Here is a 63,100-nt window from a genome sequence, read left to right on the forward strand (position 1 = left end):
GCATGCATGAAGATTGAAGAGTGCTTACGTGCGTGCACAGAAAGAGATAGAGTACATACATTGATTAGCTCATCTTCACAGTGACCACCAAACTCTTCTCTGCAGAATATAATAATTAAACCATTAAGAAAATGAGGACTTCGCAGACACACTGAGGGAGTAGAAATTCAGATGCCCTACGCAGCAAGTTCTTTTTGCACCCGTACTGCCTCAACTTGGACAACCATCTATGCCTTCTTCACCGTTTCATAAAGATTTCTGCATGTTTCCAAAAATTCCTGCCTGGAGAGAACACCCCTCACGACATCAACGGACTTTTCGAATATAAGGAAGGCCCCCTCTATCTAGCCTAATATTACCTCTAATGGAGGCGGGCAAGTCGGATAATGAACTCCAGGAACCAGATATACCTTTAGCACCCATTTTAGCAAAGCCATCAGCAACTGAATTACTTTCTCTATAGCAGTGAGCAAAAGAAATATTAAATGAAATGGTCAAAAATTAGATTAGGTATGGTAAATGAAAATTTTGAATTTTAAGATGAAATATTAAAGTATTATATTTTAATATTATTATTGTTTTGAGATTTGAAAAAATTAAGAAAAAATTAAATTATTTATTATATTTTATATAAAAATTTTAAAAAAATTATAATGATAAGATAAAAATTTTAAATGAGAATTTTTTTAGATCAAACCGTACCTAAGAACTCACATCAATACTAAACTTGTAAAATGTACGCCAGCTGGGAAGGAATATTATATATTGAGGTAGATTTTTACAATGCATATTTATATAATATTTTTATTAAATAATATCTTCATTTAACACATTATTATAACATATATTATAAAAAATATCGTATATAAATCATTTTCCTTATATATTATAAATGAGTCATCAGTGGTCCAGATCAAGCCTTGTAATATATATATATATATTATGAGGTTTACTATACATAAACCTACACACCACATACACTATATTTTTTTTTTAAACAAATTTTTTAAATCTTTTTTAGTTTATTCTTCTTAAATTTATTGAATTCTTATATTCATTATCTATATACCAAATATTTAGTAAAAGAAAAAAAATGTGATGTTTGGTATGTGAGCTTGTTTATAATTTTTCTATATATATAATAATGCTATACATCACTCTCATCCTATTTTCATCATATTCAGCAAGATGTAGTAAATTTATTACTATTAATGGATGATAAATAAGCATACAATAAATAATCATTCAATGATGTTAAATGTATTATATATTACTTAATAGGATGAAAGAAAAATAGTAGCCTAGTGTATAGCATTTTCTATATATATATATACATACACGATATAGTACTTGTTTAATTTGCTTGAAGTCATGCTAGAGAAATAAGATTGGCCAATGAATCAGGCTGCCTATATGTTTGTAAATAGATTTAAGAACATCTTTATTAGCTTGGCTAAAGTTTAAGAATAGTTAAAATTTAATTAATATGTGTTAAAAAAAAAAAAAAACCCTACATTGGATTGGGCACTACCCTAAAAAAATTTGGATGTTAACTACAGTCATTCACTAAATATGAAAGACAACACTTCAACAAACATTAAAATTTAAAATAATACTTTTCCACTCAAAAATGTGATAAAAATAAATTAAATAAAAAAATTATTAAATTAATAATATTTTATTATTATATAAAGAGTAAAATGATAATTCAATGTGAATATTAAATTTAAATAGAATAGACAAATATAAAATCATGTAATATTAATTAAAGTTTAAAGATGCATTTAGCCAATCCGAATGTTGTAAGCCAGTATTTGCACAAATAGAAGTGAGTATATGATCATTTGGAAAAATTGCAGATTCTATATTAAATGAAGGGTCAACAATTTATTTTTAGGAGCCAGCCTATCCCGAATATTAGATACTGAAAATGCATGCATGATGTAAATTATAAGGAGGCAGCTAGAAAAAGATGATCCAAAAAAAAAAAAAAAAAAAAGGAGGCAGAAAAAGTCTGCATAAAACATGAGCATAAAGGGAAGCCACTAATGCATGGCCGGCTTGTCATTATGACATCTGTTGCCCAGATGACTAATACAAGAGGAGAGTGAATTGAGTTATATTTAAAAAAATAACAATTATAAATCAAATATATAATATAAAATATAAACAAAATGCAAAACAGTAATAAATATAAAGAGTAAGGGTAAGAGAGAAGCAAACTCAGTATGTTAACGAGGTTCGGCCCCACTGCCTACGTCCTCGCTTCAAACTACCCTTTGAGGATCCCCAAATTCACTATTCAACCTCTTTCAGGTGGAGATAGAAACCTATTACACCTTTGAACAACACCGCTACAAAGGATCCGTGTAGAACACCCTCTACACTTGCAATCACCTTACAAGTGGTGATTCAACTATTCCTCGTATAGAATACTTTCTACACACACAAGGGTTATACACACCATTTTTCTGATACAAAAGCTGATAGTGGGTAGGTTATCAGAAAACACTCCTCAATGAGTAAAATAAGAACAATACAGCGCAAACTATATCTCTCAAAATAAACAATGATTAAGGCTCAATGCTTAGAGAAGAGAGAATGAAAGCTTTGAATGAATGTTGTATACTCTAGATGTTGTGAATGTGAATCTCTCAAATGATCTATTTATAGGCATATGAGACTTCATATTCAAATTTAAAAAGATTCACATGTCAAAGACAACATCATTCACTTTTTCAAAAAAATCAAACCTAATCTTTTACTTTTGGCATATGACAAAACGAGCACACTTTCCTTTTCAAAAAAATTCAAACCTAATCTTTTACTTTTTGCATATGACAAAAGGAGCACACTTTTCTTTTCAAAAAATTCAAACCTAATCTTTTACTTTTTGTATATGACAAAATGAGCACACTTTACTTTTCAAATTTTTCAAACAAAATCATCTACCTTTTGTATAAGTCTAAAAAAGCATCAATCACTTTTGAAAATATTCAAATAAAACATGCACATGTGAAAGATGACAATCAATCATCTTTAATATTTTCAAAGTTCAACCCTTTAATCAAGGCATGCATATGTAAAAGATGACAATCAATCATCTTTCAAAATTTTCAAATTTAATTTTCAAAAATATTCATGCACATGTAGAAAATGCATTTTAATACTTTATGATAAAATATTAATTTCGAGCATTAATCCTAATTTCGAATTTTAAGAGATTTACAACATTACTCTATGATTTTAATGTGAACTTGTTTCCTTCTTATTCATGTTTGGTTCTTTGATGTGCTTGATTCCATTGTGTGGACAACTTGAGTTTGAAACTCCTTTATTCTTTGAATTCATTTGTTATCATCAAAATTTATGTGTAGATTTATAATCACATAAAATTTGAAACCTTGGGTTCAATAATGACATTGATTGTATCGAAAAATTTGTGTGCTAATTAAGGATTTTCCAACTTATTAACTTAGAATTTAGTGCACGATTGAAGTACTTTATCCATTAATCTTAATTGGTCATATATGTGCAGTACTAAATGTAATTCCTTATTCATGTCACTCTCGAGTTGTAAAACACACTCACTAAAATATTTACATTATATAATTTGAGTGGAAAGATTATAAATTTTAAAATTTAAATATTATAAATTAAATCATATCGTATTGAAAATAGAATAACTCCGATATGTATTTTTATAATATATGAATGTCATGCAGTTATTTATAAAAAAAAGGTAAATTATTATTATTTTTTTTTTTTAAAGAAACTCGCTATTTTATAAATTAAGGGCATGTAAAGCTTGTACAACTTCATTACCATTGCAAAAAAGCAAAAAGAAGTGAATCGTGTCCTCATTTCATGCATATCGTTTTGATAATCCCCCTCGCCTTATTTCTCATAGCTTTTATGTAACAGCCCGCTGTGTGTTAATTTTAACGGTGAAATTTTTATTAATTTTTAGAATCTCGTGAAAATCTTATAAGTTTTCATAAATCTATTAATCGTATAGTTAATGTTATTACTCACTGTGGTATCAGGAGTGTGTTTTTTATTATTGGAGATAGTTAGAAAGTTTTATTTGGACACATGGAAAGATTTTAGCCACCTTACTCTTCCAAGTCTACTACACATTTGAAAAATATCTTAACCCGATTTTTGTAGATATTATTGGATAGAATATTATGAGATAATCTTTTATAGATATTTTGGGTAAGAGAAAACTACACTCAACTCTCAACTCTAGCCTTATCATCTTCCTTATCTCGTCCATAAGTATCTCCAGCCATCACCCACGAACTTATCTTCATTTACACGTTCCTTTAAAAGAATATCAAACACTTTCTCTCGGACAGCTTTTAGGAGTTCTTTTGCACGCCCATTTCGAAGCTTTTGTAAGTGTTTTATCATAAAATCTCCTTCATATAAGTTGTTCTTTTTTGAGTCTAATTTATATGGATATCTTATTTGTACCATTTAAAGATCATTTGATCAGTAAAATATTATGTAAACTATAGAAATGTCATTCTGGGAGATAAACTGGAGAATATATTATAGTTTTGAGTTTTTGACCAAGCTAATGGGTAGATATTGGTCCGAATTTTTTATGGAGTATTGTTAACATGTATATATGACTATTGGTTGAGGATTTTTGCATGATTAAAGGTTTTGATGAAAGATTTTCTTAGATTTATAAATTTAGAAACTGGAAGAAGAAAAACAGTTTCTGTTTTGAGACAGTTTAACTCTTTGGTGGTCTAAACCTATTCTAATGACTTTGATAATTTTATTGGAGGATCCTAAGCATCTTATGTACATGTTATATTATTATTTTGAAGATATTTGATATTAGTTTCAAATATATGAAATTTTATGCAAAGAGATATTCAGATAAGCCAAAGTGTGGATGTTCTTGGCTAAATTTATGTTTTGGTTAATTTCTAACCATGTGATCTTGAATTAGAAGCTTATATATGTTTTAAGACATCTTTTTAAACCATGTGATGGTTTGGTTTGAAGATCACATATTTATAAATCATAAATCAAAAGGTTGATCAAAACGAGTTAGAAAATAAAAATCAATGGAAATAACATATGAGAATTTCGGCCCTATGAAGTTTTAATAGTTGTGATTAATTTTAAATTTTTCTAAATTGATATTTGAATTGAGGATAAAATTTACATGAGGTATGTAAATTTTGGTGACATCTGGAGTTAGTATGCAAAATCCTTAAATTATGGGTAAAATGGTCATTTTCCTACATGCAGAGAGTAAAATGGAAATTTTACTCTTTAAATTAGTATTTTTCATATTTTAATTTATTAGTGATTTAATGCTAACTTTTAGAATCACTAATTACAGTTCATCGTGATCGCGCTTAAGGTTTTATAAGAAACACGGAGATCGAGGTAAGTTAGCTTTTAACTTACTAGCAGTCTACTGTGTATGTGTGCTAAGTAAAGGAACTACAGTGTATGTATGTATGTTATCATATATGTCATGACATGCCAAGTTATCACGTAATTGTCTATTATACAGAATTTATTCTGTCATCAATTTTTATCTGTTACATAATATATTCTGTCATGTATTATTGTATATTACAAGTATGTCATGTTAAATATGTTGTCTATTATATGTTATGCCATGTTACGAAATATTTCTATCTCAAGTTGGTCATGTATTTCAAGTTATGTTCAAATCACGTTATGTTACGTCAGGGCTTCAGTCATTTCGTATTCCAGTCACGTTTCATCTTGAGTACATTCAGTTTGTGTAGAATACATGGGGCCACAACAACTGTGGAGTATGTATTTAACTGCATTGTGATGTGTAGAATACATGGGGCCACAACAACTATGGAGTATGTATTTACACGTAGAATACATGGGGCCACAACAACTGTGGAGTATGTATTTTTCATGTTAATTCAAGTTTCAGAACAAGTTCATGCTAAGTCAAGTTTCAGATCAAGTTCATGTCAAGTGAAGTTCAGTTCATGTTTCAATTTAAGTTATGTCAATTATGTTATGTTATACGCTAAGTTATGCTTTAATTACTTATGAATTTGATTATACATTTATGCTTTTACTGTCATCCATGCATCATTAGCCTGTGTGGAAGTTTTTTGTTAACTTGCTGAGATTTGTAATCAAATCTCACTCTGGTAGTCTCAATTCCGATTCCCCCCGAATGATAGATCTTGTTACAGGACTTAAAGGAGGATCAGGAGCTGACCAACTAGACACAGTCGACTGAAAGATGGTGCGTCGTTAATGTTAATATAGTAGTTAAATTACTATTTGTACGATGGAGTTGTATCTCCAGTATTTTTGGATCATAACTATTTTGGACTAGTGCTGTGATCTTAGTTATTCAATGGATCTTTATATATGAAGTATGTTTTAAGTATTTTGGATATTTTTAGTTTGGTGCATAGTATTGCTAAAAAAAAATTATCCGCTGCGAATATTGCATAATGTTAGATGCATGTTAGGAATATTGCATCTTATATGTTATGAACGGGGGCAGGTAACTTTGTGTTGCATGTCTCGACGCTTCAAATGTATGTCCGATCGTAAATGAAATTTAGGGACGTCACATTTTAGATATCAACCTTATCCTCCGTGCATTTATCACCAGGAATTAACCCAACAATCGTCTGATTTATAGTTTAGTAAAGTTAAAAGCACATAATAAAGCCTATCGTTATAGAAAAATATAAAATAACGTAATTTAATATAGTATATTAGATTATAAAATTATTTTTATTATCAAATAAATTTAATGGATTACTTTTATATAATTTTTTATTAAAATAAAGATATTAAGATCATGATAACGTGCTTTTACATCTATTTTTTGGTGATTCTTATTATTATTATTATTATTATTATAAAAGATTTATCCGAAGTAGCCCTCGAAAAATGCCGGGGTTCAAACTTCAAACAAGATAAAGGATGGGAACAACGACCATACAACGGACACGTCACGAGTTGCAACCGGTCGTTTCGTGTCGCCACAGGTCTCACCAAGTTGCCACGTATGCGAAGAACTTCCACAACTGTCAGGTCTTGCAGAGAATCAGTTCCAGGGAACACTTGGCAGGGACGTGTCGAAATAAGAACCAAAAAATCCCGTGGAATGCCACGTGTATCCATGCCAGACCGCCTTTTACGCCTATATAAGTTGACTATAGTAACCGGCTTTTCCATTACTACATTGTGAAGCGCAAATCATTTCGAGTTTAAAAGGTAAAAGACAATCAAACGAGAGAATAGTAAGAGTGAAAAATGCAGACAGGGAAGAACGCAGCGGCTTCCGTGAAGGAAAGTGCGGCCAACGTTGCGGCCTCCGCCAAATCTGGCATGGAGAAGGCCAAGGCCGGCGGTCAGGAGAAGGTTACTTTGTCGTTTGCTTTGTTTTTCCCTTACCTTTATGGTTTCCATGCAAGCAAAATTCCACATACGTAAAGTTGGAGACAACATTGTCTACGAGGATATTGTGAAAGATTAATTAATTAGCGTTGTGTCCCTGTCATTTGCATCATGTACTTCTGAAGTAACTTGCATGCATTAATAGACCCATCAAATTGGTTGTGTATTAAGTGCTCTTGACGGTAGCGAGATGGTCCATTTGATCTAGCGATCTGTAGAGAGATGGGTGGCCAAAGTCACCAACCTTTTCGATCGTCAAGGGTGACGTAGCCATATGCATGCTGAACTAAAAGGTCGAAAAAGGTCCCTCGTAGCTTTCTACGCACCCAGTACTGAGAACCACTTTCTTGGCTGAATAGCATTGTCAATTTTATTGCTCCTTAAATGTACTTTGTAGAATAATATAGGATAATAATGCTTAAAAAAAGAGAAATTATTTGAAGAAAATTATTGCTTTTATGATCAGTTGCAAGCGAACTGTTGATCTGATTGGAGTTTACAAACTAATGTACTGGGTGTAACAGGTAGAAAGGATGACAGCTCATGATCCAGTGGAGAAAGAAATGGCCACCGAAAAGAAAGAGGCGAGAAAACAACAGGCTGAACTGGAGAAGCAGGAGGCACGTATGCACAACGCTGGAAGCAAACAGGCGGAGAGGGGTGGAGGGCTTGGCGGAGGATATGCTACGACAGGGACTGGGACCACTACAACGTATACGGCGACGGGGGCAACGGACTACCCCACTACAAGGACGGATGGTGTATTGGAGTCGCACCCAGTTGGGATAGACACTAGCACCAGGAGGGCCACAGCCCAAAAACCCCGGGTGGAAGGGGCCGGCCCTACCCATGGAACTGGTGGTACCTAACGCTGAAATGTGGGCATTTGTAAGTCTTTTTATAGGGGTCGTTTTGTGGTGGCGTGGGCATAGCGATAAAGTACTGTCGTATTACGTATAGATGTGATAGTTTAGTCTACTAGCTGGTCCATAGTTTGATGCTTGTGGTTTCTGTTTGTTCTCTCTCCTTTTGTTTGTTCCGCGGCGTGAAGGCCAGTTTGGTTTTTGGATTGATCTACGTACATGTCATCGATCCTTATGTGGTTAGCAGCTTGCCGCTTGCGTTTGAATAAAAACACCATGCCAGATTATCTTAAGTTGAGCTGAGTACCGGTTTATTTATTTATTTATGTTAATAATTTTACTCAAGATCACGAAGGAATTAATTTTTTTCCACAATTAGCCGGAAAAGTTTTTACGGGAATAGATATATAGCTTTTCTACGTGGGTTTTGGAATGGTTAAGAGCATCCTTGTCTAGTTTGCTATAAAATTTCTTATAATTTTTTATAGTTTAATTAAAAATTATATTTCTTTTAAATTTATTCATCTTTTAAAAATCTCGCACATCCTATTTTTCATCCCGTCTCTATTTCTATTAAATAATATTTTTTATTTTTTTATTATTTTTTTCTCACTTCTATTTACAATCTTAACTATTAATTCTTTTATCTTATTACCTTCTTTTCAAATATCACACGTTACTAAATACTTATACGATTTTGACTACAACATACAGTATTATTTTTTAAACCGAAATATGTATTATAAAAATAGTAATTTTTTTTTTAATATGTACATTTTCTAATGTGATGGTATTCTTTTAATATCTACTCTTTATCAATTTCTCTAATGATAATATCTAACCACGTATTGATGATAAAATATTTTATCATTTCTGTAACGATAATATTTTTTGTCTTTTCTCTAACGGTAAGATTTTGAAGATTTTCTCAAATGGTAACATTTTGAACTCCTACCTCAAACGGTAACATTCTATGTCTTTTCTCTAATGGTAACTTTTTTTGTTTTCTTTCAAACCGTAACATTTTTTGTCCTATATGTAACGATAATTTTTTTTTTCTATAAAAACGCATTTTGCTAGTATTCATATTCTCACAAACTCAAATCTCATTTGATCTAAAGAACCGAAATTAAAGTCTCCCCTGATCTCTCACTCCCTTCATCAAATGGCTCATATCTTATTTCGCAAATTGCTCACATACTTATCCTTTGAATATGAGTTGGATGTTGTTCTTAATGACGAGGCTGATGGACAATAATTGAGGTATCGTGACAATTTCTAACGCCGTAAATTTATTCGGCGTGATTATATTCAAGGGTACAAGCGCCTATTTCGAAATTATTTTGTAAAAATTTCAGTATATACCTCGAATCTATTTCAAATGAAATTTCAAATGAGTCGTCTCCTGTTTCTCCGTATTTTAAATGAAGTAGAGTCTTACGATTCATACTTCGTCCAGAGAAGAAATAATGCCGGAAGACTTGATTTATCTTCTATACAAAAGATAACAGCAGCACTTAGAATGCTAGCGTATGGAGTTATTGCAAATTTTATGAATGAATATATACGTATTGATGAAAGCACAGCAATGGAGAGCTTCAAAAAATTCTATGAGATAAGTGTTTTTTTAGATGAATATTTACGGTCTCCAAATGCCAATAATTGTGACGCCCCCAAATCCCCACGCCCGAACACGGGGAAATTGAGGCGTCCGGATGGTGACAACCCGGGTCACCATCCCATCGACGGGTGCCAAGTGTGTGCAAGGCAACAGATGTGTACAGAGAAACACGCAGCGGATAACGAAAGTCATAACTAAGTACCAGAATTTTTCTTAACGTAATACAAGCTGTTTAAAACATACATAAATAAAATATTACAAAAACTCAAATACAGTTTTAAACAAACATAAAAGATAGCATCAGCAACCCGGCGGAGCCGCATCCTCGGGCTCAGCCTCCTCCTCTTCGTCCTCTAACTCTGCACCAAAAGCTACGGAACCACGAATGGTACCGCAGGTAAGTAAAACCCAAACACTACCAGATAAAAACACATAAAACTCAAACAAGATGCATGAACCATGCCCAATGCACAAAGCCCATAAAACACAAGTTTTCCACACACGCCAAAAAACCCATTTGGCCCCAAAAACACATCCTTTCTGAAAAACACACCAAAAGTCACATTTGGCCGCCAAAAGTCCATTTGGCCCAATATCTCGCCAGAAGTCCATCTGGCCCACGCCAAAAGTCCCATTTGGCCTCATAAACCATTATCCAATTTTAACCGTATGCACCATGACCTCCCCTAGGGGTCATCCGCACACCCTGGCTCCAGTGTCACACCGTAGAGTACCACCACGCATGTGACACCTAACGAGCGATGCCCAGTTCCGCGCCTCCCGCGCGTGCGTAGCCAAGCATCCTCTAGCCCTCGCCAGCGAAGGGCCACGGAGTCGGTGAGTAGGGCGATGCCCGGTTCCACGCCCGGCGCGTTCGTAGCCAAGCATCCCCTAGCCCCGCTCCCGTCATCTCTCTCGACAACTCAGGGAACATCACTCAGTTTATTCCGCTCCCGAGTGACCAGAGGAGCTCCACCGAGATAATAACCCATCCCGGCTTGGGCTCGTGATACACACGCACCCGCAACACACTTACACCAAAACATCGGCTTTTCATATAAATCCACAACACCCGTGCATGCACCATGTAATGCCATAACAATGCATAATAAAATAATCAAACAACATAAAACAAATAAACAGGCAACTCCGTCCTCCATCCATCCGACCCCCGAAACTCCTCGGACTCAGTCCGGAATCAACAACTAACAACAGTAAATAATTGAATGAGCAATATATATTAAAATCTGAAAATAGGGTTTGGAAAATACTTACAGCGCTATACGGCAATTTTAGAAAACAAGCGGCGTTGCAAACGGCGGAGGAAAAGCAACGTAACAGTGTAATTTACACTGTTGCCGTGGGTAATAAATTACCCACTTTTGAACGGAGACAAACTAGGACACGAGATTGATAGGGTATGGTCTAGGGATGGTTGTGAAGCTATTGGAAGTGACGAACGGCCGTGGGTGGCGGCGGAATGGCCGGAAATGGCCGGATTACCCAAAACGGAAACTAAGCTCGTAGGAGCTGTTCCGGTGGTCGTTGGAGGCCGGAAATGGGTGGGTTAGGACGGCAAGGAGTCGGTGATGAAGTGGTGAAGAAGTGGTGGCCGGAGGTGGAGCGACGGCGGCGGATCGGAGCCAAAACCGTGCGGCTTTGTTGGGCTTTTTCCGGCCAAATGGTCGGTCGGTTGGGGGTGAGTTTGGGTGGGGTGGTGCACCGGAGGGAGAGGAAGAGAATGGGACCGGTGGGGGTCCGGTTGGTGGCCGGACGGCGATGGGCTGGAAGAGAGAGAGCCGGCGCGAGGGAGAGGGAGGAGAGAGAGAGAGAGAGAGCACGGGGGGGGGTTTCGGTCGAGCGGGAAGCAGAAAGAAAAAAAAGAAAAAAAGAAAAAGAAGAAAAAGAAAAAGAAAGGAAAAAAAGAAAAGAAGGGAAAAAAAGAGAAAAGGAAAGAGAGGAAAAAAGGAAAAAGATGTGAAAAGAAATGAGGTTCAATCTTCATTCCGGGAAACGAAACAAACCGCCGAAAAAGATTAAAACCACACAACAACTAAAAGAAATAAAACACAACCTCAAATAAATTAAAAACCAATTTAAAACACAATAATTTAAAATAAATAAACCAATATATTAATTAAATTAAAAACAACCCTTCAGTGAAAATACACGTAAAAGCGGGTCATCACAATAATATTGCTCGATTTCTTGTAGTTGGTGAACAACAAGGATTCCCATGAATGCTGGGAAGCATTGATTGCATGCATTGGAAGTGAAAAAATTGTCCCGTAGCCTGGAAAGGTACGTACTCTGGCCACATTTGTGAACCAATTATTATTTTAGAAGCAGTTGTTTCATATGATTTCTGGATATGATATGCATTTTTTGGTATGCCCAATTGACATAATGACATTAATGTGCTAGAGAGATTTTCTATTTTCATGAAACTTGCCCAAGGACATGCTCCTCCAGTCAATTATACAATCAATTGCAACGACTACACTATAAGGTATTACCTTGCAGATGGTATTTATCCAAAATGGAAAATTTTTGTGAAGAAGATTGTTGAACCCAAGGTTTCAAGTTTCATGTGATTATAAATCTACACATAGATTTTGATGATAACAAATGAATTCAAAGAATAAAGGAGTTTCAAGTTCAAGTTGTTCACACAATGGAATCAAGCACATCAAAGAACCAAGCATGGGCAAGAAGGAAACGAGTTCACATTAAAGTCATAGAGTAATGTTATAAATCTCTTAAAATTCGAAATTAGGATTAATGCTCAAAATTAATATTTTATCATAAATCATTAAAATACATTTTCCACATGTGCATGAATATTTTTGAAAATTAAATTTGAAAATTTTGAAAGATGATTGATTGTCATCTTTTGCATGTGCATGCCTTGATTAAAGGGTTGAATTTTGAAAATATTAAAAATGATTGATTATCATCTTTCACATGTGCATGTTTTATTTGAATATTTTCAAAAGTGATTGATGTTTTTTTTAGACTTATACAAAAGGTAGATGATTTTGTTTGAAAAATTTGAAAAGTAAAGTGTGCTCATTTTGTCATATACAAAAAGTAAAAGATTAGGTTTGAATTTTTTGAAAAGGAAAGTGTGCTCATTTTGTCATATGCCAAAAGTAAAAGATTTGATTTGATTTTTTTGAAAAAGTGAATGATGTTGTCTTTGACAATTGAAAAAAAAGAACCTTTTATTTGAATTTTTTGAAAAAGTGAATGATGTTGTCTTTGACATGTGAATCTTTTTAAATTTGAATATGAAGTCTCATATGCCTATAAATAGATCATTTGAGAGCTTCACATTTACAATACTAAGAGCATACAACATTCATTCAAAGCTTTCATTCTCTCTTCTCTAAGTATTAAGCCTTAATCTTTGTTCATTTTGAGAGATATAGTTTGCGTTGTATTGTTCTTATTTCACTCATTGAGGAGTGTTTTCTGATAACCTACCCACTATCAGCTCTTGTATCAGAAAAAGGGTGTGTATAACCCTTGTGTGTGTAGAAAGTATTCTACACGGGGAATAGTTGAATCACCACGTGTAAGGTGATTGCAAGTGTAGAGGGTGTTTTACACGGATCCTTTATAGCGGTGTTGTTCAAAGGTGTAATAGGTTTCTATCTCCACATGAAGGAGGTTGAATAGTGAATTTGAGAATCCTCAAGGGGTAGCTTGAGGCGAGGACATAGGCAGTGGGGCCGAACCTCGTTAACATACTGAGTTTGCTTCTCTCTTACCCTTACTCTTTATATTTAATATTATTTCATATTTTGTTTATATTTTATATTATATATTTGATTTATAATTGTTATTTTTTTTAATACAACTTAATTCACCCCCCTCTTGTGTTAGTCATCTGGGCAACAATTGGCTTCAGAACTAGTTGACCTGTACTGTTCATACAGGCAGATCACTCATGGGAACTCTTGCTTATGACTGTGTCATCGAAGCAAGACTCTTCGACCATGAGTGACGGTGCACTGGTAGAGACGGTGGCTGGCTAGTCTGGTAGGTACAATTGTTAGGTGACATAGGTGCTGCCTATGATCAGTAACAATTGGTATCAGAGCTAAGAGCTCTATTATAAGACTAACTATCTTTTGAGTTAAGATTTTATGGCTAACATTTCAGCTTCGTTTGGTGAAGGTCAATCTAGCAGTCGGCCTCCACTCTTTTGTGGAGATAATTACTCATTCTAGAAAGTTAGAATGAGAATATTCCTTCAAGTTCAAGGTCGAGAAATCTGGAAATGTATTGTAAATGGACCTTATATTCCAACAAAAGTAGTTGATGGAGTAAAGGTCAAAAAGGAAGAAGAAGAGTTTGATCGTGAAGACGATAGATTTTATACTTTGAATTTAACTGCTATGAATTTATTATTTAATGCTCTCAATGGAAATGAGTTTAATAGAATAATGACTTGTGCTACGGCAAAAGAAATTTGGGATAACTTGGAAGTTACTTATGAAGGAACTTCGCAAGTTAAGGAATCAAAAATTTATATTCTTACTCATGAATATGAAATGTTTAAGATGAATGATGATAAATCTATTTCTAGTATGCACACTCGTTTTACTAACATCATGAACAGATTGACAGCTCTTGGCAAAGTTTATTCTCAGGTAGAGATAGTAAGAAAAATTCTCAACTCTCTACCAAAACGCTGGGAATTAAAAGTGACAGCGATTTTTGAAGTTAGAGACCTCAAGAAGCTCGAAATCAATGAACTCATCGAGTCACTTATCACCCATGAGTACACATTGAAAAGAGGAGAAGAATAAGGAAAGCCAAAGAAGAGCTTAGCACTTAAAGCTGTTCCTCATGAAAGTGAAAGTGAAAGTGATAAAGATGAGAAAAATGAAGAGAAAGATGAAGAAGTTGCGATGATAACAAGAAGAATTCAGAGGTTCTTGAAGAAAAATAGAACTCCTCCAAGGAAATCTTTCAAAAAGTTTTCCAAGAAAGATTCAGGTAAAAATGACACTTTAATTTGTTATAAATGCAATAAATCTGGTCATATCAAACCAGATTGTCCTCTGTTAAAGAAAGATCGAAACAAGGGCAAGAAAGTAATGAAAGCTACATGGGATGATGATTCAAGTAGTTCAAATAGTGAAACAAGCAATGGAGAATCAACAAATCTTTGTCTTATGGCTAAAGATGACATTGAGGTAACAAATCTTGATAATATTGAAAATCCTTCATATGAAGAAGTGCAAAATATTTTAAAAGAGGTATATGAGGAATTTGAAAAATTGGGTATCAAATATACTGCTTTGAAAAAGAAAAATTCTTCTTTAACAAACGAAATTGAAATTTTAAGAAAAGAAAGTATCATTTTGAAAGATGAAAATCTTGAATTGAATAAAAAGAAAACCGATTTAGAAAATATTGTTGAAAACTTTACGAATGGAAAAAGAAATTTTGAAAAACTTCTTGGTAGTCAAAGATGTGTTTTTGACAAGACAGGTTTGGGATATATGCCAAAACAAAAATACAAACCTTATAAAAATTTCTTTGATAATCATTCTACATCAAAAACTAATATTCAAAATTCTTTTCATAAAAATAATTTTGTCAAAAAAGGATATTATTATAATCATTCAAGTTTTTCATATATGTCACATGCTATTTGTAATTTTTGTAATAGAAATGGTCATAATTATCATACTTGTCCTATTAGAAGAAATCATACAATGACTATTAGGGCCATATGGGTACCTAAAAATCTTGTTTTTTCTAATACTAATAAATAAAGAACCCAAAGAACTTGGGTACCAAGAAAAATTATTTTAATTGTTTTTATAAGTATGCATGAAGTCTTCCACAAGTAAAAACAAATAGTTTTTAAATAGTGAATGTTCAAGACACATGACGGGAGACAAGACTAAGTTCTTTGATCTTAGATCTAAAGAAGAAGGACACGTGATATTTGGAGACAACTCGAAAGGGAAGATCGTGAAAATAGGTAAAATTGGTAATGAATCTTCTCTCATAATTGAAGATGTTCTACTTGTTGAAGGTCTAAAATATAATCTTTTAAGCATAAGTCAATTATGTGATAAAGGATTTACAGTTACTTTCAAAATGGATAAGTGCATTATTTTGAATGATCATGATTGTAATATTTGTTTTATTGCTTTTAGAAACAATAATGTTTATACAATTGATTTTGAAGAAATTACCTCACAAGATGCTATTTGCTTTTCAGTTCAAAATGAAACTAGTTGGTTATGGCATAGAAGATTAGGTCATGCCAACATGAAACTTATTTCCAAACTTTCAAAAAATGATCTTGTGAGAGGTTTACCAAAAACATATTTTCTTAAAGACAAAATTTGTGATGCATGTCAATTTGGTAAAAAAACAAAAACTTCTTTTAAAACTAATAAACATATTTCTACTACTAGACCATTGCAACTGATACACATGGATCTTTTTGGACCAAATAGAGTTGCAAGTCTAGGAGGAAAATATTATGCATTTGTTATTGTTGATAATTTCTCTAGATATACTTGGGTCATCTTTCTTGCTCATAAAGATGAGGCACATAATGCATTTACCAAGTTATGCAAGAGAATTCAAAATGAAAAGGGTTATACTATTTCAAGTATCCGAAATGATAGGGGAAAAGAGTTTGTTAATAAAAATATTGAAACATTTTGTGATGAAAACGGTTTTGTGCATAATTTTTCTGCTCCTCGAACTCCTCAACAAAATGAGGTAGTAGAGAGGAAAAATAGATCTCTTTAAGAGATGGCAAGAACAATGCTCAATGAGAACAACTTGCCTAGTTATTTTTGGGCCGAAGCGGTAAGTACTGCATGTTATGTTATAAATAGAGTTATGCTAAAGTCTAAGTTAGATAAAACCTCCTATGAGCTTTGGAATGAGAAAAAGCCCAACATTGGTTACTTTCATGTATTTGGATGCAAATGTTTTATTTTGAATGACAGGGATAATTTAGGCAAATTTGATGCAAAATCTGATGAATGTATCTTTCTCGGGTATTCTATTAATAGTAAAGCTTATAGAGTATTCAATAAAAAGACTTTGACTGTACAAGAATCTATGCATGTATTATTTGATGAATCTAATTCTTCACTCTCCAAGAAATCTATTGATGAAGAAACAGGAGGTATAAATAATACGGAAAATCTCAATCTCAACAAAGAGAAAACAATAGAGGAAGTTCAACATGGAGCCATCAGGAAAGATCATCAAAATTTAATACAAGATGCAACCAAACAGTAGAAATTTGTGAAAGATCATCCAGTGGAGCAAATTTTGGGAGAACCTTCACAAGGTGTAAGTACTCGATCATTTCTTAGAAATATTTGCAATCATACTGCTTTTCTATCTCAAATTGAACCCAAAAATATTGATGATGCACTTCTTGATGAATCTTGGATTCTAGCTATGCAAGAAGAGTCGAATCAATTTGAAAGAAATGATGTTTGGACACTTGTTCCTGACCCAAAAATCATACTATTATTGGAATAAAATGGATTTTTAGAAACAATAAAGATGAGTCCGGAGTCATTACTAGAAATAAGGCTCGACTTGTAGCCCAAGGTTTTAATCAAGAAGAAGGAATTGATTATGATGAGACATATGCACCTGTCACAATATTAGAAACTATTCGAATGCTACTTGCATATGCTTGTTATAAAGATTTCAAACTTTTTTAAATGGATGTCAAAAGTGCTTTTTTAAATGGTTTTATAAATGAAGAGGTATATGTTGAGTAACCTCCAGGTTTTGAAAATCATATTTCCCCAAATCATGTTTTCAAACTCACAAAAGCACTATATGGACTTAAACAAGCTCCTAGAGCTTGGTACGAAAGATTTAGTGGTTTCTTGATTGAAAAAGGTTTTTCAAGAGGAAAAATCGACACAATTCTTTTCATTAAATATGAAAATGAGGATATTCTTTTGATTCAGATTTATGTTGATGATATAATATTCGGTGCTACTAATGAAAATATGTGTCAAGTTTTTGCTAAGACTATGCAGGAAGAATTTGAGATGAGCATGATGGGAGAACTTACATTCTTTCTCGGATTACAAATTAAGCAAGCAAAAATTAGGACATTCATCAATCAATCAAAATATATTAAGGAATTACTGAAGAAGTTTGGGATGGAAAATGCTAAGGAAATTGGAATACCAATGAGCCCATCAACTAAACTTGATAAAGATGAATCCGGTAAGCCAGTTGACTCGAAAATATATCGAGGTATGATTGGTAGCTTATTATATTTAACAGCCAGTAGACCAGATATTATGTTTAGTGTGTGCTTATGTGCACGCTTTCAATCATCTCCAAAAGAATCACATTTAATTGCAGTTAAACGCATTCTTAGATATCTTAGTGGTACAATTAACCTAGGGTTATGGTACCCTAAGCACACATCTTTCGATCTAATCAGCTACACAGATGCAGATTATGCTGGCTGTAAAATAGATCGAAAAAGCACTAGTGGAGTATGTCATTTGTTAGGTCATGCATTAGTTTCCTGGTTTAGTAAAAAACAAAATTCTGTTGCACTATCTACTGCTGAGGCAGAATATGTTGCTGCGGGTAGTTGTTGTGCTCAAGTTCTCTACATGAAGTAACAACTTGAAGATTTTAAACTCAAGTATAATCACATTCCAATCAAATGTGATAATACAAGTGCTATAAATTTTTCAAAGAACCCAATACAACATTCTAGAACTAAGCATATTGAAATAAGATATCATTTTCTTCGAGATCATGTGTAGAAATGCGATATAGTACTAGAATTCATAAACACACACGATTAGTTAGCAGATATTTTCACAAAGCCTTTATCAGAAGATAGATTATGTATGATCAGAAGAGAAATAGGTATGATGCATGCTATGAATATCTCTTAAAAGATAGACTAGAGTCAATAAAAATAGAGATAGATTTTTTAAATACTTTTACATAAACTTGAGATTCTTAGTCTCATGTTTGATACGCTCATTCTCTTCATACAATATCATGTCATTTTTATCCACGGGAACCGGCAAGTGGAATGAAGAATCTAATAAAGATTTCAACTATTTATTCTTCTGCCGAATGATTCCTTTCCTTATGTAAGACTCTTGAACAATTCGTTGAAATACAATAATTTGTTCTTTGAGCTTTTCAACTTTATGATTTTTGGCTTGTAGCCGCTGAGAAAAAGCAACAATAGAGGAAGAGTAGCGAGTTCCAAGACTTACCAAGTCATAGATAGCATTAGAATCTGACTTATTAGCCAAATTATTATTTTTTTTGCTGCAACATGGCACCAATGGCAGCTGCAGAAAGGACAGGAGGTTGAGATGCAGAATGCCTCATGGATGAATCTAGAGAAATGTTAGAAGAATGAGCTATTGAGAAAAGAATAGAAGGCTTAAAACGAGAATGCTGAAAGAATGCAGATGAGTTATAGAGATGAGATGAAAACTTGATGCGGATTGGATGAACTTCATGACTGTTTTTATAGAGATAGCATAAAGAATAAGACAAACTATTGTCTCTTCAAATCTTATTTAGTCAAAAGAAATACAAGATATGCTGGACACACATTGTCAAAAGTTTTCTTACTAAGCCAGCGAGATTAACAGTAGATTGTCCCTATTTTTCTAGTAAACGATGAACCTCTGCTGTTATCTGCCGATGTTGACCTTGTATCTGAACCCTTTCTCATTCCAGCTCCTCTATTCGTGGTTGCAGATCATGAGCATACCAATCTGCAAATTTTTTCAACTCTTGGTTTTCTTACTTTAACCTTTTATTCTCACTATCCTTATTAGCAAGCTTCTGTCGTAATTTAAATATTTGCATGTTAAGATGATCAATCTCACTCACCCTCACCATTAACTTTCAAGACATGATCGTAACAGAGGCAGCATATTGACTACTGAGCATTCTTGATTCTGCAATAATCTCAGAATCAGCCTTACTAGAAAAACGGTTTACTGTTCCTATCATGGTATTGACTGCCTCAGGAGAGAAGATTGATGATTGATGCGTCAAGGGTTCCTAATTCAAGTCTGAAACATTAGTGGAAGAGAATTGCTCAGCCATTCTATCGTTGTGGAAAAACAGAACTCAGGTCAAGAAGTGATTATTATTTTTTTGGCATCTGATAGATGAAAATGATCATTTTTTTATAGCAACTCAGAGCCTTCAATCACGTTTGTCAACAACATCAGACGATTGTTTAAATCTCCAGCCGCACTAAATTCATAGAGTTAGGCCTCGAGACTTTGCAGCATTTGTCGGGTCACGGATGGCTTCTTTTTTCAACTATCTACAGTAACTATTAAACGCATCGTTTTCTTCAGTCTATTTACTTGCTGTCGATCCTTTTTAATGATGCCAAAAGGGGGATAAGTTTTAAACTAGAATATTAACATTGTTTAAATTACTAAACTTGTTATATATGCTTGGAATTATATTTATACTTTTACTTAAAAAACTAATGCATATTTTCAGGGGGAGCTTAAGTATTAATACAGGTTTCAAGTTCTATCAAGTATTTGTCATCATAAAAAAGGGGGAGATTGTTGAACCCAAGATTTCAAGTTTCATGTGACTATAAATCTACACATAAATTTTGATGATAACAAATGAATTCAAATAATAAAGGAGTTTCAAGTTCAAGTTGTTCACACAATGGAATCAAACACATCAAAGAACCAAGTATGAGCAAGAAGGAAACGAGTTCACATTAAAGTCATAGAGTAATGTTGTAAATCTCTTAAAATTCGAAATTAGGATTAATGCTCAAAATTAATATTTTATCATAAATCATTAAAATACATTTTCCACATGTGCATGAATATTTTTGAAAATTAAATTTGAAAATTTTGAAAGATGATTGATTGTCATCTTTTGCATGTGCATGCTTTGATTAAAGGGTTGAACTTTGAAAATATTAAAGATGATTGATTGTCATCTTTCACATGTGCATGTTTTATTTGAATATTTTCAAAAGTGGTTGATTTTTTTTTAGACTTATACAAAAGGTAGATGATTTTGTTTGAAAAATTTGAAAAGTAAAGTGTGCTCATTTTGTCATATACAAAAAATAAAAGATTAGGTTTGAATTTTTTGAAAATGAAAAGTGTGCTCATTTTGTCATATGCCAAAAGTAAAAGATTAGGTTTGATTTTTTTGAAAAAGTGAATGATGTTGTCTTTGACAATTGAAAAAGAAGAACCTTTTATTTGAATTTTTTGAAAAAGTGAATGATGTTGTCTTTGACATGTGAATCTTTTTAAATTTGAATATGAAGTCTCATATGCCTATAAATAGATCATTTGAGAGCTTCACATTTACAATACCAAGAGCATACAACATTCATTCAAAACTTTCATTCTCTCTTCTCTAAGCATTGAGCCTTAATCCTTGTTCATTTTAAGAGATATAGTTTGCGCTGTATTGTTCTTATTTCACTCATTGAGGAGTGTTTTCTGATAACCTACCCATTATCAGCTCTTGTATCAGAAAAATGGTGTGTATAACCATTGTGTGTGTAGAAAGTATTCTACACGGGGAATAGTTGAATCACCACGTGTAAGGTGATTGCAAGTGTAGAGGGTGTTTTACACGGATCCTTTGTTGCGGTGTTGTTCAAAGGTGTAATAGGTTTCTATCTCCACCTGAATGAGGTTGAATAGTGAATTTGAAAATCCTCAAGGGGTAGCTTGAGGCGAGGACGTAAGCAGTGGGGCCGAACCTCGTTAACATACTGAGTTTGCTTCTCTCTTACCCTTACTCTTTATATTTATTGCTATTTCATATTTTGTTTATATTTTATATTATATATTTGATTTATAATTATTATTTTTTTAATACAACTCAATTCACCCCCTCTTGTGTTAGTCATCTGGGCAACAAAGATTCCATCACCACAAGAGAATAAGAAGAAAAATTTTGTGAAAATATAAGAATCCGCAAGAAAAGATATCGAGTGTGCATTCAGAATATTTTATAACAACGATTTGTAATCATTCGTGGACATTCTCGAATGCCTAAAGTAAATGAACTAACAAATATAATGAAAGTACGTGTTATTCTATATAAAATGATTATTAAAGACGAGCGTGATAATATTGATGGTCCGAGCATTGAGTATGATCAACTTGATGATGAAGTTTCGGAACTGTCGCGCAATCATATAACTAAGCTTACGAACTTCATCCAACGTCATCATCATATTAGAGACAACTCAACACATCATCAGCTCCAATCAGATCTAATTGAACATCAATGGCTATTATATTCTCAATAGTAGACATGCCGCATTATAATATGGTATTTCCTTCATGTTAGTAGTAACTATATTTGAGGTAATCAAATTTCCATTCGTACTTCCTTCATGTTAGTAGTGACTAATTTGAGGTAATTTGTAATAGTTTCTGAAATTGTAATGACCAATTTCTTTGTTTCAAAATATCAAATTACACAAGTTTACTAAAAAAAAAATGTCTTAGTATCAATAATATACCCATCCATCATTGTTTGAAATATAAAATAAAGAAATAAAATTTTTGTAAAAAAAAAAAGTATTCAATCCAAATCTGCAGCAGCATTGCGTATCGCCATAATTTTCCTCTGCAAATGCTAGAGATATAACCGCTGCATTTCTGGCATGACACTCACATCCATCATCATAATGCGTTGATCCGCTTCCTTCTTGGCGAGCTCTAATTTCTCCGCCTCAAACATTAGTCTTTCGTCTTCTTGACGAATTTTATTTAGCTATTTTTCCTTCTCATTTTCTATCTTCTTGACCTCCAACTTCAGCCTTTCATCATCGAGACGCATTTTTTTGTCATCTTTTTTCTTATCATATTCTATTTTCTCGGCCTTGAGATGAAAAGACTCTTCTGAGTGCGTGACTCCTCTAAAAACATATACTTCATCTTTTTGAGCACAAAATTTTCCTCTACTTGCTTGTTTTGGGTTTTTCATTTTCCTTTCTCAACTTTTATTTCTATTGGTTGGTCCAATTAAGTCACATCATTATCTATCACATTATTTGCCTCAAGATCAAAAACTGAATCTATCGTAACGCCCAAACATCGAGTTGGGGTTGGGGACTAGGACATCATCTTGTTTTGCTTTGGATCCTCTTTCGTGGAACACTAAATCCATTTAAGTTAATTATTCAACAGGTGCTGACAATACTCAAACTGGAATAAGCATTTTATTCCCATTTTAGAGATTGGGATGAAATAGTATTTTTACATTAAATCTTAAAAATTTTCTCAAAATATAAAAATAAAGAAGATATGCAGATATCAAATGCGAGTGTTCCAAGAAACCCACAAGGACCTGCACATGAGCGATGGCAGTGTGTCAGTGAGCCCCCTACTGTTCCTTCGGTGCTAATTGTTGGAGGAGTTGAATAATTTCATGCGCTTTGAATAATTTTTTCATAAAGGAGGCCGAGAACATTGCATTGAATTAAAAGAATCTCCATATATATTATTTTACTTTTCTCTCTATTATTAAAATGTATTTGCTTTCTTTTAAACAAATGGGCATATTATATAAACAAATTTTTTATAAATTTAATAATGAGCAAAATGCTGAATTGCAATTCCGATCTAAATGAAATTTTGAACTTGTAGCTATACCATATTATATATAGATTATACAACACCAGTAAAATAAGAGCTGCTGCAAGGCTAAAATAATGCTAGCTAGATGACAGATGTTATAGAGAATGGGGAAGCTAGCGCTCTTAGGTCCCGTTTGGATTCAAAGCAGATACAACTCATCTCATCATTATAATTTATCAAATTTTCATACAAAATATAATAATAAACTATTCAATTTTTTCAAATCTCAAAATAATAATAATAATAATAATATAACTTATCTAAACTCAGTGTCCAAATTTAACCTTAATGATTTATCAAAAAGCTAAAAGCACAAACTGAATAACAAGAGCTTCTTACATCCTCTACATTTAAACAAAAAAAAGGAGCTTCTTACATCCTTTCAAAACCAGTAAATGCCTCGATCGGCAGAAATGAATAAGCTTTCCTTTTCTTTTAGAACCCTCGTAGTCATCCTTCAGATTAGCCTAATTGGGGTTGGGGATATAACCTTTGTTTAAATGGGAAACTCTCTCATGCGTTTTCTGCCAAAACTTAGCACAGGAGAATTGTAGATTGTGAAACAATAGCAGCAGTACAAATAGACGTCATCTACTTTTAGAAGCTAATTATGGTTAACAGCGAATGATTTTGAAACAAACAAGAATCCCGAAAACTCAAGATATCAATCTCATCAATCCACTACGTTTTCATTGCATAGCGACAACCCAAAACAGACCCGTCCCTAATACAAGACAGCATAGCTATAATCCACTACATTTCACACTCCTGATTTGCGCAATTCAGCAGCACCATGAGCAAAGTGACATCTTTCTCCAAAGGTGCACGATCCCTTGGTAAAGTTCTCACACAGCTTAGTCTTATAGTTGCTTCCGGGTGGAGCCGCAGCCCCAGGCATTCCATGGGTTTTTGGAGGGCCGGCCACCGAGACAGTCACGATTAGCTGCCTCACCATAGCACTTGCTTCCTTAATCTGCTCAAAAGTCCCCTCAAGTTCAATGTTTCTGAGATTGGGATCAGACTCATGATCTCGAATTGAAAGCTTGGCTCCCGTCTGGCGACATATCTGCTTGGAATTCACACCACCCTTCCCAATGATGGCTCCAGCAAGGGAAGCATCGACACTGATTTTTGCAGTGGCCGAAGCACCAAAGCTAGCAGCAGGGCCTGGTGGGGGAAGCTCCATCCGAGAACCCATTCGGCCAGGGATAGGTCCCATTGCACGTGGATCTTCATGAGATGGAGCTATAGGCTTACCAAGTTCCCAGTCATTATGAGCGAAATGGCATTTGTCACCAAATTTGCAGCCTTCAGCAGTGTTATACTTGTTGCACATGCGGGTTTTAACTGCAGGTGTAGAGCCATTTTGGATGGTTGGTGGCCCCGCCATGTTTCTAGATGCTGCAGGAGTAGCAGGTGCTAGATTCATCATCTGTGCCACAGCATTATATCCACCGGGAACATAGTGCAGGAAGTGGCAGCTCTCACCAAAAGGACAGCCAGCAGTGCTGCAATCCAAAACATGACATGTCAGACCATACCAAAACAACTCGTAACAAGATGCATCTGAAGAAATATAAAAATAAAAGACCACCGCTACAATGTGCATATACAATTGAATTTATGGATAATGAAATAAATGAGGCCAACAATTACACAACTGGAACAACACAGGAAAAAAAAAGAATGAACCCACGTGAGATGACAGTCAACATGGAATGAGTCGGTGGAACTACATAATACCTCTTATTTCTCACAACATTAGTAGTGCGAGTAAAAAATCTGACCCATGCTAAATTGCTAACCCCTCCTCCCCTTAGAAACACCTCTTATTTCTCACAATCTCTAACACTTTACATATCTCTTTTCCCATAGCTGGTCTGAACCCTAACAACCCTAAAGCTCCCTCTCTGTAACACACTACTGCCACTCCTCTGTGACTGTGCTCCTAAGCACACAGCCATTCCCCTAATACATGCCTCACACTCACATCCTCAATTCCAAGATCCACCACTCGTAGCCCTTGACATGTGAGTAGGCTGTCAGCATTGATCTGGATCTTCCATGGATCTGATGAGTTGATGAGGAGGGCTTTACACTGAAGCATCAACTTCAAGGATATCCATCATACAAGTAAATATTGACTAAGCTTAGAGAGCAACCGCATACTTTCTCAGAAGCCAAGAGGGCTTGACCACAGGAATTCTGTCTTAGTTCTCCCATTCTAATCTTTTATTCTCTACTCCCCCTCTAACTGGCAATTCTGTCTTTCCTTTGATAAGATTTTTCCATCTCAAAAAGGTGCAAAACAAGAAATTATCTGTCTTCTTCTAAGGAATTCATTCCTTATCAGTTTGTTTTATTCATATTTCAAAAAACCGGCACACAAAAATATACTAATAACACAAAACGTATTGGTTCTACTAATTATTCAAATCTAGTGACATTAAATGAAAAGGCATGAAAAAGGCCCACATAATGCAATAGAGGGAACTTACACGACATATTCAGCAACAATATATTATATATTAGACTAATTTTTCATAGTTATACTAATCAACCATGGTTTTTTTTTTTTTGGTTTGGGGGGGGGGGGCGGCGGCGGAAGGGTAACTAAAACTCATAAGAAACTTGTAACATATAAAAAAGGGGGCATAAGACAGACTGAAAAGAAAGAAAAGAAAACAAAAGTAGCATACAAGGCTGCCAGCAATGACAAGCTAGAAGACCTTAGAGAACTCACCCACCCCTTCTCTCTGGCCTTTTCTCCTCATATTAACAATGAAAAAAAAAAATTCGTATAAAAAATACTTTGAAGGTCACTTTAATCAATAAAAATGAGACACCATTGCTCATTTTTGTATAGCTGACAAGCAGGGAATGACATGTTATTTTGACATACCTGAATGCGATTTATCAGACTCCAACATATTAACATATATCTTACTGAGGGAATGGTGGGTTCAATTTCTGTAGAATCCACTTAAAAATGGAGAAAGACCATCTGTTATATCTTGTTAGATTAGTGAGGAAGTGCCTGGGCTTCAATTTAACTATAAGGTAGAGTATAAATCAATATTTTATTAGTAACAGTATAAATCAATTAGAAGAAAAGGTCTCTCAATGTAACATCCTTAGTGCCAACTTTATTCTTGCAAATGGTTATCGTTTGTGCTTCATTAATAACAGCACTATTCCATTACACGGCATTTTCTTTAGACCGCATGGTTTGTACCTGTATAGAAGCTTTGAATATCCAGTTCATTAGTGCAGGTCACAATTATTATCTTCTACAATTGTAAATTAAATTCTTATAACAATTTATAAACATTAGAAAAGGTAAGATCAAGCTCAAAAAGTTTATTTAGATAAGAAAAGATTTGAACCTGAAAAACTTGGTGCATGGCTTCGATTTGCTTCCTACACCAGTTGAGTCCATTTCTGTTGCAACAAATTAGTTACTTTTTTTCAGTTAATATTCCTCTGGATTCTTAATGCACTTATACCAAATATTTTGAACTCATTAAAATCTTAATTACGTAATATTACATCCACAAAAGACAGTTCTTTTCTAGATATGTCCAAATAATCTATAAGAAGAACATTTCCTTTCTTACAGTTAAATACGTGTAATCAATAAGTGAATTTAATGAGCTTATTTACTATTTTTCAAAGTGAGAGAGTACTTTAGACTTCCCAAACGCTCAGTAAAGAGGGTGAGAATGCTTTAAAGTTTAGGGCAGCCTAAACGAAATTATCAATTCTTCACCCCATTCCTAACAACCACACAATTAACACATATCAATGGAGATGTAGCATAAATTAGCCCAGAAAAAGGCTTTTAACATTGCAGCAAAACAGTTGAGGAATTATCTAAAACCAAGAAGACATAACTAACTTTTCCAACTTTAAACTTTTACAAATACTCTCATAGAAAAGTGAACTCAAAATAGCATGTGCAGCACTTACTGCAAAATTTTTTTCTAAGTAACTGCGCAATTCTTATAATTCAAAGAGTAAGATTCTGGTTACAATCTTTCCAACAATTGAGTAAATTGTTGATGAAGAACTTCTGTTCTCACGGTTACCATTCTAGTTTTCCCCTTACATTAAAAAAACACAAAACCAAAGGAGTTTTCACCAGATTGTTTTTGCAAGAATTCACCATATATTAAAAAAAAGCCGCCGGGGCAAGATTGAATTAAGCCTTGTTTTGCATAACTATCCCCCATGGAATAAAACCATACACAATCTAGTTGACAACATCTTAAATACTACATGTACACGTAGCTAAGTAACTGGAATTAAAAAAACGAAATTAAAAGCGAACAGACAGGATCAGAGGAAAGCAAAAGGATGTTGACGAACAAAGACAAGAAAAACCTAAATTTTCATTGCACCCAATATATCAATTTTATCACACTTTCTTAGCAACCAAACAGAGCATGACGTACAAAAATAATAGGAAGCAGACCCAATACATAAATATGTTTAAGAAAAAGAAGAGAAAGGCTCTAAAAACCTTGTTTGAACTTCTTGGCGCCGCCATTAGCGTTCAACCCAGCTTCAGACCTCCCTCTCTTGCGAATATCCATCTGGTTCACCTCACAGATCCAGATCTAAATACAAAAACACGCGTATGGCACTGAAAATCCTAAAGAATATGCCGCAAGAATCAAGTACCAAAGGAAACCCCGGAAAAAATGATTAACTACCCGTGCAAAAACCCTAAACCTAGACGAGGGTTTTTGTGGCGGAGAGGCAGCTTTGGGGGTGAAGGGTGGGCTTCGAAAGTGGATAGTGAGGAGAGAGAGGTCGAGAGAGGGAATTTCCTTTACTAATGCACTATTACACAGACTCTTTATAATTTTGTTTTTTTAATCAATTATTACAAAATTTTATTGTACATTCACAGATTACAATGGATTCCAGACTTTTGCGTGAAAAGAAAGTCACCAAAGTCACGTGCGTTGATGTCAACAAAAATATGTAGGCGTGAAATGGATGACTTATCACCTGCGCTTATTGTCATTAGATATTAACGCCTTGATTGTTTTGTAATTATAAATTTTTAAAATTTTTATATAAAATATAATAAATAATTTAATTTTTTTAATATCAAAATAAAAATTATATTTTAAAACTATTATATTTAATTTTTAATTTTTATCTTATTCCCTCTCATACCGTATCATATATATAAACAAATGAGGCCACAAGGATTTGAACTCACTTGTGACATATCAAGTTCAGTGAATTTTGCCAAGTTCTAGATAGCATAAGCTCTTATCTCCAAATAAAATAATCAGATTCGAACCCAACTCTTATATAAAAAAAAGTTCAATGAATTATGCAATCAAATAGATAACTTATTTTTTTAAGAGTAAGATTCGCAGTATTCTATTTATTGAGTAACAACCCCATTGTATTATTATTTTCTTTTTTAATTTTAATTTCAAACTTCAAATTTTAAAATTTTCACACATTTCAGCAATTTTCAACAGTAATACATATACATGTGTGATTATTTAAGTAAAATTATAACTATAGATAACATTTTTCTATTTTCATTTTATTTTTTAAATGGATTGGGACTACATTACAATTCAAATATGTCTTAATGTTTTTGTTTTTTTTTTTTGTTTTTTAATTATTGGCATTGAGTGTCCTTGGACGTGTTTCGACTAATTGCAGGGGTGCACAAGACCTCAACAATGAATTTCCAGCAAGTGTACTTCGAGTAATTCAAAAGGAGAATTTTCAATTCGATAATCCCTATAAATTATTTACACTCAATGAGATTTGAATCTTAAATCTAATGGAGGGTATAAAATATCTCAGACTCAAAGTGGCTTTCCAAACCCAGCTTATCAGGAAGGAAGAAAGAGAGATGGAATGAAGGAACAAAAGGCTGAGTAAGTAAAATGGTGATAGGGTGTAAGGCGAAAAAGAAGTGAGATAATATAAAGAAGAAGTAATGTGACATAAAGGAGATGTGATATGATATACATAAAGGATGGACATAGGATAAAAGAAATGGACTACATGACTTGAGGGGGGCCTTTTCCAAATAGCTAATGGGACTTCTCCTCTAGCTTCTTCTACCTCGCAACTAACGCACCAACAACACGATCTCCTCCATAAAATAGATCATTGATCTCTATTATACAATGAGGATAAGAAACCATTAAAGTCTGAAAAAAAATTATATTATAGTGAATTATTCTTTTCTAAAACTCCCGTGGACGTAAACATTATACCAAATTACGTAAATTTATATATTTTATCCTCTTTTATTTTTCATGCATTTATTTCTCGTTCGCTACCATGAATGTATGCACATACACCGTATAGTTACTCCTAAACACCGTCAGGAGCTCGACACTACATTGATTGATACTAGAATCATCACTCTCATTCAAGTTTGTTGTGCAATTTTTAGGCATTATCACCTTATATGAACATAACCCAAAACCCAAAACTTTCACTACTTGGCTCAACCGCTTATCAAACCAAAGATTACATCCTTTCGTTTTCACTCCAACATATTTATCTGGTCTGGACAAAAGATTTAAGTGTAATTTAGATTGAGATGATTTTAAATGAAAGTTAAATAAAATATTATTTTTTAATATCATTATTATTTTATAATTTGAAAAAATTGAATTGTTTTTTATTTTTTAAGTCAAAATTTTAAAAAATTATAATGATAAAATAAAATTAGATGAGAATAAACCATTTCTATCTCCAAACTAAACCTTACTTTTCTTTTAACTTTTAATTATCAAATTATTGAGTTTTATTTGTTTAATTATTTTTCTTGAAAACAGTTCACGTCAAAACAGAATCATTCGATAACATTTCTTATCATATCATCTTTTTGGGTTGGAGCAGGACGGGACGGCGAAGGCGGTGATTTGGCTTTGTGTAACAATCGTGCATTGCAAAGGCCATTCCGTTCCAACTACTTGTAGTTCTCATCCCAATTGGATTATCGGCTCAGCTGATCATTCACTGTAACACCACTCCTAGAAGATGAAGCATATTAATCCTCCCATCAAGCACAAAAATCGTACAGCCATTATTTTGACGAGCCTGTCCGAAATGGCCATGCATGTGAGAGAGAGAGAGAGAGAGAGAGAGAGAGAGAGAGAGAGAGAGAGAGAGCCCGAGCTGTGTTACACTCCCATTCTCTTTAATTGTCTATTTTCTGGGGAAAATGAGCACCCAGATGAATAAATTGCAGGCTTGCAGCCCCAATACAGTTTGCACGAGTTCCTCAACATGAATTAAAACTAGACAACAAAACTGTCACATTATGTATTCCTCATCCAAGATCCTCCGGACTGCCGCTTAGACCCATCTTGCAAAAAGATGACTTCTCGGAGTGTAAACGGGCACACATCCCAAATCTCGACTGAGTCAGCGAGAGAGATGCCTCCAAGTGTGCCCCGTCCCCGAGAGCACAGCAAATGCTCGGATTTGAAGTTTGGTGATTTGCCAACAGGGACTTCTTCCCTAAGAGATCACTTGTCTCAAAAAATAGTGAGATTCAACCCTCAATTTCAGTATTAACCAATGTCAGTATATTCAGGCAATAGTGAACAATCATCGAGTCCAGAGATTAAGCCAGGAACATAGTGATGTGGGACTGTTTCCAAACTCTCCATTTCCATGGAGAGCTCCGTATCCCTGCCAGAAAGTAAATTACTTCCCACATTGTCATTCCCAACAGCCAGGATGAAGGGTTGAGACGGGTCAAACCCCATATTAGGATCAATCAATGCACATGCCGGCAATGGTTCCAACGGTGGCTTGGCAACAAGGAGGGGCATCTCACAATGGTCCATTGAAGTTCTTTTGAACTTTGATTTAGAATGCTTCATTGAGTCAGAGAGAGACGACTTGTGCTTTCCCAGTGACGGTAACTTTGAAGCTGATCTAGCCCTGACGTCATTTGTTGGGAATACAGAGGATGCCCATCCCAGACTATCTTCAACACAAGCTTTCGCAGAAACCCTGAGATGGTGGCATTACACTGTAAGCAATCTGCAAATATATTTTCCAATGACCTTGACATAAACTAATTTTGCGTCATGCATATAACAGTTGATAATCAATCATCTTTTGTCTTGATGACTTAAACCAGCCTCTCAACAATGGATTTGTATCTCCAAAATGGCACAGCCAAAAATCACAACAAATATATTAGTGTGGGTCGTGACCCAGATACCCCCCTGAAGAAGACAAAAACCACTAACACGCACAAAATGAGGTGGTCATGCAGACACTACCATGATCAAAGGTCAGATCAGCAAATGCCAAATATCAACAATTAATTCTCCAAAAGAACCAAACAAACTTTTACCATGTTGGCAACTACAAAAATATTAAATATTGATTTATAAAAGAAACGTAACCATTTCATTTTAAAGAACAGATTTTGTTGCCAAGAAATAAACTCTGGTGAAACCATGTGACAGAATAAAGAAATAGATCATAACTGGTAGTTGATAAATCCAAGTCATGAAACAAGAAAACTGCATGCATGTTTGCATTAGACCATTACCTGAAACGGTTCTCGGCCATATTTCGGAAAGCTTTAAGATGTTGATCATCCCCATTAATCTCACTTACAGATGGTGGAGCATCTTCCCTTGATATTGACAAACTTATAACAGATGGAAAATCGACTGCAGAGTCCCCCATTTCCTTCTGGAATTCTATTGTTACCTCCAGTTGTTCAGTAGCGGCTGACATGTCATCCCCACGGTTGCAAAGGGAGACTCTGTCATCCGGCTGTCTATAGTAGGCATCATGGAGAGCAGCTGCTAACTTCTTTCTACTCTGGCCTAAATTAGTGAATTTCATCCTTTCTAAAGGTTCTCGTGAATTCTTAGAAATCTGCCTGACTGAAGTTAAAAACCTTCCACCAAAATAGAGACCATTTCGGGATGATGGGAGGCTTGGTCTGCAATCAACACGTGATGTCACCTTCCAGACAGAAGAAAGAAGAGCGGTAAAGTGCTTTTGGAGGAGTAACTCTCTATCTGGCTGCTCCGCAGCAAAGTCTAACAGCATTCGAATGTTATCCTGCCACAAAAGAAAGTTAATGAGCAAGGTTTCCTTGTTCAATCTTTTTTATCGTGCTAAATTTATAATTAGAATTAGTAAAATTTCTTCTACTTTTTAATTTGCATATGGGACCCACCCACCTGTAAAAAATAGTTGTCTGCAACATGCATATGCGCAAAGCAGTTTTCTGTTTTTATTTTTATTTTTTGATAAGTCAGTCAACTTCTATTAAAATTACTACAACATGCAGATGTGCAAATCAGTTTAGTTAGCAAGATGTTTGAAATTACTACTCTTACCTCCGTTACTTTAAGAAGAGCCTTTCCCGAGCCTGTATTGCCAACCTTTTCAGTATTAAGATTGTCAGGTGCAGACAAAACATATCTCTGGATGAGTTCTCTAAACCTCTCACAGCAATGAACAGGATGGCGATATCTTCCCCTATAACGCCCACCAGCAGTCATCCCATAAAGAGTTTCACTAACCAAGCTCCAATGAGGGCCATATTCATGAACCACAGCACATAATATTGCGTCCTCTTGCGGCAACCAAAAATCAGGAGATGGAACACACTCTCTAGACCATATATTTGCCTTCTTTAGCTTCTCTGGTTTTATCATTAAAACCCGCTTTACTGGCATGGTAGTAATGGATACTTTACCTCCCATTCTGCTCCTGCTTGCTGTTTTTTGTTCAATATCAACCACACTATCGCATGGTCTTGAATATACAGGTTCATCATGCTGCATACCTGACAGGTTGGAATCTAAATCTAAAGGACATTGTTCGCTGGGAGGCTTCTTCAGTTTCTTTAACTTCTTTTTCAAGGACTTTCCTTCTTCAACATCCAGTGCAGATTCAGCCTTCTTACGTTTTTTCTGCACACTCGAAATTGGTGAAACAATTTCTGAAGAGGTGACCACCTCATGACTAATAATCTCATCATCTACTGACATAGGTTCTGCTGATGGCTCTTCTTTAACAGGCTTTAGTTCAGATGCTAAGGATCTTTTCTTCAGAGATTTGAACTTGGCTTTCTTAGCCTTCTTTTTAGACTTGGGTTTAGGATCACTTGGCATTCCATTCCTGCCAACAAAACTAGATTAGTCACTGAATATTGAATCCCAACTTTCATTCCCAGATTCACGATACTGCAAGATATAAAAAGATCCGACTTTCCTGCTTTATTCTAATGTGGTCATCCATGTCAGAGATATACTTCTATCAAGCAGTATCATTTATCACGGAAAATGCTGAGCTACACACCAGTCTCCTAGTGGCATCTTTTTTTCCCCTCATGCTTTGCTAAGTTACACACACCCAATGGTTGATGAGCTCTGGCTCATTTTTTTTATAGGTATTTGAGCCAGCGCTCATTGGCACTCACATTTTCTAGAGACATGGATTAAAAACGAAAATTTCCACATTATTTTCAACAACTTAGTGACTTAAGAAAAATACTTCATTTCAGTATTTTTATCGTGATTGAGTCATGGATTAGTTTATGCCGACTGTGTTTTAACTATAGGTCATTATGTCATATGACTTGCCAGTGTCCAACACCGAGACCTTTGTCCACATCTGTTACATAAAGATAACTGTCAATTAACAATCCATGGGTATGAACTATCTGATACCAAAATGACATTTTAATGCTAAGCTGGCTTGTGAGACCCCTAATAAGTCCCAAATGTCTGGTTAAGTACAAGCAACACTACAGTCAAGCTCCAAATTTCCAATATATTTTCATCATGTCATCAGGAACATGAGGAATGTCAGTCCAACACTGTCCTAAAATATATATAACAAAAAATTATCTTCCCATCACGATTTTGCAGATATCTATAGAGCCAAAAAGAAATTTTTTACCCAAAAAAAGAAGGAATTTATCCCCTAATCGCCCAAAAATAAGTAATCATGAAATTGTTGTAGGTTAGAATAGTGTTTTCTTACTTCATAGAATCGCAATTATCATCCTCAGCGTCTTCCTTCTCCTTAGCTTCGCATTCCAGTTCTTCCATTAGCTACCAAAAAATACATATAAGCAAAGAGATTATATGTCCACAGAACAGAAGGCAACATAAAGTCTGTAATAAGAACCTGGTGTTGAGCCAAGGCCTCAACTTGCTGTCGGTAAGCCTCAGTTGCAAAATCAGCATCCCATCCTATCACAAGTAGAGAATCCTTGAGTTTAGTCTCATCATACAAGCCATGCAAATTAGGAAGCAATAACTGAGTTGACAAATATGGTATGCCATTGTATAGAAACAGGTTCAACATAGATATGAAATTCTTTGGACACTGTTCATATTATTTTAAACCATTACATACTTTTTAGATTTCTTACGGTTGGATTGAATATCTCATGAGGTGGCATTATTTGAAATTAAACTAAAAAATAACCCCTGCAAGAGTGGGGGCAAAATAAAAGTCACTGTGAAGCCAATAGAGGGGAAAAAATAAAAAGGCACTTACTCTCATATATGAGGGGTTCCTCATCTTCATCAATCTCAGCTTCCATTTCTTCCTTATACCTCTCAAGACGGTCCAGTTCCCATTCTGTCTCTTCAAACCTAACTTGAGATTCCACTGCAGCCTTGTTTATAATGGGGTCCCAGATTTCCAGAAAACGAATTGCATATCGATCTATTGGACGTAGCTGATTCTCAAAGGAGGAGATTGCTTGTCCAGCAGCTGCTGCTGCTGCAGCCAATTGTTTGACATCAGCCAGCATGTCAATATCATCTTCTTTGCTAGCAACAGCAGGAGCTCTCTCTTCACTTGGATTACTCCCATTTAACATCACCACAGTTTCTTTATTTGATGTAGTGATCCAGCCACCCTGATCTATAGGATCATCCACCTTCAGATCATCTTCATTTACAAAATCATCATCTTCCAACCTCCCAATGGCTTCTTCTGTAAACTCCTGGTTGTCCACAGCTTCTTCTTCTTCAACTTTCTTCAATGCCATGTAATCTGCTTCATCCTCTGCATATTTCAAAGCGGCCTCAACATCAGCATTAGATACAGAAACCTCATTTCCATTGTTGCTATTCTTTTCCTTATGCAAATTCTTGACTGGAAGTGATCTATGACCAGAGAACAGTTCCATAGGATCAAGCTTTTTGAAGAATTCAGTGTTGTAGCTTCCACTTTGAATAACTAGATCATCAAGCGCACGTTTTTGATTTGCTTTCTTTAAAATATTCTCTTCAATTGTGCTGTCACTGATTAATCGATAAATATGAACCTCACGTGTCTGTCCTATCCGGTGGCATCGATCCTGAGCCTGCTGATCCATCGCAGGATTCCAGTCACTATCATAAAAGATAACTGTATCTGCCCCAACTAGGTTAATACCAACACCCCCACTACGAGTTGACAAGATGAAAATAAATATTTTTGGATTTGTATTAAAGCGTTGCATTAGGGTCTGTCTCTCCTCTGGCTGAGTGGATCCATCTAAACGCATGTAAGTGTAACCATACAAATTAATGAAAGCCTCCAAGATATCAAGCATCTTCGTCATTTGGGTGAAGATTAATACTCGATGACCTTCTGATTTTAATTTTCTGAGCAAAACTGCAAGCTCCTGCAATTTACCACAGTCAAACTGTATAAGTCGCCTGTCTGGGAAATATACTTGCCTCCGGACAATTGCAGGTCTGATAGGTGATAGAAGTGGTGATAACATTTCAGAACATTTCTGCTTATAAGTTGGGTGCAGAAACACAGAAGTCCCAGATTTACTGCACCAAAACACAGGTGGTGGGGCTCGTGCAGCTGGTATTGCAAACATGAAACTTTCAACAAGGTCCAACATTCTCTGTAAGTGTTCCACTGGTGAGAGGACAATGTCCGCAAGCTTCGAGGAGTACAAGTAGGACAAAGGGTTGGACTTCAGACGATGAATATCATAAACAGGATGCTCTATTGTTACAATTTTCCTTAATGTTGTTGAGTAAATGGGTTTCTTCTCGCACCTCAAGGAATTCCACCATGCAATAGCAGCAGCCCGTTCCTTCGCTTCTCTTAGTCTCTCCTCCATGATTGCTTTGTGGATCTCTTCAAAAATATTGGTTCCATGTAACTTTTTCCGATGTTTAAATCCAGACCCAATTTCTTCTATGTTAGACAAGTCAGAGCGCTCCTTGATTAAACTTGAGGGGGTAGCAATGGCTTTCACTTCATCACTCTCCCAAGAAGTCATGCTAAAATCAAGATGGGTAAATAAAAACCCCAAACCTGTTAGGTCCACGTTAGAAAATGGCCCTGCTGGAAGCATTGAACAAATAGAAGAACTCAATCGGAAGTCAATACCACCCATATCAAAAGAACTGACAATTGGACGACCCTCAAATAAGTCCGGATGATTGCATACTTTGCGAAGTTGCATGATAACACTAATCATCCCAAAAAAGTTGGCATTGGCAAGAGTAGCTTGTGTCTCTGAGCTAGCAATAAAATCTTCATACAAGTTACGCTGCCTCTTTGACAGTCTACAGAAAATGACATGTTCATGCTTCATAGGCAGCTGCTTCTCCACATCTCGTTTCAACCGACGGAGTATAAAAGGACGGAGGACATTATGAAGACGGTCAACAACTTCTTTATTTACTTTCTCTTGTCCCTCAACCATTCCTGATATAGGATTGCTGAACCAGTCCTTGAATTCCTGATGAGATTGAAAGATGTGTGGCATCAAAAAATGCATTAGAGACCAGAGTTCCATGAGATCATTCTGCAATGGTGTCCCAGTTAATAAAATACGCCGTTTTGAATTGAAGTTCAAAAGAGTTTGCCATCTTTGTGACTTCCAATTTTTAATCAGATGTGCTTCATCTAAGATCAAGTATTTCCATTTCTTCCGCTTGAAAACTTTTGAATCTTGAATGACCAGTCTGTAAGTGGTTATGCATACATGAAATGAGTTCAGTTTCAACCAGCCTTGCCTCTTATACTTCCGCTCTTTAGCACTTCCAAAATAAGTTAGAATTTTAAAAGCAGGACACCATTTCAGAAACTCAGTCTCCCAATTGAGCATGACGCTTGTGGGGACAACAATGAGATGAGGGCCCCATATACCCTTTTCACAAGCAACGTGTGCAAGCAAGGAGATTGTCATAATTGTTTTTCCAAGCCCCATTTCATCAGCTAGAATCCCATTCAGTCTTTTCTCATACATTGTAACAAGCCAATCCAAGCCAATATGTTGATACTCACGAAGAGGATGCTTCAGGAGAAATGGGAACTTGGTGCGCACTTTGGTCGTGGAAAAGGTATTTCCCGTTGGTTGTGCTGATCTTGCAGCTGCAGCTGCATCAGCAATTATATTCTCACTATCTCTCTCTTCTATTTTTTCAAGGGCTCCCGCTTGCTGCTCTTTTGAAGGAGAATGCGGCTGACAATCACCACTTTCAACATCTTCATCCACAGAAATAGCATGTTGTTTAAGTTCAACGTCCTCATGAGCCGGAGAATCCAAGAGATTGTCTGATAAAGCAGATGCATAGTCAGATTCGTCGTCCGTAACTGCGTTGTCATCGAAGCCCTGTAAACGGATGTTGAAAATGAAACAAAAATCAAAACATGATGCAAACAAGTCAAGCAATAATCAGCAAACATTTAACCTACCTTTTTATACCTAGCAAGCAATTCTTCAACAGGTATTTCACTCTCTTTTTGTAGTAATGCAATCTGCGAAAAATCAGCTTCATTCAAATGGGATAAATTACAAGAAAAAATCAAAACCAGTAAAATCAGCAAGCTAGTTAAACATGTTAGGGGTTAACAAGTAAAGAACACTGCAATTTTGAACTTCTGATATTGAAAGTTTTCAGACAAAGAATATCTTGACTTGCTGCACTTTACCTCATCCGTGGGATTGCTTATATCAGCTTTTGCCAGTTCCTCCTCCTCAGCCAAGGTTGTCTCATCATCCTGTACATTGAAGTCAAATTAGAAGATTGGCATGACCATTAGAAATAATGACTATAAATTATCTTCACGAGACACTCAATAATTCACCCACTTACATATTTCTATCAGGCAAGCACAAGCACAAATTACAAGATCAGTAACTTGAAAATAAGAGGGCAAAAGTCTTCAAAACACCTCTCTCCATCGAGACACCAAATAATACAATGAGAAACCATTTTCCAGACAGCAGCAATATGTATGCTACACCAAAGACCCTTCCAACACCCAAACAGCTCCACTACCATTCTAGGCATAACCCATGCCACTCCAGTCCAGTTAAAAATATCATCCCACAAAAACCTGGCCACCTCATAATGCAACAATAAATGGTCCACAATTTCCCCCTTCTAAGCAAATAACTCCAACAAGCTGACAAACCATTCTTTCTTTGTACAGCGACACTTGGGGAGGTCCTTAACTTGGATAACCTGAGAAAGATGTATGTTATGGTGGTAGAGTAGTGTTATATGTGCAAGAGGAATGGGGAAGCGCTGTTATTAGTCTCTTTGGGCTAAGTTGGGTTATGTCTAGACTGGTGGTAGATTTGCTAGCATGTTGGAAGGAAAGGTTTTAATAGCCCGAATAGTCATATCTTGTGGATAATAATATCAACTTGTTTGATGCAGTGCATACGGAGAGAAAGAAATGACAAAAGATTCGACAACATTTCAAGGTCCACCGAAAATCTTAAGAATTTCTTATTGAATGTACTCTTCCAGTGGATAACAGCCCACCTATGTCACTCTAACTTTACTTTCCATGATTTGCTTGGTCTCCTCCCCCTCTCATTAGGTGTATTTGTTGGCATAATTTGATTATGCTTCACTCTTTTTGCTTTTTTCATCAATAAAAATGCTCTTATATATAATTAGACAAAAAATGATCTTATAAAACAAATTGAATTCACTTAAAAGACCTGAAGTTGCTCTCTTTGGGCCTATAGACATTTAAATAGTTTTTAAGAACCCGTTAAATTTTTTATTCTGGGTTAGATCAAAGCAAAGAGAACATAAGTATAACTAGGAAAACACCACCACATATCTTTCAATACTTCAGCTTGTAATACATAAACCAGGTAGTTGAAGCAACCATGTGCTTCATGAATTGTGCGGTCAAATCAGGACACATAAAAGAAATAAATATGTTAACAAAAAGCCAATACACGACCCTTACTTTATAGGCTAACATGTAACACATCAAAAATACCTTTTGGTCAAAGTAGAAGCAGTTTAATCAATTTAAGGACGACAACCGAACCCAGGACGGGAACTAAATAGGGCAACTGGGGAAAGATGGTTCAAAGAGAACAATTTTTTTATTCTACTTATGAAAGAAGGTGTAGCCAAAGTATAGTGGAAGTATACAAAGAAAACACACCTAACAACAGCTAAGAACTAGAAATGGTAAAGTAAATTATGAAAACCAGCCCCATTACAATCAATGACAGAAGCCCAAGATAATAATTTGCTGAAAAAGAACCTCTCAAGCTCATCCAATGAATACTCCCGATCTTTAAAGCACTTCCTCGAAATGGTTAATCATACATGTGAACTTGCACTCCAATGAAAAGAGACATCAAGAAAGTATCAATTAAAAGACTTAGGACAACACAAATGGAGATTTTTACAATGCATACATAATTGCAACCTCTGTTATGAAACAGACAATGACAGTTGGAAGGTGAGACGTCGTCGAAGGTGGAATCTAAAACTTTCATTTTTACGAAAGAGGGTTGTAATAGTTACTGTATCTCTGATCGTAGTAAAAGGATGACTAAGTTCATGCGTCTAGGTGGGGCAGCAATTTTGCGGGTGGCTAAGGGGATAGAGGATTGTTTAGAACTTAACTGTCATGAAGGATTCTTCAGGGAGCTAAGGATGGGTAATGGAGTTATCTTCATCCAACATCATAATAACAGAAGAGGCAGCTTTCTGCAACTCTCAGAATTCTGGAATGGAAGGAGGAAATGTTTCTTGGTTATTCTGGAAGGCGCAAATGGCATTGGATGGTAAGGTTTTCTACAGTCCATTCAAAGCGTTACTGGGTCCAAAGCCACTATTCTGAAGCATGCAAATAGACGGGAGTTTGTTGAAGGAAAGACAGTGGGAAGGCCTTCTGCAGTCAAAGGTGCCTCGTCCGCTGCCTCCTGAGGGCACTGGCGGGTAGCCCTGCCAAGATTAGCTCCGCGGCAGAAGGAAATGGTAAGGTACTTGTAGGAGACAGGCTGTCAGGCGACATTGGGAGAAGTGGAGGGGGTCTTGTGGGATGTCAAAACTCAATTGACGAGAGTTATAGAGTATGTGAGAGATCTAATGATTTAAGTGGACAAGGGGCTGGAACTAGTCATGGGTTTCGGTGGTGGGTCGAAAACGAACGAGGGAGGGCAGGGGGTAGATCCTATGGGTTTAGAGGCCTCAAGTGTGCCGGCAAATGGTGTTTCAATGCCGTCTCAGATATGGTTGTAAGACTCCGGTATCGCTGTCCACGCTGGTGTCACTCAGGACATCAGTAGCTTGTCGTCTATGCCTCTTGAGGGAGCAGTAGGCCCTCAATCACCAGTTGCAAATGGGGTTGGTATTTTTTTCCATGGTTCACTTTCAACTGACGATGGGGGTCCCTCCAAGTTCTTGAGTACTTTGGAATAAACAGACAAGCCTCTTTTAGAAGATGAAAATGGAGTAACAAAAGGTAGTGCTTCCCCTATCCGTTCTATGCCTCCTGAGGGAGCAGTCGGGTTTGACAAAGTGGCGCTAAAAGGATCGTCGGGGGATGGTGCACATACAAGCAATGTCCTTGTCAATGGAGGGGAGGAACCTTTAATGGTGACAGAATCTTGGGATTTGTCGTTGGTGCCTTGTGTGGAGAAATGTCTAAAGTCGGGAGTACAGTTGCATACTGTGTCTGAGGATAATGTTGTTCCCCTAGTTTCTCTTCCTTCAACAAACGATATAGCGGATTCACCTATGGTATCTCAACTTTAACTCACTGCGATTGAGGTGAACCACGCGCGTGAAACCAAATTAAGTTTCAAGAAAAGTAGAAAGTTAAAGCATCTTTCTTGGGCAATCAACTGCAATGCTAAGAGTGGTAGTTCAAGTCGAGGGAAGATTAAAGGGAGGGCTTTATGAAGATGTTCCTGTAGAGGGAGTTTTGGGTAGAGTATTAGTTTTACTGGAAACAAGGGGTTAGGGTTGAGGAGGTGTGTTCCATTCTAATTCGGGCTTGATGTATTTTGGGTAATTTTTCACGGACTTATTGGGTCATTAAGGGCTCTCTAGTATGGGCTAGGTGTTTTCTTGTATACATCCAGTATACTTGGTTATTCCTATTGATTTATATAATATTTATTACTTATAAAAAAAATCTAGGGATAAGGGGTCAGAATATTCTCCTAACCTCGTCTGTTATTTGCAGCATAAAAAATGTCCCATATCAAGGGAACCTATTCCCAAACCTAACCATTCAACATTTTCTAAACGATGAAAACCCTTTAAGTTGCTTGATTTCATGTTATTTAAGCTTGAAAATGTGCCTTTGATCAAATAATATACTAGAGCACCAGCTCAAGTTTATAGATTCTATCATCCCAACATGAATAGAAGAAAAAGACCTTGAGAACCTTAAATCAGGCGCTACTTAGAAAGTGATTGTGGAGATACCATAAAAAACAAGAAGCTCTTTGGAAGTTGGTGATTGAGAGTAAGCATGGTGGATTATGGGGTAGATGGTGTACCAATGAAGTGAGAAGGGCTTATGGAGTGGAGTTGTGGAAACATATTAGACAAGGATGGGGGTCTTTTCCCGTTACACCAGATTTTGTTTAGGAGAGGGGTCAGGATAAAATTCTGGTATGACACTTGGTGTGGTAATTGTGCTCTTAAGGATTTATTTCTGATACTTTTCAGGTTTGCAAGTGTCAAAGGTGTTTTAGTGGCGGAAGTCATGGTGATAGCGGGTGAACAAATCCAATGGAACATCAATTTTAGCAAGGCGGCACAAGATTGGGAAATTGACAGTTTTGAAGCCTTCTTCAACCTTTTGTACACAACCAAACCAAGTATCCAACATAGTGATTTATTGTGGTGGATACCTACAGGTAAAGGCATGTTTTCGTTTCGCTCGTTTTATAAGTCTCTATCACAAGAGCCTTCTATTCAGTTCCCATGGAAAAGGCTTTGGAAACACAAGGTGCCTCTCAAAGCAGCATTTTTTGTATGGACCGCTTCCTTGGGTAAGATTCTCACAACGGATAATCTAAGAAAACAAATGGTGATCATCGTAGATTGGTGTTGCATGTGTAGGAAGGAGGGTGAATCTGTGGATCATCTTCTACTGCACTGTGATGTAGTGCACGGGTTATGGAGCGGAGGTTTTTTGTAGACTAGACTTGAGTTGGGTTATGCCTGAGACAGTAGTGGCGGGCTAACTGGACAGCCTTAAGAGGCAACAATCAGATTAAGGCTATATGGAAGATGATTCCTATTTGCATCATGTGGTGTGTGTGGCAGGAGCCCAATGAACAGACATTCGAGGACAGAGAGATCGATGGAGAAGCTAAAAGAAAGTACTTAGGCCATTGCCGTTAATTTTAATGGCCATGATTTTCATGATTTCCTTGTTTCTATTGCTCCTATGTAGCTAGGGCATTCTTTGTACTGAACATGGCTTTTGCCTATTCTTTAATTAATATACCTTGTTTACTTTAAAAAAAAAAAAAAAGTGAATAAAGTATTCTTAAAAGCATTCCTGACATCTTCATGCTTGACTTTATTTGATACCTTTATTGAAATCCAAGTAATAAAAAGAGCATACCTCCTGTATAATACAAGACAACAGAAACAGAAACCAAAAATAGGAAAGAACAGAAAAATGGTTTTTACTCATAATTACCTTTTCTTCCCCAGCAGCAAGGACAAAGTCACCATCTTCCTACATAATTTTAGACACAGGTCAGTAAAGTGGCTTGCATAAAAAGGCCTTACTGATTTATGAAAGATTCATATTGAAATAACAAAACAACAAACAAAAAACATAGGAAATAAAAAGAATGGGTGCAGAAACAAGTACTGTCTATCATCATGAATAAATGCAAGTGAAAATGCAAAATACACATTGACACAAACACCCGACTTAGAAAAAAGATCTTCCATATTGCATTAAACATATATAGCAAGCTCCTGCAAGGTAATGATAATCACAGCTAGAATTGTGAATTCAAGTGAATCATGTGCAAACTTCAAGGTCGGTAAAATCTTTTTTGATAGGTAATAGAAAGCTTTATTAAGATAAAGATGGGCATAGCCCAGGTACACTGGAGGTATACATGAGCATACACCTATTTAAGAACTATAAACAGAAGCAAGAAAATCATGGAAGCTTAAGCCATTAAAATCTAAAGCAATGGCCCACAGAAATAAAGTCTTCCATAAGAAACTCCAAAACTCTTCCGAGGAACGTTCATGATCCTCGAAAAGTCTCTCGTTTCTTTCATTCCTAATACACCAACAAATACAAATTGGAGCCATCCTCCACAAAGATGCAATTTGCAGAGTCCCGGTTATTCCTCGCCAGCTTGCTAAAAGCTCCACCACCCGACCTGGCATTACCCATACTATTCCCATTCTATTGAAAAAGTAGTTCCATATCTCACTTGTGAACTTATAGTGTAGGAGTATGTGGTCCACTGTCTCTCCATTGTTTCTACACAAACAGCACCAATCCACAATTATAAGGCCACGTCTTCTAAGATTGTCAGTGGTCAAAATCTTCCCTAGTGCTGCTGTCCAAACAAAGAATGCAGCCTTGGTGGGTGCTTTACTTCTCCAAATCTTCTTCCACGGAAACTTGGGCCTTTGTTGCATGGTATTAGCTTCGTAAAAGGAACGTACCGAGAATTTCCCCCTTCTATTCGGCCTCCACACCATCACATCTTCAGTTGTGGCAGCAATGGGCACACTGTACAGTAAATTCATAAACTCCATCAAGTCATTTACTTCCCAATCGTTTGCATCCCTGGTAAGACTAATATTCCACTCCTGTGTGTCTTGATTGATCACCCTCAAATCAGCCACCACAGCTGCTTTTTCCCGTGCGATAGCAAAGATTGTGGGATAGGCATCTTTTAGAACCAGATCACCCACCCACCTATCCATCCAAAAACTAATCCTACTACCATCCCCCAAACATAACCGGGTATTACAAGAAAATGAATCTCACCCCTTCCTTATATGCTTCCAAAGCCCCACACCATAAGTCCCCCTTCCCTCTTTTGAACACCAACCCCCACATTCACTGCCATACTTTATTTTTTTTTTATAGGTAAAAGTAAATTTTATTCATAAAGAAGCATAGCCTGAGTACACTAGAGGTATACAAAGATCATGCCAGGTTACAACTAAGAACTAGTGAGGGTTACAAGCAAAGTATGGAGATCATCTGTATTACAAATAATGGCCGAAGCCCAGGAAAGCAAAGTACAATAAAAGAAACGTTTCAGTTCAGCCATAGAGAGCTCCATATCTTTGAAACACCTCTTGTTTCTCTCCAACCACACACACCACATAATGCAGTGAGGTATCATTTTCCACACAGCAGAGATTTGAGCGTTTCCCCGTATACCTTTCCAACAGCACATAAGATCCCTAACACTTCTAGGCATGACTCATGCCACCCCTACCCTACTAAAAACATCATGCCATAAGCTCCAGGCCACTTCACAGTGTAATAAGAGATGATCAACAGATTCCCCATCACACTTACACATATAACACCAATCTGAAATAATGAACCCACGTTTTCTCAAATTATCCGAGGTAAGAATCCGCCCAATAGATGTTGTCCAGACAAAGAAAGCAATTTTGGAAGGTATCTTGCACTTCCAAATAGCTTTCCAATGGTAGCTATGACCATAGTATAGGCCCAAGAGGGCCGAATAAAAGGACCGCACCGAGAATTTTTTATTTCCACTTGGTTTCCACAACAACCTATCCCTCATCTCATTTCCAAAAGATATAGCATATAGAGAGTCAAAAAAACCATACAACATGTCCAGCTCGCTCCCAATCTTGAGCCGCTCTTGAAAAATTCACATTCCAATGAACAGCACCATTAGCGTGTCAATAAATCAGCCACAGCAGCCTCTTTGTCACATGCGATTTGGTAAAGCATAAGAAACGCCTGCTTAAGAGCCATGTCCCCGCACCAAACATCATGTCAAAATGAAACATTGTTGCCGCTGCCAATTATAAATCTGAAAAAATGAGAAAATTTGTCCCAGCCAGCTCTTATGTTTTTCCACAAGCCCACTTCATGTGCTCCCCTGACTTCATTAGAGCACCACCCCCCCTAAGGCTCCCATACTTAGACTCTATCACTTCTCTCCACAAGCCCTCTCCTTCACTATGATACCTCCATAACCATTTCCCCAATAGTGCTTTGTTGAATACCCTTACATTACGCACTCCCAAATCTCCCCATTGAATTGGAGAACAAACTTTATCCCAACCCACAAGGTGGATTTTAGCTTCGTCCCCCATACCTCCCCAAAGAAAGTTGCGAAAGGTTTTTTCGATGCGAGAAGCAACATTTGAGGGTATCGGAAATAAGGAAAGAAAATACGTGGGGAGGTTAGATAGTGTACTCTTAATAAGAGTCCATTTACCACCCTTGGATAGGTATAACCGTTTCCATCCAGCCAATCTTCTTTCAATTTTTTCTATCACTCCATCCCAAATAGACTTAGTCTTGAACGCTGCCCCCAATGGAAGGCCAAGGTATTGCAAAGGCAATAAAGAAATTTGACAGCCCAAAATAGATGCCAAGCCTTGAATATTGTTCACACTGCCCACAGGGACCATTTCAGACTTTGAAAGGTTTACCTTCAGACCTGAAACCGCTTCAAAACAAAGCAAAACAGCTCTCAAATACTGCATATGAACACTGTCAGGCTCACAAAACAACAGTGTATCATCAGCAAATAAAAGGTGAGATATGGAAAGCCCTCCCACCGAGAAACCAGCAATAAAACCTCCACTAACAGCTGCACTCAACATGCAACTCAAAGCATCCATAACAAAAACAAACAGTAGAGGGGATAGGGGATCCCCTTGTCTTAATCCCCTGGAGCTGGTAAAGAATCCCTCCGGTGTTCCATTCACCAAAACCGAATAGCGGACCGTAGTTATACCATGTCGATACCAAGATAACCATCTCTCCCCAAAACCACATCTCGCAAGTAAGTAGCACAAAAAATCCCAATTTACATGGTTATAGGCCTTCTCCATGTCCAGCTTACACAAGAGACCTGGTTTACCCTCCTTGAGTCTACAATCCAAACATTCATTGGCAATTAACACTGAATCCAGAATTTGTCTCCCCTTTATAAACGCGTTTTGGGGTTTTGTTATAATATTATTCAAAACCTTGCTCATGCGATTGGCCAACACCTTTGCAATAATCTTGTATATACCATTAATGAGGCTAATCGGTCTAAAGTCTTTCATCTCCATTGCCCCAACTTTCTTAGGGATTTGAGCAATAAAGGATGCATTAATACTTTTTTCAAATTTACCAAAAAAGTATAGCTCCTGAACAACCTTCAAAACATCCTCCCCCAACACATCCCAACATTCATAATAGAAGGCTATTGAGAACCCATCCGGTACCGGTGCCTTGTCCTTAGCCATCCCACGAAGCACCCGAAGAACCTCATCAGCTTCAAAAGGTCTCTCCAACCACTCCGAGCTAGTGTGATCAATGGTCTCAAAGTGCATACCATCCAATTTGGGCCGCCATATGAAACTTTCCGTGAGTAGAGCTTCATAAAAGTTAACAATGTGGTTCTTGGCCCTCAACCCGAATCACATCAATAGCATTATTCCTACGGTGTGAATTGGCCACCCGATGAAAGAATTTCGTACAACGGTCTCCTTCCTTCAGCCAAAGAGCTCTCGACTTTTGTCTCCATGAAATTTCCTCCATTAGTAACACCCTTTCCAATTCCGACGAGGTAGCTAATTTCTTGCGGGAGTTTTCTTCAAATAAAGGTGCACTCACCTCCCTTTCCTCCAAAACCTTTATCTCCTCCATAAGGGACCTTTTTTGATCATTAAGATGCCCAAAAACTTCTGAGTTCCACCTCTTCAAATCCCCCTTCAATGCTTTCAATTTCCCAGCCAATATGAAGCTTGGTGAACCCTCAAATGAGTAAGAAGTCCACCACGACCTCACTTTATCCACAAAACCATCAACTTTCAGCCACATATTTTCAAACTTAAAGTATCGTTTACCCTCCTGAATACCTCCACAATCTAGGACAATGGGGAAATGGTCTGAACAAATTCTGTCCATTCTTTTCTGCAGCATTGTAGGGTAATGTGCCTCCCACGATGGGGACACCAAAAATCTGTCTAAACGAGACCGCGACCGATTATTAGACCAAGTATACTCACCACCAACAAGTGGTAAATCCACCAAATCCATATCAAAGATAAAGTCAGAAAAATCCTGCATAGCTTGATTAAGCCTTATATCTCCCGATCGTTCGCTAGGAAATCTGGTGACATTAAAATCACCTCCAATGCACCATGGCAAGTTCCACCAACTGCCCAAACCAGCTAACTCCTCCCAGAGGGCCTTCCTATGATTGTCCATGTTCGGCCCATACACACCAACAAAGGCCCAACAAAAACCATCCTCCACATTTCTAAACGAACACGCAGCCGTAAAATTTCCAACACACTCCTCAATCGACTCAACCACCTTGAATCCCACATAATGAGAATACCCCCGGAGGCTCCCCTTGAAGCAAGATAGACCCATCTCACAAATGGACAGCCCCAAATGCTATTGATGAAGTTACGATCTACAAATTCCAATTTTGTTTCCTGCAAACAAAAAATATCCAGCTTCCAATGACGTAAAAGATTCTTCACCCTCAACCGCTTTTTGGGATCATTGAGACCCTAATATTCCAAGAAAGGATTCTAGGTTTCATGGGGAACAACAACCTTACCCTTGAATCTTCCCTTGCTAGTGCTCCCCTCCCTTTTGTCGTAATTGATTGAGCAAGAAAGGCGTTTCAGTTCCCTCTTTTTCCTAGTAGTATTTTTAGGAGTTTGGACCCGTCCCTCCTGAAGAGCGATAATTAAATCTCTGAATTGCTCCTCATAACCCACACAAGAGATCCCCATACATTCCTGAAGTTCCTTCACTTTCTGGACCAACCAATCTGAATGTGAATCTCCCATAGAAATCAAGGGAGATAACGTGCGTAGAGGCTCCACCTCCTCCTCCCCCTGAGTTAACAAAAGCATGGATTGTATAGGATCTGACCCCCCACCTGTCACTTGTACACGTTCATTAGATACTGGAGAAGATAATCTCAGATCCTCCTCCCTGCTACCTGTATGCTTCACAAGCTGGAAATCCTTTACCGGCAATGAAAACCTCTGGAAATCCCCATCCCCATCCTCCCTACCAGCCTTCGACCAGTTCTGTTCGAAAATAACCAATGAAGAACTACTCCTGAGCCCTGGGTGAGGCATATCGGCATTGTCTGTGTCCTGGGGGACCTTCGCCGGTGGTGAAAACCTCTTGCCGGCATTATCTGTACCTTGGGGGACCTTCGCCGGTGATGGGAATATCTCGCCGGCGTTTTCTGTAGCCATCGGAATATTCTGTCCTACCCCTATCGACGGAGAGAGGTGATAACCCACCTCTGTACTGGGTTCAGACTCTGCTGAGCGCAATACATCTATCTCACCTTCTGCCTGAGTCGAGTCCCTCTGTGTTGGCGCCACCTCCTTCCCTTGCAAACCCCCCACATCCCCCCCTTCAGTAGACAGCACATTATCGGCACCTTCAAGCTCAACTTCTGCCGAGGAAAGCATTTCATTTTCCACCACAACAGACAAAGGAACTTCAACCTAAGACGAAGGAAAGCATTTCATTTTCCACTGCCATACTTTATGTCAATCACTCCTTTCCATAATGCTTCCCTCTCACAATTATACCGCCACAACCATTTACCCAACAATGCCATATTAAAGGCCCTTACATCCCGAATCCCCAACCCACCATCTCTCAACGGAGTACATATCTTATCACATCCCACCAAATGATACTTGAACTCTTCTCCTATCCCACCACATAGGAAATCTCGCTGAAGTTTTTCCAATCTCTGTGCAATGCTAACAGGGAGTGGGAATAAGGATAGATAGTATGTAGGAAGGTTCGATAAAGTACTTTTGATCAAAGTTATCCATCCCCCTTTTGATAAGTATACATTTTTCCACCCAGCCAATCTACGTTCAAATTTTTCCAGCACCCCCTCCCAAATAGAATTTGCTTTGAAAGAAGCCCCCAGCGGAAGGCCCAGATATTTCAAAGGCAAGGAAGAGACCACACAACCCAAGATGTTGGCTAACCCCCTGATGTTATTTACTTCCCCCACTGCAACCATCTCCGTTTTAGCAAGATTGATCTTCAACCCAGACACAGCTTCAAAGCAAAGCAAAATAGCCTTCAGGGACTCTATATGACCTGCCTCTGCCTCGCAAAACAATAAAGTATCATCTGCAAACAAAAGGTGAGAAATAATGATGGAACCATGATTGCCCCCCCCATTTCCTGAGAAAAATCCACCCCCTACTGCCGCTGACACCATTCTACTTAGTGCCTCCATTATCAGAACAAATAAGAGGGGGGATAAAGGATCTCCTTGCCGCATCCCCAGCGAGCTATTAAAGAATCCCACTGGGTCCCTGTTAACCAAAACCGAGAATCACACCGTTGATACACAGTGCCTTATCCACCGCCTCCATCTTGCCCCAAACCCACATCTATCCAACATATAAATCAAGAAATCCCAATTCACATGGTCGTACGCCTTCTCCATATCAAGTTTATACAAAATACCTGGGATTCCGGACCTGATTCTGCTGTCCAAACTTTCATTTGCTATAAGAACTGAGTCTAGAATTTGCCTCCCCTTCACAAAGGCATTTTGAGATTTAGAAATGATCTTTTCCATTACCGTACTCAACCTATTGGCAAGAACCTTTGAGAGTATCTTATACACGCTGCCCACAAGACTTATTGGTCTGAAACCAGAAACCTCCATTGCCCCCGCCTTATTAGGGACTAAAGCAATAAAAGTTGCATTTAAGCATTTTTCAAATTTGCCATGCGTAAAGAATTCTTGAAAAACCAGCATTACCTCTTCTCTCACCACCTCCCAACAAGATTGGAAAAAAGCCATAGTAAAAGCATCCGGCCCTAGTGCTTTATCCTTGTTCATTTTCTTAATAACTTGGTGCACCTCTTCCTCTTCAAACGGTCTCTCCAACCAATCTCTACTAGTTTGGTCTATGGTCTCAAAAGCTAAGCCATCTAGAGTCAGCCTCCATCCATGCGGTTCCGCTAGCAACTGTTGAAAATGACCAACCACATGTTCCTTTATCACCTCTTGATCTGAAATATTTTCACCATTAATGTTCATGGACTCAACGACATTGAATCTCCTATGCGCATTAGCCACCCGGTGAAAAAATTGTGTACACTTATCCCCCTCTCTTAGCCACAAAGCCCTTGACTTTTGCCTCCACGATATTTCCTCCATTAAAATCAATCTTTCTAATTCAGCACTAACTTGAACTTTACGGTTATTCCCTCCCCTAATCCCTCCAAGGTTTGTAACTCTTGAAACAAATTCTTTTTCTGAGAGATTACATCGCCAAATACCTGTTCATTCCATATCTTCAAGTCCTTCTTCAATGCTTTCAGCTTTTCTACCAACACCTTACTCAGATTACCTTCGAAGGAATATGAACTCCACCATTGCCTAATCAAATCTACAAACCCCTCAACTTTTACGCACATATTTTCAAAATTAAATGGCCTTCTCCCCCCTTGTATGCCACCACCGTCTAGCATTATGGGAAAATGATCCGAACATATTCTCAGGAATCTTTTCTGACTTAGGCCGGGATAATATGATTCCCACGAAGGGGAAATAATAAATTTGTCCAACCTTGACCACGCATGGTTGTTGGACCAAGTAAATTCCCCTCCCATTAATAGTATATCCATAAGTCCCATCTCGGAAATGAAGTCTAAAAATCCACCATGGCTTGATTTTGACGACACCCCCCCCCCGGGGGATCTCTCACTAGAGAATCTTGTCACATTAAAATCCCCTCCGATACACCATGGAGCTTCCCACCATGAGCATAACCCAGCTAACTCCTCCCAAAGCAGCCGTCTTTCGCTATCTATATTAGGACCATAAACCCTAGCAAAGGCCCACAAAAAACCATCATCTATATTTTTGAAGAGACGTCCCACCGAGTGTTCTCCCACGAACTCTTCTATGATCTCCACCACCCTCTTATCCCACATAACCAGGATCCCTCCGGAAGCCCCGTTCGACGGTAAGAAATTCCAGCCTACATAAATGCAACTGGACATACTTTTAATAAATACACAGAGACGTTTATTAATCTCGTTAAGACCCCTAACATTCCAGCTTATTATTTTGGGCCTCATTTAACACCTGATCTGACACTCCCTTTGTTTCTTCCACGGCTTGCACTCCCCTCATTGCCATCATAATTGATGGACCAGGTCAGTCTCCTCAACTCCCTCTCTCTTTTAGACCCAGCCCCATGCTGGCCTGCCTCAATGGCTATAATCAAGGCTTTAAACTGTTCTTCATAACCCATGCAAGAGATTCCCAAACAATTCTAAAGATCCTCTATCTTTTTCAAAATCCATTCTGATGATCTAGTAGGAGATAACATACTGATAGGGGTTGGGTCTGCCTCAACATCTTCCTCCCCCTCTAAAACACTGTCACACGGGTCAAACAGGACCAGATTTCCCTCCCCCTCTATTTTCTCTTGATCTGCCGAGACCTCCTTAGTCACCATAGCTAAGGAATTCATATCAGTTTCCTCATGTTCCTCACCCATCTTACACACATCTTTCCAAAAACTGAAATTAGCCTGCACTAAGTCAGATGGCAGTGAAAAAACCATTCCTTCCCCTTGCTGTTCACATACGCTTAGAGACAAGATTTCTCCCTCTATGATTTCCCTTGTTTCTATACACAAACTTGCTCCTGAAACATCACAGGCCTCCATCGATCCTTTCTATATCTGTTCAAACTCAGTATTCAAATTTTTCTGTGGTACTGGAGACTCCTTGACTTTACTGAGAGAAGGCTCCCTCGCCATCTCCTCCTCCAGCGGCAACCTCAGCGTCGAACCACCACCAGACGGCTCGCCTCCCTCCATCGGCCCACTCTATCCGAGACCCAGTCCAAGACTCGGGCCCCTTCGAGAAACCAAGAGTCGAAACATTTCGGCCTCCAGTGGGTATCCATTTCTTACATGGGCTTTCGACCAGCCCCTTACCTTTCTGAAGCCCATATAACAATTCCTCATCTCCCCTTATTACCAGGTCTTCAACATTATTCTCAAAGCCCACCTGCGTGGGCCTTTCCTCTACCTGGCCCAGACCCACATTCCCCCCCCCCTCTTCAACGGTGCGTTTCAATAAAGCCATAGACTCCTGCACAAAACCTACTTGCTTCTCCATTTCAGCCAACGCACGAACCACAGTTTCCATATTCAACCCCGACACCCCTCTGCCATCCCCTAGGCGACATTGACTCTTCACCAAAGAGGAAATCTCAACTACTCCCTCTGCATTTTTTGGCGCTCGAGACACGGCTTCACTATACGAAAGGGGATGGTTCCCCTGCGACGATGAAGGAAGGAATTTGCCATGGAAAGCTACCCCTGTTTTGCCCTCTCGGAGCAGAGTATGTTACTGAGAGTTCCTGCAGCAACTCATCAAGGTTCCTCCACCCCACCCCCTTCTTTCCTTATGGTATCATTATCATACCACGACGTTTCCCTTGGCCAAACTCTGATAAGGAGAAAAAAACACCCATAAGAGTTACGCTATCTCTGCATCACCAGAACTTGAGACCCACTTCTACGTGACTTAATAAACACTGATAGCCCCCGGTATGCTACGCCTTCCTTAACCATTGCAGCCAACCACCCCAAGGATCCTTGGTCAAGAGATATATGACTTACAGCTCTACAACTGCTCTCTGTACATCTCCACAGCCTCTCACTAACCTTCTCAAACTCAAAACATTTCTGGTCAATAATAATGTTCCTAATCCACCCCATCTCAACACAGCTAACTCTAGATTATAACACTCAACTGGACTCAGACTGATCTAAGCACCTCTGATACAACCACCATCGAAATGGATCATTGTATTTTCTCAGGTGTACGGAGAGAAAAAAGTGTGGAGAGAGAAAACTAACTTGTGATGGGGATTAAAAAAAAAAACTAAAAATATGATTTCAAATCCTATAGTAAGTTCGGTAAAATCTAACGAATTCTATTTGCAAAACATAATTCTCGGAAAAAAAATGCTGCAAAACAATTTAAAAAGAAAAGGAAAAAAATTGAGAGAGAAAAATTGTACTCGTACCTGCTCATCACTAAAATCATATAGCACATGAGCTTTGGCAGACTCCCTAGAAATTAACGATAGATCACTAGCTTGAAGTTTCTCAATTTCCAACAGAGAGTTTTCTGTAACAGATAAGTCACAGTTACTTTCAGCCTGTAATCAGAAAAGAAGTGTTACATTGAGGTCTTATCTTGCTCCACAATTCACTAATCACAACAAAAAACACATACAACTTACACAACGACGACCGGTGGCTATTGAGTTGCTTGCGTCAATATCACTGACAACAGAAAGATCATTTCCTTTGCCTGCAGCATATTCAAACCCCACGACCACATTAGAGAGAAACACATATTTCAGAAAGACAGCAGAGAAAATTAACTCCTTACCCTTTTCATGGTCTTCCCCCATGAATGTTAGTTTACCACCATCCCCATTCATTTCTGGAGTACTTTCTCTGCTAAGTGGTTCAGCCCCATCTTCACCATTTTCTGGACTACTTTCTCTGCTCACTGAGCATGCTCATATTGATTAAAATTAATTGCAAGCCAAATCAAAAATGAAATATGTCCACTTAACCAACACAAGATATAGACAGATATCCCACCACAACTTATGTTTTGTACATAACCGCTCTTACACGGTATCTCAATGATTTGCATGGTGTGAAACATATATAACATGGAGGATAGAGCAAAACACTAGTGCAATGCAAACACCGAGTCCATGAATTTGGGTGACAAAACCTAAAAGCCAGCCACCCAACACCAAGAACATGTCTTATCTAGGGCTTGGGAAGATTAGGAGAAGGGGGGCTGTGGGAAGGCAAGTCAGATACTATTAGTTAGGTCTGCTTAAAACTGCAGCCTCTCTATCAGCAAACCCAAGCAGACTATTAAGCAAAATGAAAATTGTGGTCATTATGATAATTCACCTTTCCTCATAGCATAATGTTTGAGTAGTTCCTCAAGTGGAAGATCCATTTCGTTGTGTAAAGCTGCCAATTCTTCTTTTCTTTCTTCTTCGGTTATATGGGCCTCATCTTCCTCAATTGTGTGCTCATCATCTTCCTAAAACAGAAACATTGTGTAGAAAACAATTCAAAGAATGTGAAAACTAGAACACAAACACAGGTCAAAGGGTATCAAGGATACAACCATGAAAACCACAAAAGGTGCAAAACTGCAACTGTATCCAGTCTTCAAGACTATAATTAAACATAAAGTACAATGCAGACTTGTGTGCAATTAAAGCTCTATATTTGAGATTTTACAAATCTCAAAAAATTATAAATTGAAGTATTAACCACACAAATGAAATCTGCTGTGAATATAAATTATAATTTTCAGCCAAGAAAAAGCTAAATATCATTTTGGCTCCTTGTTTTGGTCAACATCTATCTAGTTTTTCCCCTTTTCCAATAAGGTTTTATATGATACTATGCAAATATCCATAATTCCAAACTGTTCCTCCAGCAGCTTCATTAAACAGGCAGACACAGGACCATGAGAATCAAAGCCAAATTTCATTTGTCTGCAGTACTTTGCTATCCTATATTTGCACACCATACATATAGAAAGTATATATTTTTTCACACCATCTTCCGATACAGGCTTAAGAGCATCAAACAATTTTATCTAACATAAGGAAAATTATCTCACACTTTTACTCCACCAAGAAGACAAAAAAAAAATAGGAAAAGACTTCAGCTACTGCCTGCTGAGATAGGTACCAAATAGCACTAAACACTACCATTCTGCTTGAGAACAAGATCATACATGATGTATGTTGGTCCAATTACTTTTCAGTTTGATGAAATCAACAAGTGGAGTAAGGGGCAAAGGCATAAGACTTCCCAACAAAAATTTGTATACCAGTCATAAGCTACCAGAAAAATGTCAATAAACTCAAGATATTAAAACCAATCAACAAGTGATAGTGAAGAGACAACAAAAGCATACCGACTCATCTTCGGATTGTCTATCGTAATCTTCATCCATACCCGCAGTATGTGATTGAGATCCTATCAAAACATGTTAAGTATATTGTTGATTTAAAAAATATTCTTTTGAGGATTAGGTAAAACAAAAAAAAAAAATGAAACCATAATTTCCTACTCACCAAAATCAAATTCTGGAGATTCATTAGCATCATTTGCATCCACTTCTTTGTTAATAATCACTTGATCTTGTGTCGTACATTGTTGCACTGGTTTATCTACAAGATTTTCTGCTAACATTGTTGAGTACCTGAAAATATCCACCACAAGAGTACGTCATTTCACCTCACCTGTGGATGTATGACAAGAAATTTTTCACAAGTGGTATGATGGTATACAATGTATAACAAAGATTTTGAGAGACACTCGTTGAACAACAAAACAAGAAAAAGTTCTACCTCTCAGTTTGCCCCAAAAGAAACTCAAGTTGCTTATCAAGCGCCTTTTTCTTTTTCTCATCAAGCTCCATCTGATGCTTGTAAAGCACCTGGAATTGTAAGATCATTAGTAACTATGGACAAAGAGGCCCAGAAGGAATCACAATAAGCCTTGAAGAATAAATATCAGATAAATTTACCAGCTTTTCTATTTTAATCCAGAATTTCCTCACGTCCTTTGAAATATTAAGGGCAACTTTTCTCAACCGCTGCTCCTCTTCCTGTTTAAAATTTTTGTTTGTTGTGATATACCCATCATTATCGTATCACCGTATCTTGTGCACAATGAAATAATTCTATCTACGAAGGGTCATGCAATACAAGATACATCAACATGAGGAAGCAAAAAACCCAACCTTCATTTTCTTTTCTCCCCTAGTAGCCTGATCTAACATGCCCTTGCTCGCTCTTAAAGCAACCCTCTTTGCTTGCGTCAATTTCCATTTTCTCTCTGACTCAAAGTCCTGCCAACAAGTAATTTAATGACTAATGAGCAGGGAAGCAAGCAAAAGACCAGATTCACTTAAACGAGATCAAAATAAAACGAGTATAGCAATATATTATGAAGCAAATGACTATAGCCAAAAGGTTTCCCACATCATAAAAGGTGAAATCTTTGAGGCTCTAGTCTGTTACCTTTGACAACCAAACCATCTCTTCTAAGACGTGATCCCAATGTGTTTTTGGGCGACGAGGTTCTTTCGGAGCTTCAAGTGCCTGAGGTAAAAAGGTAGAATCAAATGGACAATATTGAAAATAAAAGCAAAAATTACAGCAGCACATTCAAATTACAGGCAGTTCTCAGTACCCAAAATCTTATCACAAAGAAGCAGCAGCCCACTAAAAACTTATCCAATTTTCAGGTTTTAAATTCAACTAAAAATAAATACTCGCTAATTTTAACACATGTAACTTGTTCACAAGAATCTTTCATTTTAATGTCAAATATATAAGTGAAGAGAAGTAGGAATATAAGGCCAGGATAAAAGAACATATGTGTTCAGGTTTCATATTCTTTCTATCCCACATATATTGCCCTCATTTCCTCTTTGATCCCAACATTTGTCATCTCAAAAAGTCTCATTCATGCCTTGTTTCCCATTATCCCACATTATATTTGGATGCAAGAATTGCAAATCTAGCTTATAAACATGCTTCCAATTTCAAGAATCAAAGTAGGAAGGTAACAACAGAGATTTCAATAGACTTGATTCAAACTAGAAGAAGTGAAAGGAGGAGAAATTGAGATGTTTTATTTGCATAAATTCTTTTTTTATCGGTAAATTTGCATAAATTCCTACATATTCGCACATATATTTCTGATAGTAAAAATGCTGTCGTGTATTTGTGGTCAAACACCCTTCCTCTTCAATGTAATCTTGCTCCTTAAAAGTTTCAAAATTGCAACATACGATGAAAATGAATAATAGAATATGTGGCGAGACTTTCAACTGAACTTTACAAGCCTCCATATCCATATATTTCTTTTCAAGGAACACGTTCCATCATATTTTTTTTATTTGTCTTTCAGCATAATGACTGAGCCTTCTTTTAGGATTTGCTCCTTTTTCTAACTGTTCTGTTGCCCAAACAACATTTTTCTTTTGGAAGCGTTCAACTGTATATATAGTTTCGGATCAATAATCAAATAACAGTATAACGTTCAAATTTTTTAGAAACTTTGTTTACACATTATGTAAAATTAACTCAAAAAAATTTTAAATTGATGTATGAAAGTGTGATCAAACAATGTATTTCTGTGGGGTTCAGGAACTTTGCAAGGGCACCAAAAGTAAAAAATGGTGAACCTAAAATAAAATTGCACAGCTAATTAAAGTTAGTACCACTGATACAGAAAAACAAAGCCGTCCCTAGATTAATGATACAGAAAAACAAAGCCATCCCTAGATTGATAAGAGCTTCAGAAAGATATTGAAAGGCTTGTGAAAACACAGCCAAAAAAATTTATGTATGAATTGATTTGTGCCCTAAAAGAGAAGTACAAGTAACTCAGTCTACAAATAAATATTCACAAACTAACCTTTTGACGTTTTGCTCTCGTCTCGTGATCAAGTTTACACCTGGGACCTTTGGATGCCATGATTTTATTCAAATAAGATCATAGAATGACTGAAGATCTGTGTATGACCTAGAACCAAACATCCATTGCAAATATTAGTTCAATCACTTGCCAAAATGACAAGTCCCATGAAATATACAAGTGACAGGAAAAGTAGAAAACAAGATATTTGCGTCCAAAAAGGATGCTTCTGACTAATAGCATTCACGGGTTTTATGCGACTCATTGTATTCAACCGGATTCAAAACATCATTTGTTCAAAGCCTATTAATTTTGATTATCGATTTTTTTTTTATAGGTTTTAGACTCTACTGGTAATAATTGGGAAAAAAACGGAAAACATTGATGCATAAAAACCAAAAACACTTGTCTGGTGAATTCCGTAATTGCCTTAGTAACACTACTGGAGACACGAATTACGTCAGTCTAAAGTTGTTGATGCTTTGTTGAGCTATCTCAAACTAAAGATCCATTTTGAAGAGTATATGGCAAATTAGCACGCACTTCCAATGCCCAAATTGAGGTTGTCACGCAATTTGCAGCATGTGTCAGGCTCTCTCTCATGCAAACCCACGGTCTGGAAGCAATGAGAAGAAGTTCGAATGAATATTTGAGAAATCGGTAGCATTTCTCAAAATCTGCTTCAGACGCTCAAACGATATCTAAAAAAAAATTCAAGATGCTACTAAAATGCACTGAACGCTTCATTACCAAAAGTATCAGCCATGGTTCCACCAAAAAAACTAACAGACCATGACAATACAAATGACAACGCGATAGGTATTTTGCTTCTTCATACTAAAAACCGAAAGAGAGAGGGGAAGACCACCGAACCAAACAGCTTTATTGAGCTCAGCGAGTCGAAAGTTCGGTATTACTGAGGCCCAAAAAAATTGAAAGAACATATTTCACAAATCTGTTTCTCTAGTCCTCTGTATTTCTCGCTACTTTCCCGGAAACCAAACAGAAGGAAAACTGAAAACTGACCTGGTGGGATTTGTGAGGGTATGCTTTTCGCTTTTCGCTTTTCACCTCGTCCCGGTTATCATCGATCTTTCAACAGAAACACGTGGCGCACCAACCGCAAGTTTCCCGAAAAAGAAAATGAAAAAACGAAACAATCAAACAATACAGATAGAGAGAGCCACTTAGGCGGTCACCGTCGTGTTAGGGTTTTCAGGCGTGTTTAAGCGTGAGCAAGTTCCGACGAGCAACCCGCCGGGATCCGAATAAATTAAAAAATGATAATAATAATTGAGCAAAATAACTAAAGTCGCTCTTTGTCCCTTTCTTCGCTCCGAAGAGATTTTTTTTTTTCTCCCTCTACCTGTTCTTTTCTTTGTTTGCTGGGGAATCTAGATAGAAACCTATCTAAGGTCGGTGTTTAATGATGCTGATCGCACGGCTGTAGTTTCTTTCCCCTCTATGCGTATTTTGAGATTCCGTTTCCGAACGCAACATGCAAACATTACAATTTACGAGTTGCGTGTTCGAGTTGGATTATCAACCATTTTATGTTGGATTGTATATAGGTATTTAAATATAATTATATTTAATTTAATATTAAATATTTTATTATAAAATATATTTCATCATTAATTAATGTAATTTTATATAACATATTAAATTAATAAAAAATTATTTTAGAATCTATCATATTATATTGACACTTTAAAAGTCAGTTTATAAATTCAATTTTATAAAATATTTCTCTTAGGTATAATTTATGTTATTCAAAGTTTTCATGGTAAACTCTACCCTCCTTTTTTTTTTTTTTTCATACATTCGGAGAAATGGGGTTTCGAATCCAAAATTTTTATTATAGAGCCTTAAGAGCATTCACATTGGCTTCATCAAAGCCATCTTCAAATTTTGATGAAAAGTACAAGTTTTCCATAATTCTAAAATCTTCCTATCCATAATCCCACATTGGATTAGCCATTAGATTCATCAAAATAATAATATAATATTATTTTTTTAATAATATTTTTTTTTTCATATTTTGCTACTATATGTAAATTAATAATTTAATTTAATATTTAAATTATTGATTTCCATTTAATTTGAAGGCAGTATATATTGTGTCTTTTATTAACTTATATGGACCTACACACATATACATATATATATGTGTTAATATTGAAGGCAGAGACAATTGTGCCTTTTATTAACTTTATATGGATATATTTATATTTATTTATATTGAAGGCAATGTCACAAATAATTATATGGAGCTAAATCTCGTATTCAGCTGCAACATCTTCTTAAAAGCAAGACAAATTTAGCTTCATCAATACACATATCTACACCAAAGCTTCTTAAAAGCTACACATCTCTACAAACTATACTATTAAGTTAAAAAATACAGCTGCAATATCTGGAGCTAAAATCCTCTCTATACAAATTCAACTTCTTAAGTTATTTTGGAGCCTCAAAACAGAAAAATCCAACCACATAACAGTTGCAACATCTTCTTAAAAGCAAGACAAAATCAGCTTCATCAATACACATCTCTACACCAAAGCTTCTTAAAAGCTACACATCTCTACAAACTATACTATTAAGTTAAAAAATACAGCTGCAACATCTGGAGCTAAAATCATCTCTACACAAATTCAGCTTCTTAAGTTATTTTGGAGCCTCAAAACAGAAAAATCCAACCACATAACAGCTGTAACATCTTCTTAAAAGCAAGACAAATTCAGCTTCATCAATACACATCTCTACACCAAAGCTTCTTAAAAGCTACACATATCTACAAACTATACTATTAAGTTAAAAAATACAGCTGCAACATCTGAAACTAAAATCATCTCTACACAAATTCAGCTTCTTAAGTTATTTTGGAGCCTCAAAACAGAAAAATTCAACCACATAACAGCTGCAACATCTTCTTAAAAGCAAGACAAATTCAGCTTCTTTAAAAGCTACACATCTCTCAAAACAGAAAAATCCAGCCACATAACAGTGTACAAAATCAGCCTTACTAAATGACATCCATAAACAACTTGCATTATCATTTTAATGTCCACTTTACAGGTCCAAAAGACAAGTTTAAAAATACAACTTCCATTCACCAAATACTTCCAGCAAATACAACTTCCATCCACAAACACTTCCAAAAAGATGGGTACTTGAGTGATTTTCTATCCACAAACATTGCAAAAAACTAAACTAACATTCAGATTTTCCAACCACAAATTCATTCAAAGATTTCCATTCAAAACAAATAGAATAAAATCCATTCATAGTGGCTGCCCAGCCACATGCTTCCTCAGGAAGTCTTGTGGCTAAGCAGCCACTAGAAGTTGGATAATTGTGAAGGGTCATTCGGATATACCATCTGAATCACTCATTGACTCTTCCCAAATTTTTTTCTGAACTTTATGGAAATAGGCTTGCTGCATGGCATTCATACCAGAAAGATCCTTGCTCATCATCTCAGCATTGAACTTTCTTTTATCAAGCTCCAGTTGTGCACCTCTATCGTGATCAGCCTTCGTCTGCCATTCTCTTCTCTCCGCCATGAACAATCGTCTATCCTCGGTCATTGCTCCTAATGCCATGTTGAACTCAGCATCAGATGATTCTTGAGCCTTTCGCTTCCTCAAGTTTTCCTTTTCAGCCTTTTTTCCAGCAGGCCTTTCAACATGCTCCTCCACAACATCGCCTAAAACTTTACTTGACTGCTCATTTGAAGGACGTTTATCATGTGGCTTTCTCCTCGTATTCAGCGTATTCATATGTTGATGCCATTTGGGTTGGTGTCTAAAAAGATTTCAAGAATGGTCCATTGTGAAATTTCCTCATTCCATCTCTTTGTACAATATTTTTACCTTTTCAATCTGAAAAAAAGTTTTAAAGAATAGTGTCAAATAATTTAATTTTACATAAATAGACCATATTATTAAAGGAAAAGTGTACATACCTTATCCTGTTTGGTTGCACCACTCGGGTGCAATGACTCTACTTGAACTAGATATGCACAAAACTTATTTGTGCATTTCTGAATCATGGACCAACGATTGATCAATGATCCAACCGAACGGTTCATAGTTTGTGGTTTTTTATATTCGTGATAAAATTCAGAAATCCTCTCCCACATTTGAGTGGATTTCTGATCAGTTCCCCGAATGGCATCAATACTAATGTTGAGCCAACCAGAGACAAGTACATTATCCTCCTCAACAGTGAAAGAAGCTCCTCTTTGAACTTTTTTTGTTGGAGGCCTCTTTTCACCGTGAAGGGGGGTTGAAGCGACCACAACATTAGAATACTGTGAGAATGTTGGAGTGGTAATAGGACCTTCTCCTCCACTTTGTAAGAGAGTGGTGAAGAATGGGTCCTCATCCAACAGATTGTCCATCCTAGGAGAATTATAATTATTAACTTGTCAGACAAAGCAGCACATACAACACAGCACAATAAACAAGG

General features: G+C 36.8%; 3 protein-coding genes across 7 annotated transcripts; 1 reads left to right on the forward strand and 2 right to left on the reverse strand.

Annotated features, from left to right (window-relative positions):
• Positions 1–7,203: 7,203 nt before the first annotated feature.
• On the forward strand, positions 7,204–8,599 carry LOC122275272 (11 kDa late embryogenesis abundant protein). Its single transcript, XM_043084258.1, has 2 exons — positions 7,204–7,407; positions 7,968–8,599. Exons 1-2 carry the CDS (start codon positions 7,300–7,302, stop codon positions 8,310–8,312), a joined length of 453 nt encoding a protein of 150 aa, XP_042940192.1. The 5' UTR covers positions 7,204–7,299; the 3' UTR covers positions 8,313–8,599.
• A 15,571-nt stretch (positions 8,600–24,170) lies between these two features.
• LOC122276626 (zinc finger CCCH domain-containing protein 14-like) lies at positions 24,171–28,452 on the reverse strand. The gene is made up of 3 exons (XM_043086497.1): positions 28,120–28,452; positions 26,984–27,038; positions 24,171–25,105 (listed from the first exon to the last, which is right to left on the reverse strand). Exons 1-3 carry the CDS (start codon positions 28,190–28,192, stop codon positions 24,358–24,360), a joined length of 876 nt encoding a protein of 291 aa, XP_042942431.1. The 5' UTR covers positions 28,193–28,452; the 3' UTR covers positions 24,171–24,357.
• A 2,319-nt stretch (positions 28,453–30,771) lies between these two features.
• LOC122276687 (protein PHOTOPERIOD-INDEPENDENT EARLY FLOWERING 1-like) lies at positions 30,772–60,027 on the reverse strand. Of its 5 annotated transcripts, XM_043086573.1 has the most exons (22): positions 59,654–60,027; positions 59,171–59,243; positions 58,628–58,735; positions 57,223–57,303; positions 56,943–57,050; positions 56,727–56,807; positions 56,548–56,636; positions 56,272–56,399; positions 56,112–56,173; positions 55,085–55,220; positions 54,540–54,662; positions 54,388–54,458; positions 54,169–54,303; positions 43,545–43,583; positions 38,547–38,615; positions 38,310–38,372; positions 35,148–38,226; positions 34,773–34,837; positions 34,626–34,696; positions 32,972–33,758; positions 32,167–32,690; positions 30,772–31,616 (listed from the first exon to the last, which is right to left on the reverse strand). In XM_043086573.1, the coding sequence occupies exons 3-22, from the start codon at positions 58,685–58,687 to the stop codon at positions 31,169–31,171; spliced, it is 6,219 nt and encodes a 2,072-aa protein (XP_042942507.1). In that variant the 5' UTR covers positions 58,688–58,735; positions 59,171–59,243; positions 59,654–60,027; the 3' UTR covers positions 30,772–31,168. The 5 variants fall into 5 exon arrangements, with proteins under 5 accessions (XP_042942507.1, XP_042942506.1, XP_042942505.1 ...); XM_043086572.1 differs by lacking the exon at positions 59,171–59,243 and having other exon boundaries at positions 58,628–58,724; XM_043086571.1 differs by lacking the exon at positions 59,171–59,243.
• Positions 60,028–63,100: the final 3,073 nt, after the last annotated feature.

Source organism: Carya illinoinensis, chromosome 9 (assembly GCF_018687715.1).
Source record: "Carya illinoinensis cultivar Pawnee chromosome 9, C.illinoinensisPawnee_v1, whole genome shotgun sequence".
NCBI classification, from domain to species: domain Eukaryota; kingdom Viridiplantae; phylum Streptophyta; class Magnoliopsida; order Fagales; family Juglandaceae; genus Carya; species Carya illinoinensis.

What these genes read in the sequence shown, in the direction of transcription:
- LOC122275272 (XM_043084258.1), top strand. Translation starts at nt 7,300, where the DNA reads ATGCAGACAGGGAAGAACGCAGCGGCTTCCGTGAAGGAAAGTGCGGCC. An exon ending in AGGCCGGCGGTCAGGAGAAG is followed by an intron (nt 7,408 to 7,967) that starts GTTACTTTGTCG and finishes TGGGTGTAACAG; the next exon opens with GTAGAAAGGATGACAGCTCA.
- LOC122276626 (XM_043086497.1), bottom strand. Translation starts at nt 28,192, where the DNA reads ATGGATATTCGCAAGAGAGGGAGGTCTGAAGCTGGGTTGAACGCTAAT. An exon ending in CGCCAAGAAGTTCAAACAAG is followed by an intron (nt 27,039 to 28,119) that starts GTTTTTAGAGCC and finishes TTGTTGCAACAG; the next exon opens with AAATGGACTCAACTGGTGTA. An exon ending in CCATGCACCAAGTTTTTCAG is followed by an intron (nt 25,106 to 26,983) that starts GTTCAAATCTTT and finishes TTTGGATTGCAG; the next exon opens with CACTGCTGGCTGTCCTTTTG.
- LOC122276687 (XM_043086572.1), bottom strand. Translation starts at nt 58,687, where the DNA reads ATGGCATCCAAAGGTCCCAGGTGTAAACTTGATCACGAGACGAGAGCA. An exon ending in ATCTCCAGAATTTGATTTTG is followed by an intron (nt 56,174 to 56,271) that starts GTGAGTAGGAAA and finishes ATGTTTTGATAG; the next exon opens with GATCTCAATCACATACTGCG. An exon ending in TGCTTGCTAGGTATAAAAAG is followed by an intron (nt 38,227 to 38,309) that starts GTAGGTTAAATG and finishes ATCCGTTTACAG; the next exon opens with GGCTTCGATGACAACGCAGT.